The 72089-nt window shown below is 46.6% G+C and overlaps 1 protein-coding gene and 1 pseudogene across 1 annotated transcript; both read right to left on the bottom strand.

The window, feature by feature from the left end:
• The window catches only part of LOC124675604, a 4679-nt pseudogene extending 2217 nt beyond the window's left edge, over positions 1-2462 (bottom strand).
• Positions 2463-56787: 54325 nt separating this feature from the next.
• Positions 56788-61582, bottom strand: LOC124673999 (probable inactive purple acid phosphatase 2). The gene is made up of 2 exons (XM_047210043.1): positions 60847-61582; positions 56788-58382 (listed from the first exon to the last, which is right to left on the bottom strand). The coding sequence occupies exons 1-2, from the start codon at positions 61546-61548 to the stop codon at positions 57120-57122; spliced, it is 1965 nt and encodes a 654-aa protein (XP_047065999.1). The 5' UTR covers positions 61549-61582; the 3' UTR covers positions 56788-57119.
• Between the last annotated feature and the right edge of the window lie 10507 nt (positions 61583-72089).

Below are 72089 nucleotides of genomic sequence, written 5' to 3'. Positions count from 1 at the left end.
ATAGCTCCTCAATTGTTGTCCTGTAGTATTCTACGGCCTCCACTTTTTTCCCCCAAAGACCCCACAGTCCTGTCTATAACAGACGTAGTTTAGTCATACCACAAGGCAAATTAGAGCATACACAAAAGTAACTTATGATGAAGCTACAAGTGCATGCTTTGAAAAGTAGGAAGCTTACCTTTATAGTTGGATTCTTCTCAGGATTTTTAGCGTGCTGATTTTCATAGTAGACCAGCCAGTTTTGCAAGCCTGCCTTCTTCTCAACTAAACTGGCAAGGGTGTTTGCATTGTATACAACCTAATGATATATATATGCTAACCCAGTTACTACAAAAGTGAAACAAATTAATTCCTCTCACTAACAGAGGAAAGAAAGAAAAGATACTTCTGGGACTACAGGTGCTTGAATTGGGAGGCAAGCAAATGATTTCACTAGTTGAAGGATACATATTCGGTTCGAGAGTAAAACCTGATGGCTGAGATAATGATCACGATGATTCACAGCAAAGAAATGCTGAACATGCTCACTAACTGTTTCGTCTGAGTCCTCTGGTATATTTCTCACAAGTACCTAAATAAGGCAGAAAAAGTTATGACCAAGAACTTGAGAAATTTTGCACTCTAAATTATAATGTGCTAGAGTAAATTACGAAGCAACACGTAAGATGAAAAATTCACATTCATGTCTACTGAGTTTTGTAACACCTAAACAAAACTGGCACCAAAAAGATATCTTACCGTGAATTGATCAGGCCGCCGTTTCTGATTGGCAAGAAAGCGCAGTCTCATAGTTGTTATAACCTTATACTCATGGTACAAGACGTAAAACGTCCAAAAGGTAAATACATAAGCCATCAAAATGTGTGCCCAAAACCTACCAAAACATTCAACAGTTCAGAGAAAATATGAGCCAAAGTGAAGTCACATGAGAAGATTAGAAGGATAGAATTTGTAGCTATATAGTCAGGAAATGCATGGGCAACAATAATTTTTGGAGTTCAGGATATCATAGAGAAGTTGTGCGCGTTTTGCTCAAATACATGTTGTCTGCATATGGTTTTCCAGAAAACATTTCCAGTTCAGTGTATCTCTAAAGCACAAACTTACTCCAAGTATCCAGCCACTCAATAGTGTAGCCTTTAGCAGTCCGAGCTTGGTACTTTAGTTGGTTAAAAATTAATTTTCAAGGATCTTTTGGTAAAAAAAACTAACCTCTGGAATAACATTAGCACAAGGAAAAATATTTTTTCGTAATCCTCTGAATTTTTATGAATGTGTAAGTTAGAACATGAGTCATTTTTAAATGGTTATGTTTGGATAAATTTCTAACATAAGTTAGGACAGTTTCAATTGGTCATCGTTTCTGTTAAGTTAGTATGACTTAACCGTATAAATTCTTTGAGCTAAATCTGTTTGAAGTGTATGAGGACAGAACCAAGTCTTTCTTTATTCTTAGAAAGTAAAAAATAGCATGTAAGGGCACATTGGTATAGAACTTGGAACATATCTGCAAAACTCAAACATCCGACTACCAGCTTATCAAAATATAGTCAAACAAGGGAAAGACTTAAAATATCTAATAAATGTACTTAGGAACTTCAAATATTCTAATTAGAATATATGCAACTATATGAGGTGTAGGAACCTTGGAATGCTTGGCGACATGTAACTCATAACTTTTTTTTTTTTTTTGAAACGGTAACTCATAACTATTCAAAGAAACAAATTATGATTCATACTGGTTGCACGTGCCAAATAGTAAAGCACATGAATGGAGTAAACACGCTATACCTTTTTGAACCTGTTCCAATATTCGATATCGAAAGCTTGTCAATTTGATCGTAACTTAGGTTCTTTTCATCTTCTAAAGTTCCACTAGTCCAATTGACTGGAACTAGGACCGAGAATGCCAGCACAGCTATTGGCACAAATAATTTTAAACTGCGAAGCAAGAGAACAATGCACCATTAGTCAACATAAAATGTCTCGGTTACAAACAATATAGGAATGCATATGTCCATCTGAGGACATCACAAAATGGTGATGCAACTAGAAGTCAACTTCACCATTTTGGAACTTGGAAGACATGAAAGTGTATGCAATTATTGCAGCGAAGCGAGAATTGAGAAACATTGATATCATGCTCACCCTAGAAGATAGATGCGAACATATACTGCTGAGTCTAGTCCTGCATGCTCGATTAACTCAGGTTCTGGCATTTTTAGCGCCGCAGGCATCCAATTAAGAAACCGCATATATGTTGACACATCGGCATTCACAAACTTTGATAAGGCAGCTCCTATATGTCTTGGGCTGCTTCTTGTCCCTTTGAGGTACCATTTTGGAAAGTAAACCCGATCGTTAATAGGTTGTATCCTCAGAACCGCAAACGCAAGAAGGAAACCCAATGCAGATAATATGTTTATCCCAGCAGCAACACCAATGTCGTTGAGGGAAGCCATATCTCTAGAGAGTCTCACTCCAGAATATGCATCACAGGGAAGTGGCTAACTGCAGGACTAAATATCTGCATAGAAAAGAAAAAAAATGATAAAAAATAAAATTAAATTAAAACAATGCAGTGGTCAGAAATGGAAGTGGGCAATGATCATTAGCATTAGCAACTCAGCTGTCCCAGTAGAGCATGAGATGGCCTACTTCAATGCATATCGAAATTCCATAGCACAGATAGCTGTACAATACAAAATGAGAACCTATCTATTGCGATTTCTAATCAATGCAGCACTAATGTTTCTCGAGCTTGCTAATTGATAGTTCAATGATGTATGACCTTACAAGAAAATTAACCTTCAGATTTACCCATACACAGAATTGAGCAGACAGTGTCAAAGCAAGCAGCCGACCCAATTGTCTGTAACAGCTAGGAACCGAACAAACAATGCTCAAGAAAGTGTCTGCATTCTCTCTCAACCCTCCAGTTAGCGGATAAATTCAGGATTCAGATGTGAGCCCGTGATCTTGATCGATCTAGGCTCCCGGGAGTTCCATTTCGCTGCTGAAATGGATTCGCTACAGGCAAGAAACATCAGTGGTTAATGAACGTACCGCGCCGTTATTGCCGACGTCGTCGCCACTCGACCATGTCGTGGCCGAGCGCCGCCGCCGGAACGAAGGAGCAGCAGAGATGGGGGCGGCGCCGGGTGTCCGCGCGCGTTGAGAGGAGCTGGAGCAGCAGGAGGGCACGTTTTAGGAGGTGAAAGAACGAGAGAGATTGCAACGCCGGCCGTTGCCGCTTTTCTTGCTAGGGGATGGTTTGGATATTGATTCTTCAACCGGCCTGGAAGATCAGAACGAAGACGACTAGTACGACGGCGACGTGCCGGCACGACGACGCGGTCGCCTCGTCTCGGCTGGCGCCTCCACTTGTTTCGGCTCCGCGGAAACAACGACGTGATCGAGGAGGGACGGCGCTTCTCAAGTCTCAACTTTTTTTATTTGAGACGGCTTTTATCCAGGGGAGATGCCTGCATCAGGGGCTCTTCACTTCACGCATGAGCTCCACTCTAAGAAGCAAGAGGGCTTTTACTTCTTAAACTCGACTTCGAGAAAGCCTTCGATAGAGTCAATTGGGACTTTCTCCAAGAGATTCTGCTCGGAAAGGGTTTTTCGGGTATGATGGTGCATAGACTTATGCAGTTGGTCAAGGGAGGCCAAACCGCGATTAATATCAACGACGAGATTGGTCCGTTCTTCCGAAACGCCAGGGGAGTGCGTCAGGGGGGACCCCCTCTCCCCCATCCTCTTCGACTTCCTGGTGGACGGCTTTGCCGCTATGCTCTCTAGGGCATCCGCGGCGGGGCACATCCAAGGAGTCGTCGACCACCTCATTCCAGGGGGAGTGACCCATCTGCAATACGCGGATGACGCTTTGGTGTTAATCAAACCCTCGCCGCTGGGTATCGCCAACCTCAAGACACTTCTTCTCTGCTTCGAGAACATGTCGGGTCTAAAGATTAACTTCGAAAAAAGTGAGGTACTGGTGACTGGGGTCACCGAAGAGGCGCAGCTCGAGGTTGCCCAACTTCTCAACTGCAAGCTTGGCAGTTTTCCCATGCACTACTTAGAGCATCTCCAACAGAAGCTGTAAATATCGGCGCGCTATACGTCCCTTCCGACGCGCTGTAAACGTTTGCCGCGTGTTTTGACGAACTTTCCCCCGCCGGACGCGCCAAAATACAGCGCCTGCGCGGGCGGTGAAATTGGGCCTCCTGCGGACGCGCTAAAATACAGCGCGCGCCGTCACGCGAACGGCTAGTTTTTTTGTATATCATTCGAAACGGATCAAACAATTCAAACAAAATTACGGAAATTTAACCGAAATTACGAAATATATTAAAAGTTCGACAAATACCGACATTTTATTTAAACTAAACTAAACTAGACTACTCTGAATCCTCCCGGTCGAAGTCCGACGATCCGCTAGTCGGAGTCGTGTCGGAGACGGGAGTGCTCGTCCACTCCCGGGAGGAGGAGGAGCTCGGCAGGTTCCTCGACGGTCCGGCGCCTCTCTTCTTCTCCTCCGCCCTCTTCGCCCTGCGCGCCGCCTTCGCCGCCCGCTCCGCCTTCCTCGCCGCCGACTCAGCGCGGCGCCGGTCGCGGTCGGCCTTCTTCTTCGCCGCAGCCTTCGCCTTGGCATCCTTCTTCCGCGCGTAAAACGCCTCCGTGGCGGCGACGTCCTCCGGGAACGCGCGCGCCCACTCGAGGCGCAGGCGCTCGTCCTGCTCCGCCACGCGCAGGCGCTGCTCGAGGTCGCGGGCGCGGCGCCGCTGCTCGGTCGTGATGAGCGGCGATGGCGGCGCGAGCATCTCCGCCTGCTCGCGCGTCCAAACGTCGTCGAAGTTCATCTGCCGGCGGGGGCGGCCGAGGCGCCACGCGACGGCGTCGTAGGCTCGCGCCGCCTCGTGCGCGGTGTCGAAGGTGCCGAGCCGGATCCGCTCCTCGCCGGAGCGAATCTCGGCGTCGAAGCGGCCGCTCGGCCGCGCGCGGACGCCGCGGTAGCCTGAGGCGGAGCGACGGCGCGGAGGCATGTCGCCGGAGGCGGAGGCGGACAGGCGGCGGAGGTAGAGCGGTGGCGCGTGGCGCGGAGCGCGAGCGGTGGGGGAGAGGCGGAGGGACACGCGGAAGTTTCGGAGGTGGGAGAGGTAGTTGGCGCGTTCGCGCGTGTCGTCTATATAGCGCGCGCGGCAGCGCACGCGGCAAATTTCCCGCGTGGGATGGCGCAAAAGCGCGGGCGCGGCAAAAATTTTACCGCGCGCGCTCTTTTCCCGCGTCTGCTGGAGCTTCGCGCGAGCTCTCGCGCGCGCCAAACTGGCAGGTATTTTGCCGCGCGCGCCTTTTACAGCCTCTGTTGGAGATGCTCTTAGGTTTGCCAGTGAGCAACCATCCGCTTAGGGTTGCGGACTGGGGCTTCCTCCCAGATAAAGTGGGACACAGGGTGGACCCCTGGCAAGGTCTCTACCTTGCCTCTGCAGGAAGATTGGAGTTGACCAACTCTTGCCTGTAGAGCCTTCCGCTGTTTGCCATGAGCATCTACTTGCTCCACGACAGTACTCAGAAGGCGATGGACAAACACCGCGCACGCTTCTTCTGGGAAGGTGTCGGAAACCGTCGAAAGTACCATAGGGTGGATTGGGCTACGATTTGTAAACCCAAGGCGTTCGGTGGTCTGGGGATCCTGAACACCAAACTAATGAACATTTCCTTAATGCTCAAATGGATTTGGAAACTCTACCAGGATGCGGAGGGTCTATGGGCGGACCTCATCCGCGCCAAATACTTGGGGGGGGGGGACCTCTTCTCGCGGGAGATCCCGACCAATGGTTCCCAGTTCTGGAACTCCATCCAGAAGATCAAATTGTACTTCAAGCTCGAGGCTAAACACAAGGTCCGCAACAGGAAGCGCACCTACTTCTGGCTTGACTGGTGGACTGGCCCGGGCCCTCTACATACCCGCTTCCCGCGCTTGTTTAGCTGTTGTATGTCTCCCTTCGCCACCGTCCAGGACACAAGGGTCTTAGAGGGAGTGCCCGGGGAATGGCGAACTGGGTTTCACCGGCAACTTGGGATGTCTGAAAGAGTGGAATGGGATGACCTGTACAGGGAGGTGCATGCCCTTCTCCCCTCTACTCAGGAGGACGTGGTCTCATGGTCCTTGGAGCCGTCAGGATGCTTCACGACCAAATCGGCCTACCTCCATCTGTCGCGAGGGGCGACCATTACATGCTTTAAGGAAGTCTGGCGCACCCGCGTCCCGCCTAGGATCAAAGTTTTCTATGGCAGTTGATTCGCAGCAGACTTCCTTCCTCGGTTCAGGTGGCTAAGAGGCATGGGCCATCCGATGGGCTTTGCTTGCTCTGCCATGAACCAGAGGATTGTAACCACATATTCTTTCTAGGCCCCATGGCTAGATTTATGTGGGCCGGAGTCAGGGAGCTACTCCATTGTGACTGGAACCCTGCAGGGGCAGGTGAGTTCATCGCGTTGGCCAACGGTCTCTCGGGCCCCTTGCGTAGGCTAGTTTGGTTCACCTTTGCCGCCCAATGCTGGTCCCTCTGGAACATTAGAAACAAACTAACTATCGAAGGAAAACTGATTGGCAACCCCGTTGATGCTTTCTATCATATGCTTCTTCACATGCAGCACTGGAGGGTTCTGGTCAGACCGACGGATCGGGCACTGGTGGACACGGCGGTGGGCGACGTCAGGAGGTTGTACGCGCGGACTAGAGGCGACCGGACTTCATGATGATCTTCTTCAGCACCTTCTCAGTGTGTGTGTACCGTAGCTCCCCGTCCATGATGTATTGATCCAGGGGGATCATCTATTTCCTAGAACCATGCTAGAAGTATGTTGGATGTGTGTTGTATGACTACTATTCGTGGTTGCCGTGTTGGCTTTATATATAAAGCTGGGCTTAGGCCTTCTCTTCAAAAAAGAGTTTTCTCAAGTCTCAACTGCCTGCTAGCGTTTTTATTTCCTGTGTCTATCTAATTCTCGAGAATTAGCATTGACATTTGTTGGATAATTGTTGGTGTATTTATTGGGATGTCTTCTTGTTCTCTATTATGGCTAATCTGGCCCAACCCAGTCCTGACCTATATAGGGTGTTTCTATCTCGGTAACCCTAACAAGAGAGAGTTCCTCCCTGTAGCCACCATCCTTCCCTACCTCAGGTTGGGCCATCACCTCTGTCCACATGGTATCAGAGCAAGGGGCAGTGAGGGAAACGACGGAAAGGACTGCTGATCTGGAAGTCTAGTCTGTTGCGGCAACTAGGAGGAAGAGGAAGGGAGCGAGCTGCTGTGGTGGCTGGGAGGAACAGTAAGGGAGCAGGCTGCTGCGGCGGCAAGGAGGGGAAGGCAGTGACAAGTAAGGAGACAAAGAGAGCATCCTGCGGGTAAGTGTTTCTGAGAGGTTAGTTTGGTGCCAAGCATGGGGTGCAACGGGGATTTGGCCAAGGCTCTGGAGAAGATAGCAGAACTTATCACTACCAAAGAAGATGGAGGAGGATCTGCTCGAGGGGAGCAGTCCTTCCCCATACCGACATTGGTCAGAAACTTGAGCTGCCGACGAATGAAATCAAGTTGGAAGGGGTTGCCAACTATCTCCGGTGGTCAAGGAGAGCGTTGTTGATTTTGAACTCGAAAGGGATGGATGAACGTGTGAGTGGTGAAGCTGCAGAACCAGCAGACAAGACCAATCCTGAATGGAAGAAGTGGAATGCCATAAATTCTCTGATTGTGGCATGGTTGCTTAACTCTTTGGTTCCTAACATTGCTGCTTCTGTAGAGGCACTCACAAAAGCTTCAGAGGTATGGGACACCCTATCAAATATCTATTCTGGAAAGGGGAACATTATGTTGATTGCTAAGATTGAGGATAAAGTGCATGACTTGCAACAAGGAAACAAAAATGTGATGGCATATGTGGTTGAGTTGCAACATCTTTGGGGAGATTTAGATAATGTTGATCCTCTGGAACTTGCCCATGGGGAATGTGTGAGTGCTGCTGCAAGCTAGATTGAACTTCGACGAGTCATGAAGTTCTTGAAAGGTCTTAATCAAGATTTTGAGGGGAGAAGTGCTGCTTTACTACATCAAACTGAAAGATCAGAGATGGTAAACTTAGAGGGGGGTGAATAGGTTTCTACAAATTTTAATTCTTTCTTTGCAATATTAGGCTTTGTGGAATATAACGGTGAGCCTAATGCAAACTAGGTGAGGCAACCTATATGTTGATACAAGTAACTCAAGCACGAAGGCTCTCACAGGCAGTTATATCACAAGTAAGGAGTTCGGTTAGAGATAACCGATAGCGCGCGGAGACGAGGGTTTGTTCTCGTGTTCCCTTCTTTTGCAAGAAGGTACGTCACGTTTGGAGGGGTGGAGGTCCCACGAAGGATTCCCCAACGCCACGAATGCTCACCCTATTCTCCGGAGCCTATCCCACGAAGGAATAGCTCACTCACTTGTGGTAGACTTTGAGGTAGCCTCCAAACCTTCACAATCTTGTCAGGAGCGAATCCACAGCCCGGATGCTTCCAGACCACTCTTGCCCACCTAGGGTTTGCAAGAAACCCTATGTTTTAGCGAGATAAATATTTAAATCTATCTGCATTGGCATTTTGAGGTGCGGGCGTGCCAGTATACATTTGTATACAAATAAAATGGTTGCAAACACAAAGGAATGGGAAACTTGTATTTTATCGATTCTCGACAATTTAAAGATTCCCATCTCATATGTATTTTCTATATTTGCGCCTGAATACATCTAACAAAGACGGATTGCGAAGTTCCCGATTCCTGGAGTCTCGAAAGTCTTTCCAGTTAATTACATCCATGGACCGGCTTAGGTCCACGAAATACCTCCGATTAAACTGCCGTTAGCATGGTCATCATTATTAACCCTCATGTTGTTGGCTCATTGAACTTAACAAATCTGATAATACCCAGCGAAATGAATTGCAAAAGTGAAGCACGCATGACACACATATTTAACGTGGAAAACCCAAATTGGGTAAAAAACCACGGTGGCACGGAGGCCAAATCCACTATGAGAATATTTGTGTACATCCAATGTTAAAATGAGCTTATATCCGCTGGCACCTGCTTGCTTGCCCTTGTCTATGGTCATAATCTTTCATTGTCATGTTTCATCTACATAGATCCTCATACAGCCCCAAAATATGTATTCGGTGTCGTTGGTCAAATCAAATCCCACCTCATGCCAGGACATGTGAATAAATTCCATCGGCCAAGGAAAAGATGACTAAAATTTAGCCTGCTGTGACTTACTGAACATCTTTACTGAATCACGTCTTGATAGGTAGGCGTAATATTCCATGACCGCGACAATGAACACCCATCTCATATCTTGTATGGCTCGAAGCCTCGTGTGCCATCAAGGGCGACACGGAAAACCGGTCGGGACGATGAAAACCCGTCACATATCATGTATGGCACAAGGATTCCATCAATGATAAAATCACCTGTCACATAACCTCCTCGTCTCAAAGCCGTGGTCGGGGGTAAAATCATATCGAACCTGCTTGGCTCAAAGCCGAGACCGTCCATGATCAAGATGGTGATCGCCATCACTTATCCTGCTGGCTCGAGCCATTACCAGGGATAGGGATCATCCGGCCAATAACCTGCTGACTCGAAGCCATGATCGGGGATGGGGATCTCCCACCAAATAACATGCTGGCTCGAAGCCATGATCTGGTATAGGGATCACTAGCTAAATAACCTGCTGGCTTGAAGCCATGATCTGAGTCATCACCGCATGGCTCAAAGCCGTGAATCACATCATCATGATCACCTTCACGTAAGACCTGTACCTGTACGCCATGAATTCTTTTGATCTAGAGAAAGAAGTGGATGAGATGTGCTGCCGGATGGGAAGAAAACCCTTGTCATCCTCTTCGTTGAACCTGTTCGGCTGAACTTCTCGATGAAAGAGGATTAACCAGTGAGCAGGCATCCGCTTGTGCGCCGGTGGCCGGCGTTAGCGTACAACGATGGTAATCATCTATGGGTATTGCGCGGTGGCGGCGTGGGTGCTTTGCGATGGAGAGGGGGGCGCGTGGTTGTAGTGGCATCTCTAGCTCATCGCCCCCCATCCGAATTCCTTTTCTCAGCTTGGCCCCCCTTTTCATGTGAGCTGTAGGTTCTGGTTTTGAGGAGGCAGCGCCGCTGCTGGCCAACAGCCTTTCACGCAATCACCGGTCAAAGCCGTTGCAGCCGGATGCGTACTTATCCAGCTAACTAACTAAATATTTGGATTAAAGCGGGCACTGAAAAAGGTTACGCTTGGATGCGCTCACTAGTCGGCAATCATGCGCATGTATTGGTGAATGGCTCAAACTATAGATCGATCAAGTCATGCATGTAGTAGTCGTGCATGTATTAAGCCATGCAAAATGCAGATATCACCTGCGTGTGTCTTTAGTGCCTACCAGGCTATACTAACACCTGAATCACTGTATCTTTGTCTCTCTCATGTACATACTTGTGTCATTCACTGATTCACTTTCTTTTACTTGATGCGAAAACCTTGCTGATATTTTGCACACCCTTAGAATTGTGATTTGAAGTTATTTAAACTATAAACCATGACAAAATATCATCAAACAAATGCCCCTCGCTAAGTACTGTGCGAATGGATAGCAATTCGAACTGTGCTTAGCGAAACTGAGCTCACAAAACTGGTAACCCTCCATCGTAGATTGATAATAGACAGCAATATCCATGTTGCATCTGTTGTACTCTTTAGTCTTCATACCATATACTTCTTTATGGACTGGAACTAGTATTACTTTTATACTTGCTCAAAGGTATTATATATATACCAGCCCATTCTGTGGGAAAATGAAATCCCGCTCAAGGCACTTGTATCGTCAGCTGATCATGTATTGTCTCATGTATATCTGAACCTGTAAAATCAAAGTGGTACATCGCCACAGTACTAAGTCCATGCTATAAAGCTGCTAGAATATTTTCATTTTCAAACATGTATGTTTGACAAAACCACGATGAAGATCCATGCCATGAAATTTTTATTTCTTAACCTGGTAATTCATCTCAACCTGAACTTTTACGGTGTCACAACGAAAGCAATGTTGTGTATATCCATGAGAGAGACTCAATCTCATGGTGACCATAATGGTGTCCATTAATAAGATGATAAGCGACATATAAACATGTCATTATTTTTTGTTTTGGCAAAGCCACAACGAATAAACCATGTCGTGTATACGCCATACTAGAAATTCAATCTCATTTGAAACCTGTATTTTGGAAATGCCACAACGAAAATCCATGTCGTGTAGCAATCCCGTTGCGACCATAATGGTACCAGCCAATAGGACAAATCTCATATGTAAACCTGTAGAGCCATGACGAAAATCCATGTCGTGGCATGATTTATATAGAAAAATCCCGTTGCAACCAGGATGGTGCTAGCCAATAGGATGATATATCTCATATGTAAACCTGTAGAGCCATGATGAAAATCCCTGTCATGTATAGTCAATCCCATTGCGAACATAATAGCGCCAACCAATAGGATGACAAATCTCATATGTAAACTTGCATAGCCATGACGAAAATCCATGTCATGGTCTGATTTATATAGAAAAATCCCATTGCGACCAGGATGGTGCCAGCCAATAGGATGGTAGGGTTTGATGGCTATAGTAGTATACAAATTTAGGGTATGGCGAAATATCATGCCACTATCCAAGAATATCTTGCGACCGTTTTTTAGTGACGGTGTCATCTAGATTTCTCATACTACATATGTACCATTCCCGTATTATTGAGGTGTGCGAAAGATCATGCATCACCTCAAAATAGTTTATCAGCTCTACTGTGATCGCTTTGCTGCTACGATGCCAACCAATGGAGTTGAAAGGTTTCACAGTTCCACATGAACCGCGTTGGCATGCTTCACTGTTCCTTAAAATATCATATCATGGTGAAATATCATACCATTGCATTGTGCGGCGAAATATCATACCACTGGATTGTGTGGTGAAATATCATACCACTGTATTGTGCGGCGAAATATCATGCCACTATCCAAGAATATCTTGCGACCGTTTTTTAGTGACGGTGTCATCTAGATTTCGCATACTACATATGTACCATTCCCGTATTATTGAGGTGTGCGAAAGATCATGCATCACCTCAAAGTAGTTTATCAGCTCTCTCGTGATCGCTTTGCTGCTACGATGCCAACCAATGGAGTTGAAAGGTTTCACAGTTCCACATGAACCGCGTTGGCATGCTTCACTGTTCCTTAAAATATCATATCATGGTGAAATATCATACCATTGCATTGTGCGGCGAAATATCATACCACTGGATTGTGTGGTGAAATATCATACCACTGTATTGTGCGGCGAAATATCATGCCACTATCCAAGAATATCTTGCGACCGTTTTTTAGTGACGGTGTCATCTAGATTTCTCATACTACATATGTACCATTCCCGTATTATTGAGGTGTGCGAAAGATCATGCATCACCTCAAAGTAGTTTATCAGCTCTACTCGTGATCGCTTTGCTGCTACGATGCCAACCAATGGAGTTGAAAGGTTTCACGGTTCCACATGAACCGCGTTGGCATGCTTCACTGTTCCTTAAAATATCATATCATGGTGAAATATCATACCATTGCATTGTGCGGCGAAATATCATACCACTGGATTGTGTGGTGAAATATCATACCACTGTATTGTGCGGCGAAATATCATGCCAGTGCATTGTGGTGAAATATCATACCATTGTTCTGAAATATCCTGCGACTGTCTTTTAGTGATAGTGCCAACCAGATTCTCGCACTATATATGTGACATTCTCTTACTAAGGAGGTGTGCGGAAGATCATGCCTCACCTCAAAGTAATTTTATCGACTCTTAGTGCAATCGCCTTTCTGCTGCGATGACAACAATTAATGGAGTTGAAAGGTTCCACAGTTCCACATGAACCGCCCAGGCCTGCTTCAATGCTCGTTCATGGAGTGGCAAATCAAACACATGGATGCCAATTCCGATTTGTATTTAGTATTTGGTGGAGACATAGAGATATTGTACCTATATTGTCGGTTGATGCTGAATATCCAATATTCTGACATACATAAACCCATTCTTGAATGTATGCTCAGCATGCTAACCTTTATCTGTGTTATTGTGGGGGAACTCGACACATCTAATATTGGGCTTCCATGTTGCCCCTTGCACCTCAACTGATCCCCACTGTTCGAGGACTTGCTCCCTCTTTGGAGAAGAAATATTAACTCAACTTGAATGTGTCATTTCAACTAGATACCACATTGGAAGCTATTTTGCCCCTTCTGCGAGGTGTGTATTGACTCAAATTCTTGAGATATACATGTCAGAAAGTATGAGCTCAACTCGAGACATGGTTCCACCTTTAGGGCCCCTAAAATCACACATTTGATGCAGTACAGAAAGAGCTCGCTTCATATATTTTTTTGCACCCTCAACAATGCTCGAAAATACAAAGGAGGGTACTGCAGACCACTTTTTTTTTTTTACATACGCGGCTCAGTCTCAGCTCTGGAACTGCTCGCAATAGCATAGGATATTCTGACTTCCATCAGTGCTTAAGTCTACTATAAGGACCCCTGTTGCCTTTTAGCAATTGAATAACTTCTACATGTTTAGAGCGAGCTCTAAATTTGACAGACTCCTCATCAGTGCACAACTCCACAAAAGAATAAGGGTGTCCAGCCTACTCGATCGATCATGTCGCTAAATGTGCAAACAACATAGTGACATTGCTTCTGCCCATGTAAGCCTCTTATAAGTTTTGCCTTGTAGGCATTAACCACACGGAATATTATTTCAATGTTGAGGGTGACCTGACGTATTACATACCTACATGCTTTAGGATCAACATGGCCTCTAAAGTGGCCGGGATTCCTTTTTTTTTAAGTGAGGACGTCTTGGTTACAACTTGGCTACAAGTCGATTATTCTTCTCATGTTTCAAATGTGTTCAAGTATTGAAGACCATCTTCAAATGAATTTTGTGGTTCTGAAAACATTATGGCTGCAATGTTCCAGGCAGGAACATCATGATCCTGTTTCATTGTTACAGGCTGGTGCCCCTGCGTTTCTTTCAAATTTTCAAAAAAGCACAGATACCTGAACAAAAAAAAAAGGCCTTCCTTGACAAGGCATCACACGTTCGGTGGATTAATGTTGTTAGACATTGCCCAATTAACTTGGTGCCTATTATTATCCTCCCAATGATAGTACCTCTTACACATGTTTCGCCTGATGGAGGGAACATAGTAGCTGCTCTCTTGCTCTGAATGTGGCTTGTGCCTGAGCAAGATAGGATGAACCTGGAGGATAAGGCTCACTCATATATATTGCTCTGATTTTTTTTTTTACTGCAGTCCTTGCCATTCACTGGTATATTATTGGAATCATAACCTTGCTGCATTAATCTGCTCAGGGTGCAAAAGAGAATGCATCTTCTTATTGGGAGCTTGTCCAGTACAATTGCCAAAAATATTAGAGCCTCCAAGACTTCTTTACTCATGAAACCATGACGAAATTATTTTCTCTGACCTATGGAATTAGCAATAATATATTTGTACATCACCATTATGCATTTTATCACGGACAAACAGAGCCATCAAAATGAGCCTGGATCTAACTATCTTGCAACTTATAGCACCAGCATGCAGTAATTTGAAAACATGAGTTTCTCCATGACATCGGACTTGGTGTTCACATGGCATTATTTGGACGCACATTCTGACCGCAAAAAGTCTAATAAATATATGGAAGGATCTTCTCCACAACTCCTTCATCTTCCATAAGTAAAGAGGAATTTATGCAATTCAAGCACACATGCTGAGTGCGACTTTGAGAGAGAATACCAAGCCATGTAGGTTGAACCATTTGGGCCTAAACTTTTGTAGATGCTTCCTGAATGAATCTTCTATTGCTCATAATTTTTTAGCTTCCATATCCGTACGTATCAGCATGTGTAGTCCTGCCTCTGCTATTGTTTGACTAATTTTTGAGAGACTTTACACATGACAAACAGACGAAGATTTACAGCACCTAGAGTAATATGTCTTCTTCATCTGTGAACTAACTATCTCAGGTCAAAACTGTTGTGATTCGCCCGTAATAAATTCTGAACTGGTATGCACCTATACCACTTGTGTGATAATCCCTTTGATCAATTACCTGAATATGTGAATTTTGGTTCGCGGACCAACGAATATTCCTGAACCAACATATTGATATCAGAATAAACCGACCTAAGTCTCTGTGACAACCTGTCCAATACCTTCACCTTTTCGCCAGGCAAAAATAAGAAACCTGTAGCACTGATTCGTGTGTACGTGGAGAAAACCTGAACCCTGGTTGTGTAATGCCTGGTTCTTTATAGGATTGCGGATAAACAACTCCTCATGTTTTCATTCCTCACGCCCTGCCCCTGCATGGTCATGGTTCACCAAGAGGCACCAATTTTAAGCTGTGTTTTGGAGTAAGATCCGATAAGAGCACACCAGCATAGCCATTGGATTTCGAATAGTTCCTGTGGTTGCCATGTTTAGGCAAACTGTGATATCATGGATAAACTTCAGAATCGGAGTTTTTTTTTTTTACAAGTTGCTCACCGAACCAGCCGCTCAGTTCAGAATTGGAGTATGACCAATGGCAAATGTACCTGAAGGTTACCCTGTGATAAAATAGTGGCTGCCCCATGTAAACTTTGAGTTGCTTGTGAGACGAGTCATGTAGTGGCTGCCAGTTAACCGACTTATTTAGCTGATACCTGAATACAAAAGTTCTAAATAATCCAAGCTTTGTGATGTTCATGCTAGCTCTCGGCAGGACTACTTACATCATCATTGGTATCTGTGCACTTGTGTAGTGCAACGAGTGACCCCTTATGTTGATCTGTGGCACAACATGGCCAACCAAAATCAATGCTTCTTTCTCTACTCCTCTTTATCTTGCGTTGCTATATCAGTCGAGCTCATCTGCCCTGATGCAGGTAAATACATATCTCGCCGGATCCTGACATAACATGCTAAAATGGTCATTGTGACTTTAAACTTCCTTTAAATATCTCCAGAGTGCCAGTTTCATGTCACAGATGCTCCCATGTCTCTTGTCTCTGTTTCCAAGGCATAGGACTTGAACCTCATCACCAATGCAAGATGTGACCGGAGAATAGATGATCAGCTAACGATGACCACAAAAGGGAAGTGAAGATGGGAGGAGACTCAGGTCCCACCGGGCGTGCCATTTGTTTTAGCGAGATAAATATTTAAATCTATCTGCATTGGCATTTTGAGGTGCGGGCGTGCCAGTATACATTTGTATACAAATAAAATGGTTGCAAACACAAAGGAATGGGAAACTTGTATTTTATCGATTCTCGACAATTTAAAGATTCCCATCTCATATGTATTTTCTATATTTGCGCCTGAATACATCTAACAAAGACGGATTGCGAAGTTCCTGATTCCTGGAGTCTCGAAAGTCTTTCCAGTTAATTACATCCATGGACCGGCTTAGGTCCACGAAATACCTCCGATTAAACTGCCGTTAGCATGGTCATCATTATTAACCCTCATGTTGTTGGCTCATTGAACTTAACAAATCTGATAATACCCAGCGAAATGAATTGCAAAAGTGAAGCACGCATGACACACATATTTCACGTGGAAAACCCAAATTGGGTAAAAAACCACGGTGGCACGGAGGCCAAATCCACTATGAGAATATTTGTGTACATCCAATGTTAAAATGAGCTTATATCCGCTGGCACCTGCTTGCTTGCCCTTGTCTATGGTCATAATCTTTCATTGTCATGTTTCATCTACATAGATCCTCATACAGCCCCAAAATATGTATTCGGTGTCGTTGGTCAAATCAAATCCCACCTCATGCCAGGACATGTGAATAAATTCCATCGGCCAAGGAAAAGATGACTAAAATTTAGCCTGTATGAATAACCTGTGACTTACTGAACATCTTTACTGAATCACGTCTTGATAGGTAGGCGTAATATTCCATGACCGCGACAATGAACACCCATCTCATATCTTGTATGGCTCGAAGCCTCGTGTGCCATCAAGGGCGACACGGAAAACCGATCGGGACGATGAAAACCCGTCACATATCATGTATGGCACAAGGATTCCATCAATGATAAAATCACCTGTCACATAACCTCCTCGTCTCAAAGCCGTGGTCGGGGGTAAAATCATATCGAACCTGCTTGGCTCAAAGCCGAGACCGTCCATGATCAAGATGGTGATCGCCATCACTTATCCTGCTGGCTCGAGCCATTACCAGGGATAGGGATCATCCGGCCAATAACCTGCTGACTCGAAGCCATGATCGGGGATGGGGATCTCCCACCAAATAACATGCTGGCTCGAAGCCATGATCTGGTATAGGGATCACTAGCTAAATAACCTGCTGGCTTGAAGCCATGATCTGAGTCATCACCGCATGGCTCAAAGCCGTGAATCACATCATCATGATCACCTTCACGTAAGACCTGTACCTGTACGCCATGAATTCTTTTGATCTAGAGAAAGAAGTGGATGAGATGTGCTGCCGGATGGGAAGAAAACCCTTGTCATCCTCTTCGTTGAACCTGTTCGGCTGAACTTCTCGATGAAAGAGGATTAACCAGTGAGCAGGCATCCGCTTGTGCGCCGGTGGCCGGCGTTAGCGTACAACGATGGTAATCATCTATGGGTATTGCGCGGTGGCGGCGTGGGTGCTTTGCGATGGAGAGGGGGGCGCGTGGTTGTAGTGGCATCTCTAGCTCATCGCCCCCATCCGAATTCCTTTTCTCAGCTTGGCCCCCCTTTTCATGTGAGCTGTAGGTTCTGGTTTTGAGGAGGCAGCGCCGCTGCTGGCCAACAGCCTTTCACGCAATCACCGGTCAAAGCCGTTGCAGCCGGATGCGTACTTATCCAGCTAACTAACTAAATATTTGGATTAAAGCGGGCACTGAAAAAGGTTACGCTTGGATGCGCTCACTAGTCGGCAATCATGCGCATGTATTGGTGAATGGCTCAAACTATAGATCGATCAAGTCATGCATGTAGTAGTCGTGCATGTATTAAGCCATGCAAAATGCAGATATCACCTGCGTGTGTCTTTAGTGCCTACCAGGCTATACTAACACCTGAATCACTGTATCTTTGTCTCTCTCATGTACATACTTGTGTCATTCACTGATTCACTTTCTTTTACTTGATGCGAAAACCTTGCTGATATTTTGCACACCCTTAGAATTGTGATTTGAAGTTATTTAAACTATAAACCATGACAAAATATCATCAAACAAATGCCCCTCGCTAAGTACTGTGCGAATGGATAGCAATTCGAACTGTGCTTAGCGAAACTGAACTCACAAAACTGGTAACCCTCCATCGTAGATTGATAATAGACAGCAATATCCATGTTGCATCTGTTGTACTCTTTAGTCTTCATACCATATACTTCTTTATGGACTGGAACTAGTATTACTTTTATACTTGCTCAAAGGTATTATATATATACCAGCCCATTCTGTGGGAAAATGAAATCCCGCTCAAGGCACTTGTATCGTCAGCTGATCATGTATTGTCTCATGTATAAATCAAAGTGGTACATCGCCACAGTACTAAGTCCATGCTATAAAGCTGCTAGAATATTTTCATTTTCAAACATGTATGTTTGACAAAACCACGATGAAGATCCATGCCATGAAATTTTTATTTCTTAACCTGGTAATTCATCTCAACCTGAACTTTTACGGTGTCACAACGAAAGCAATGTTGTGTATATCCATGAGAGAGACTCAATCTCATGGTGACCATAATGGTGTCCATTAATAAGATGATAAGCGACATATAAACATGTCATTATTTTTTGTTTTGGCAAAGCCACAACGAATAAACCATGTCGTGTATACGCCATACTAGAAATTCAATCTCATTTGAAACCTGTATTTTGGAAATGCCACAACGAAAATCCATGTCGTGTAGCAATCCCGTTGCGACCATAATGGTACCAGCCAATAGGACAAATAGATTGAACTTCGACGAGTCATGAAGTTCTTGAAAGGTCTTAATCAAGATTTTGAGGGGAGAAGTGCTGCTTTACTACATCAAACTGAAAGATCAGAGATGGTAAACTTAGAGGGGGGTGAATAGGTTTCTACAAATTTTAATTCTTTCTTTGCAATATTAGGCTTTGTGGAATATAACGGTGAGCCTAATGCAAACTAGGTGAGGCAACCTATATGTTGATACAAGTAACTCAAGCACGAAGGCTCTCACAGGCAGTTATATCACAAGTAAGGAGTTCGGTTAGAGATAACCGATAGCGCGCGGAGACGAGGGTTTGTTCTCGTGTTCCCTTCTTTTGCAAGAAGGTACGTCACGTTTGGAGGGGTGGAGGTCCCACGAAGGATTCCCCAACGCCACGAATGCTCACCCTATTCTCCGGAGCCTATCCCACGAAGGAATAGCTCACTCACTTGTGGTAGACTTTGAGGTAGCCTCCAAACCTTCACAATCTTGTCAGGAGCGAATCCACAGCCCGGATGCTTCCAGACCACTCTTGCCCACCTAGGGTTTGCAAGAAACCCTATGTTTTAGCGAGATAAATATTTAAATCTATCTGCATTGGCATTTTGAGGTGCGGGCGTGCCGAGTATACATTTGTATACAAATAAAATGGTTGCAAACACAAAGGAATGGGAAACTTGTATTTTATCGATTCTCGACAATTTAAAGATTCCCATCTCATATGTATTTTCTATATTTGCGCCTGAATACATCTAACAAAGACGGATTGCGAAGTTCCTGATTCCTGGAGTCTCGAAAGTCTTTCCGAGTTAATTACATCCATGGACCGGCTTAGGTCCACGAAATACCTCCGATTAAACTGCCGTTAGCATGGTCATCATTATTAACCCTCATGTTGTTGGCTCATTGAACTTAACAAATCTGATAATACCCAGCGAAATGAATTGCAAAAGTGAAGCACGCATGACACACATATTTAACGTGGAAAACCCAAATTGGGTAAAAAACCACGGTGGCACGGAGGCCAAATCCACTATGAGAATATTTGTGTACATCCAATGTTAAAATGAGCTTATATCCGCTGGCACCTGCTTGCTTGCCCTTGTCTATGGTCATAATCTTTCATTGTCATGTTTCATCTACATAGATCCTCATACAGCCCCAAAATATGTATTCGGTGTCGTTGGTCAAATCAAATCCCACCTCATGCCAGGACATGTGAATAAATTCCATCGGCCAAGGAAAAGATGACTAAAATTTAGCCTGCTGTGACTTACTGAACATCTTTACTGAATCACGTCTTGATAGGTAGGCGTAATATTCCATGACCGCGACAATGAACACCCATCTCATATCTTGTATGGCTCGAAGCCTCGTGTGCCATCAAGGGCGACACGGAAAACCGATCGGGACGATGAAAACCCGTCACATATCATGTATGGCACAAGGATTCCATCAATGATAAAATCACCTGTCACATAACCTCCTCGTCTCAAAGCCGTGGTCGGGGGTAAAATCATATCGAACCTGCTTGGCTCAAAGCCGAGACCGTCCATGATCAAGATGGTGATCGCCATCACTTATCCTGCTGGCTCGAGCCATTACCAGCAGTGGCGGACCTACAAAAAAAATCTTGGGCGGGCCAAGCTAAAGAAGAACACAAAGAATTCTAATTTAAGCCATATACATTTGTAGGCAACCATGCATTAGTCAATATACTGCATACATTTGATCCATCAGATCATACATATATGAGAAATACCCCAAAACAAAATAAAGTAGACCAAATTACCAAGGTTCAGTTTGGATGTTCTAATTCAAGTAAAGGTAATGGATGATCAGCTAGTACAGGTCTTTCTCAACTTCATTTGCCTCATCTATTTTTCTTTTGAAAACTAGGTCAATTCTTCTCTGATTGACCTTTCTCATGGTACCTAAACTGCATTTCTAAACAAACAAAGAACTTGATTATTCAGGGTACCAAATTGTTAGCAGTGTACTTTTACTGTGAAGAGAATTGGGGAAAACTGAATTACCGTCAGTTTTACAGTTGCCTTGCCTGGGAGCAATTGGAGCAGCTAGTGGCTCCTGGTTGGTGCCTGAACCGGATGACCGGATCGCTGTACTCACCAGGCCGCCGCCCGCCGGCAGCATGGCCGTTGCCGGCCTGCGTCTGCTGCCTAGGGCTTGGTCGTGTGGCCGCGCGGGGCTTGTGGTATCTGCTCCTGCTGGATGGTGGTCACCAGATCGAGTCGCTCCGGCATTCCAACGGCTACCTCCGCGCTCAGTCACCGGCGGCAGGTCGGCAGCGGTCCTAAACTACGGTCATAAACTACGGTCATGGACAGCAATACGGCGAGCAACTGAACAAGCAGGAAACAACGAAGAGGGAGTAGGCGACGAATGGGCTAGGTTAATGGGCTTTACACATGGAGGCATAGGCATAATTTTTCTTCCCACTTTTGGGCTGGGCGGGCCATGGCCCAGGTTTGCCCTCACATAGGTCCGCCAGTGATTACCAGGGATAGGGATCATCCGGCCAATAACCTGCTGACTCGAAGCCATGATCGGGGATGGGGATCTCCCACCAAATAACATGCTGGCTCGAAGCCATGATCTGGTATAGGGATCACTAGCTAAATAACCTGCTGGCTTGAAGCCATGATCTGAGTCATCACCGCATGGCTCAAAGCCGTGAATCACATCATCATGATCACCTTCACGTAAGACCTGTACCTGTACGCCATGAATTCTTTTGATCTAGAGAAAGAAGTGGATGAGATGTGCTGCCGGATGGGAAGAAAACCCTTGTCATCCTCTTCGTTGAACCTGTTCGGCTGAACTTCTCGATGAAAGAGGATTAACCAGTGAGCAGGCATCCGCTTGTGCGCCGGTGGCCGGCGTTAGCGTACAACGATGGTAATCATCTATGGGTATTGCGCGGTGGCGGCGTGGGTGCTTTGCGATGGAGAGGGGGCGCGTGGTTGTAGTGGCATCTCTAGCTCATCGCCCCCCATCCGAATTCCTTTTCTCAGCTTGGCCCCCCTTTTCATGTGAGCTGTAGGTTCTGGTTTTGAGGAGGCAGCGCCGCTGCTGGCCAACAGCCTTTCACGCAATCACCGGTCAAAGCCGTTGCAGCCGGATGCGTACTTATCCAGCTAACTAACTAAATATTTGGATTAAAGCGGGCACTGAAAAAGGTTACGCTTGGATGCGCTCACTAGTCGGCAATCATGCGCATGTATTGGTGAATGGCTCAAACTATAGATCGATCAAGTCATGCATGTAGTAGTCGTGCATGTATTAAGCCATGCAAAATGCAGATATCACCTGCGTGTGTCTTTAGTGCCTACCAGGCTATACTAACACCTGAATCACTGTATCTTTGTCTCTCTCATGTACATACTTGTGTCATTCACTGATTCACTTTCTTTTACTTGATGCGAAAACCTTGCTGATATTTTGCACACCCTTAGAATTGTGATTTGAAGTTATTTAAACTATAAACCATGACAAAATATCATCAAACACCCTAGAGAGCAAGTATCTTGATGAATACAAGGGGGAACAAGATTTTGCTTGGTGGAAGTATAGATCAAGACCTCCTCTAGCTTTTCCCTGGAGGGATTTGAGTTTGGGAGGAGGAGGAGCGAGATCTGAAGGATTTGGAGCTCAACAATGGAGTATGAGAGAGAGAGAAATGTCATGAGCTTTTTCACTGGTTTCCTTACCCCTTCAAGCTGGAAGAAGGGGCTTATATAGGCGTCCCGGAAAAGTAGCCGTTTCTAGCCGTTTTTCACTTCAGACCCGAGCCACCAGGTAGCTGACCCGCTAGTACCGGGCCACGTACCGGACTGCCCAGTGGCAGCATCCGGTGGACCGGGCTGGCTGCCGGGTTCCCTTCGCTTCGACTTCTTTTGTCAGTCTGGTAGCAGCACCCGGTGTACCGGGCTGGCTGCCGGAATCTCCTAGCTTTAGCTTCTCCTGTTAGTCCGGTAGCAACACCCGGTGTACTGGGCTGGCTACCGATTTTTCCGGTAGCCGCAGCCGGTGTACCGGGCTGGCTACCGACTTTTCCTGGAGCTTCTTTTTGTCTTCATCTTTTCGGCACTTCTTCCTCTCAGCATTTTTGGTGTGTAGATTATGTGTATATGTGGCTTTGGCAAGCACTTCTTTAGAGACAAACGGTCAACACACCATCATTAGTTGAGAACAACAATTGGGGGGTCTCTCTTCACCTCGCATCCTTGTGTCCGACTACAAGACCTTTCTTGCCACCTTGCATTACCATATGTGGACTAAACCTGTGTATATACTTAAAGATAATATTAGTCCACACACTAGCATCAGTGTCATTGTTAACCAAAATAATGGTTAAGGGTAAAATACCCTTACAATCTCCCCCTTTTTGGTTAACGATGACAAACCGAGCTAGAGTCATACATAAGATATTATGATGAAAATTAAACAAGAGTTTCCATGTAAGATATTAGGCAAGCTCCCCCATAATGTATGCACTTGGAGAATTTGCATTTGAATACAAGGTGCAACAATTATAGCATATGAGAAGCTCCCCCAATATCTTATGAAACAAGCATGGTATGAACAATATAAAGCTAGGATATCTATGACATAGAGATATAGCATAGCGTAGATAGCATAGATAGATATCCAAGATACATAGCATAATACATACTTGTCCATCACACAAATTTAAAGCATGTATTGTTCCAAACGAAAGTAGCAAATAGTAGCACAAGCCAACAAGAATCAAATGAAATAGCCAAGGTTTGTGCATACGAAGAACCCCGGAAAACCCCGGCAAAGAACCCGTAAAACTACTAAGACTCTACTCCTTTCTTTTCTCCCCCTTTGGCATCGGAACACCAAAAAGGAAGACGGAGTGAGATGGATACTAGTGCATCCCAAATGAAGAGCATCTGTGACTAGGACTCCTCGGACGTGTCCTCCTCTTCTTCTTCAATGTCATCTCCACTATACCCGGCAAACATGGCATCATCAAGAGGAGGCATACGGTAGTTGAAGTGAGCAATAGGGGCCATCTCAGGTGGATCCTCTGGCAACTCAAGTCCACGAGCACGAAAGTCCTCTCTAATGAGTTCACGGTTGCTTTGAGCCAACCGAAGAGCCTTGGAGTTCACATCATAGGAGTGCTTGCACATCTGAAAGAGAGACTTGAAGAACTTGGCAGCCCCCTTCTTGGGCTGCACAGAGCTGGAGCTAGAGGCCATCGAGGGGTCAGGACGGCGCCTGTTGGCAGGCCCCGAGGAACCTGCAGCAGGGCGCATATATGGAGGCTCAGGTGTGTCATGGCGAAGTGGCAAGTCAAGAAGTGTATGCCGCTCACGACGCTCGACCAATGCAGAGGCAGGAGCGGCCTTATAAAGCAAACACATGACATAGGGAGCATAATTGGGTAACATCCTTTTCTCCACTGCCCTCTTCAGCTCATTGTAAATGTAATCAGGCACATCAATCTTCTGTTGATTGTTTGGATGAGTGTAGAACATGAGATTCTTGGCATACCGACGGCAAGCCTGAAAGTCACCCGCCTTGCTCACAATAGTGCACCGGTAAATCTTGGCCATGGTGATGTAGAAGTAGTACATGGCAGTGATCTGAGGAATAGCAGGAACTGGAGCTGTCGATGGGTAGCAGAAGGCAAGAGAGGCATCAAACATAGACCCTTCACTATGAATGTGAAAGCCGCCACGCAGATTTCCAGTGTATCCAAGGGCAGTTTGAAACTGGTCATAGGAGATACTGCACTGAGTTGTGCCTGCCATAAAAGTAATGTGCCTCTGAGGTGTGGGATGGAAGAAGGTTGTGCAGAAAAACTGGCTGACAAGAGCTGGTATGTAGTCTTGCTCCAGGGTGACAAGCGTCCACAGATTCATCTTTTTCAAAGCCATGTCAACATACTTGAAGTCATCATGCTTATACATATTATGAAATTCAACATTGAGACGTCTGGGCTTCACAGCTGGTTCTGGCACAGCAGGCTCATAAAACTGCTCCCACATGGAAAATTGGGCTTTTGTCCAAAAGCGCATATCTTCGGTGAATGGTTGTTCCTCATTCTCATATGGGTTGTCCTGCCGCAGGTTGGTCCAAATTGTCAGCTCACATGTCTTCAGATCAGTAATGGGAATATAGTTTGGATCATTATGCTCAACTTCGTGAGCAAAATCTGCATATGCACCCTCCTCGGAACCATGTCTAGAGGATAAGACCTTCTTTCTCTTGGACTTCCTCTTGATACGGCCAGTACCACGGCTGCCACCTATCTCAGTCATGGGACCTTTGCCCCTATTAGTTTCTGGAGGAACAACGTCCGAGTCACTTCCCCCATCACATGTGAATAAGAGAGCATAGAGGAACAACAAGGATAAGTGTACATGCCCGAAAAACGGAGGCTAAGAGTAAGAAAATTTTGCAAAACTGAAGTTTTGGAGGCAACAAGAATGACTCGGTAGAGGGCTCGGTAGACCGGACCAGATACCGGGTTACCCGGTAGCAGCATCCGGTAGTACCGAGCCAGGTGCCGGGTAACTCGGTAGGTAGTCCGGTCCACCGGGTCTCCTACCGGAAATTTCGAGGAAAAAAAATCCCCAATTTGTTTCTCCCTTATTTGCTCCAAAAATTTCTCAAGAACTTTTGCAAAACTAACTTATGATGAAGTGAGAGTCGTGAATAAACATGGTTGACTCCCTAATGGCATAAGATCTAACCCTAAAACCTCAAGTTCATATGTTGGGTAACAAGAACAACACTTGAGGAGGGGGATGAAGACAAGATGACATTACCCGAAGACATGATCTCCTTGCCCTAACTCGGCGGAGAAGATCTTCTAATGGAGGAAGCTTTGGTGGGTGGAAATCCAAAGTCCTCCCAAATGGCTTGACCAATCTTGAATCCCTTCGGTGGAGATGCTCCAAATGATGATAGGAGCAAGTGGAGTGGATGGATCTGGAGTTCCAAGTGTTGAATCAACCACTTGGAGGTGAGGAAGGTACACACCCGGTAGTACCAGACCATCTGCCGACCAAGTCGGTGCCCAGCCCGGTGGGCCGGACTGACTACCGGAAATTCCGGTAGCAGCACCCGGTGTACCGGAACAGGTACCGAAACTACGAAAAGACCACATTTTGGTAGAATTTCAAGATGGGCATGCACATACATAGATGACGGATATAGTAGGTTTGATTAGAGGAGGTTTTAGATTCTATACACGATCATTGGTAAATAAAAAGGATCAAATAGCAACAATGAGCATGGTTTCGAATTGAGCATAAACCAAAGAGATAAGATATGTCACTTAAGATCAAAATGCCTCAAAAGATAAGTAGGCTAAAAGGCATAAGAGGCAAATAAAAGGGCGGGTAATTTCTCCCCCTTATGTGAAAGCACAAATGTCATGAGACCTCGAAGAGACATGGTTGGGTCCATATTTTGACATTGGTTCTATCAATGTTGCACACATATGTATGCATCATACCAAGACATGGTAAGATGACTATCCCCATATGTGCTGCACCTCTAAGCTAAATAGCAAGCTAAATGCAAGAATATAGTGCAAGAAGTTATTCAATCTAAGTTTTTAGGATCAAGAATACCAAGTTCTCCTCTCAAGTGCACAAACCGGGCTTCATCCAAAGGCTTAGTGAAAATATCCGCCAATTGGTACGCTATCCCCACATGAGTGAGATCAATGTCCCTATTAGCAACATGGTCACGTAGGAAGTGATGGCGAATGTCAATGTGTTTGGTGCAACAATGTTGAACCGGGTTATTGGCGATCTTTATTGCACTTTCGTTGTCACATAGAAGAGGCACCGTACCAAGGGACACACCATAGTCTTTCAAGTATTGCTTCATCCATAACAACTGAGTGCAACAAGATGCCGCGGATATGTATTCGGCTTTGGCGGTGGATAAGGCGGTGGAGTTTTGTTTCTTGGATGACCAACTCACCAATGACCGGCCAATAAATTGGCAAGCCCCGGAGGTAGACTTCCGGTCGACCTTATCACCGGCCCAATCGCAATCCGAATAACCAATGAGTTCAAAGGTTGACCCATTTGGATACCACAGCCCGAGAGTAGGAGTAAGAACAAGGTATCTTAGAATCCGTTTGACCGCCATCAAATGGCTCTCCTTAGGAGCAGATTGAAAACGAGCACACATCCCTACACTTAGCATGATATTCGGCCTAGAGGCGCAAAGGTAGAGCAAGGATCCTATCATGGAACGGTATACCTTTATATCCACATCCTTCTCACCATCACATGAGCCAAGTTTCCCCTTTACGGGCATGGGTGTCTTCATTGGGCTTGCATTGGTCATGTTGAACTTCTTGAGCATGTCCTTCACATACTTTTCTTGAGAGATGAAGGTGCCTTTTGCAAGTTGCCTCACTTGGAAGCCTACAAAGAACTTAAACTCTCCCATCATGGACATCTCAAATTTCCTAGTCATCAATAGCTCAAAAGCTTTGTTATGATTGGGGTTAGTTCCACCAAACATAATATCATCAACATATATTTGACATATAAATAAGCCACCCCCTTTAACCCACTTGGTGAAAAGGGTGGAATCGACCGTACCCATGCAAAACCCATCATGTAGTAAGAAATCCCTAAGGAACTCATACCAAGCACGTGGAGCTTGCTTGAGACCGTAGAGTGCCTTATGGAGTAAGTACACATGGTTGGGTCGGCATGGGTCTTCGAAACCCGGGGGTTGAGCCACATATGCGGTTTCTTTTAGGGGACCATTCAAAAATTCACTTTTCACATCCATTTGATATAGTTTGAAATTGTGGAAAGATGCAAATGCAAGCAAAAGACGAATAGCTTCAAGACGGGCTACCGGCGCAAAGGTATCCTCAAAATCCATACCTTCTATTTGGGCAAACCCTTGCACCACTAACCTTTCTTTATTTCTTATGACAATGCCATTCTCACCTTGCTTGTTCTTGAATACCCATTTGGTCCTAATAACATTGATGCGATGATCCTTGGGTCTGTCAACTAGAGACCATACTTCATTACGAGTGAAACACTCCAATTCTTCTTGCATGGCAATTACCCAATCCGGATCAACCAAGGCTTCATGTACCTTGAATGGCTCAAAACTAGACACAAAAGCATGGTGTTGACAATAAGTAATAAGTAATGCATGGTGTCTACGAGTTACCACTCCTTTTGAGATGCTACCAAGGACTTGATCTACTTTCATGTTACTTGCCCTGGTAGCAGCCTTGATCTTCCGAATGGTTCCTTCATGATCAATAAATTCATCTCTTGCTGATACTTGATCATGAGGGACAACTTGAGCTTGAACATGAGTTGAGGATGTTTCTTGATCATCATCATGATCTTGCTTAGTGGGTTGAGGGCTTTCTTCTTGTTCTTTGGAATGTGTCTCATCTTGAGTAGGGGATGGTTCTTGAGTTGCACTTGATGGTTCAGCTTGAGTTGAGCAAGGCTCCACTTGGGCTGAGCTTGATACTTCTATTTCATCACTTCGATCATCAGTATGAACTTCTGTGGGCCGGATGTGTCCAATGCCCATAAGCTTGATGACATTAGAAGGATCATCATCACCTGCAACACATGGAACAACTTGCTCCACTTGGGAGCCATTATCCTCCAAGAACACCACGTCACAAGATACTTCAATAGCCCCAGTGGACTATAGGCGTGGGAGTTCTCCGCATAACCAACAAATGTGCCCTCAATAGTTCTAGTTTCAAATTTACCAAGCTTCCCTTTATTGTTCTTAACAAGACATTTGCATCCAAAGACACGAATGTACATGACATTAGGCTTGTTACCCGTGAGAAGCTCGTATGGAGTTTTGTTATGTAGAGGACGAAGGAAGAGCCGGTTGGAGTAGTGAACAGCTGTAGAGATGGCTTCTCCCCAAAAATTATGGGGTGAGTTGAATTCACTCAACATAGTTCTTGCCATCTCAATAATAGTCCGGTTCTTCCTTTCAACAACACCATTTTGTTGAGGGGTGTACGGAGCTGAAAACTCATGCTTGATGCCCTCATCATCAACAAACTCTTGCATAGTGTTGTTCTTGAACTCGGTGCCATTGTCGGTCCTTATTGCCTTGATCTCAGATTCATACATACGTTGAGCCTTCTTGGCAAAGGTGATGAACTCTCTATGGGTCTCATCCTTAGACTTGAGGAGAAAGACCCAAGAGTATCTTGAGTAATCATCGACAATGACAAGTCCGTACTTGCTCCCACCAAGAGTATCATAATGTGATGGCCCAAAGAGATCCAAATGAAGGAGCTCCAAAGGCCTAGATGTGGTGAAGATGCTCTTGATAGGATGTTTCTTCTTGAGTGGCTTTCCAGCTACACATGCACTGCATACACGATCTTTCTCAAAAGAAATGCCGGTTAGTCCCACAATGTGCTCACCCTTTAGGAGTTGTTTAAGATTTCTCATGTTAACATGACCAAGGCGGCGATGCCACAACCAACCTTCGTCATGTTTGGCCACCATTAGACATGTGGAGGGAGAGGGGCTCTCTTTCTAGAGGTCAACCACGTAAAGGTGTTCTCCACATATCCAACAAGAACCAATTTGAGATTCTCACTCCTAAATACTTTTACACAATAATTAGTAAAATATAAATTATAACCTGCATCTGCTAGGTGATATATAGAAAGCAAATTATAGCGAAGGGATTCAACAAGCATGACCGTCTCAAGGCACAAGTCCTTAGAGATTGCCACCTTGCCATACCCAAGTACCTTTCCCTTTGAATTGTCACCAAAGGTGATGCTTGACTTCTTGTTTACATCTTCTATGAATTGGTCAAGCACACCTCTTCCTCCGGTCATGTGGTTGGTGCATCCACTATCAAACACCCATTTTGGACCACCATCGATTAATGGGTTCCTTTGTAATGGCAACAAGATCTTTTGGTACCCAAATTGAGTACCCTATATAAGCATAGCCATTACGAGGGCCAACATATCTAGCATAGACATCACCATAATAATCAACAAATAAATCATAGTGATTGTTAGGTCCCGTGCGGTCACCACTCGTGGCTCTGCCTTTTGAGGCTTTGCCAAAATTAGTGACGTTCTTGTTCTTCTCTTGAGCGGGTTTCTCCTTCTTGTAGGACTTGGAAGCATATCCAAGTCCAAACTTTTGATTGTTTGACCTTTGCTTACTCAAGAGGTCATCCAATCCCATCTTATTCTTGGCGGTGGTGAACTTGGCAAGTTCCTTTGTTAACCTAACATTTTCCTCAAGAATAGTTGCTTGCTCACAAGACGATTCATTAGGATGATAGTTGATACCATATTTGGTCACCAAAGATTCAAGATATGTATTGGTCTCAACATGCAAAGATAATTCCTCTTGTAAACGAACATGTTCCTCTACAAGTTTAGCATGCTCATGAGTAAATGAGGTGGAGGAACTAGCAACATTTTTAGTAATAATTGGATCATTCATTGATCCAAGAGCCTTTTTGTAGGTTTCTTGAGTAGGTCATGGTTCTCTCCAAGTTTCTTGAGCTCATCCTTAGCAAGCTTGTTAGCTCTTTCAAGATGGTCAAGGTCCCTAGTGAGAGAAGCATGAGCAACTTCAAGCTCCTTCTTTGAAGCATCGAGCTCTTGGGCCAATAATTGAGCCCTTTCAATAGTTTCAAGATCCTTAACTTTATCTAGTTCAAAGGTTTCAATTTGTTGCTTAAGGCCTTGAGATATGCACCTCTCGGTTTTCAGCTCTTGTCTTAGGAGGTTGAATCTCCGTTCTTTATCATTCAAATGATATTCTAATTCCTCAATGGACTCGTCCTTTTCTTTGAGAGAGTCCATCAAAAAATCAAACTTGACAATAGCATCACCATGAAGAGTGCATCTAAATTACTTTGTAAAGTTCCTTAAGCATAGCTAACTCTTCTTGATTTTCAGTTTCATCATCAAGAACACTAGATAAAGAAGGTGGGGATTCCATTACCTTTGTTTCTCTTGCCATTAGACAAGAGCCGACGATTGTAGAGGAGGGAGAGTCATCGGAGTCATCATCTTGAGTTGTTCTTGCCATGAAGGAAGAACCAACATCATTCTCCGTGGAGTAATCCTTGGAGTAGTCATATGTAAAGAGTGACCCGGGCTTGGAGAAAGCCAAACCAGCCACTCCGGCCTCCTTCTCCTCATCTTCCTCTTCTTCATCGGAAGTGTACTCAGCCCCAACAAATGCTCTTCCCTTGTTCTTCTTGTATCGATCATTGATTGGGTTTGGCTTCAATCTTGGCTTGACTCCTTTGACAAATTTTGGCTTGTATACCCTTTTGTCAAAAGGGCACTCATTTGCAAAGTGACCATCTTCATCACAGTTGTAGCAGGTTCTCTTCTTCTTCTTCTTCTTCTTCTTCTTCTTCTCATTGAGGAACATTGGAAACTTTGCCTTGTACTTCTTGGCAAAGAAAGCAAAGTCTGTAGCGATGTCACTGGTTGAAGTCATCTCTTCATCTTCTTCAATTTCATAGACTTCTTCTCTTTCATGGTCAGCTCTAGCCTTTAGGGCAAGGTTTTGTGAGGCTTCATCAACACGGTTCATTGCCCTGAGCGTTTCTCCTATATTGGCCATGTTCTCATTGGCTGCCACATAGGAGACTAGATCATCTGCGTTCAGATCAGCGCTCTTCGTAATGATTTGCAAGTTGAGTGCTAGGTTGGTGTCCTTTTGCTTGACTGCAATCATGGCAATGACCTTGGACTTTATGAATGCTTCATTCATCTCAAAACCATCGTTGTATTTCTCACATCCAAGGCCCTTGACCTTCACTCTCAGAGCAACGAGCCTTCCATAGGCATCGACCAAGGATTCTCTTGTCTAATCATGAACATAGTGGCCTCAGTCTTTGCTAACTCATAGAGAGCTGATTGAATCAGATCGATTCCCTCTTGGAGTACTATGATCCGATCCCAGAACTCTTTAGCGGAGTCAATGTCATTGACTTGATCAAGGAGCTTGCGGTTGATGCCACTCCTAATCTTGTCACGTGCGGAGGCATTGAGTTGACGGTTGTAGAATTCGGTGGAGGTCAACCGAATGGGATCTTGTGGCTTCCGGTATCCATCAACAATGATCTCCCACAACTCCACACTGCAGCTGCGAATATGAGACTCCATAGAAGATTTCCAAAAAGGAAAGTGAGTTCCATCAAAATGGGAAACATTCCCACTATGGTTTATATGAGGCATGGGTGAAGTGTTTTTGGGATAGTCATGATTGACTTGATGGAAACCTTCCGGAGGAACCGAAGTCCCACTAGAGGTTCCACTAGTCAGGTTCTTAAGCATGTCAGTCATTTGTGCCATTTGGCTTTGGACTTCATCCTCCTTCAACTTTTTCTCAGCATCATATGCCAAGAATCTGGATTTCATCTCCCTAACCGAAAGGTTAGAGTCTTCATCCAGACCCTCGAATAGTTTATCCATCTCACTCTTAAGGTTGTGAAGCCCTTAATAAGAGTCCAGGCTCTGATACCAATTGAAAGATCAGAGATGGTAAACCTAGAGGGGGGGTGAATAGGTTTCTACAAATTTTAATTCTTTCTTTGCAATATTAGGCTTTGCGGAATATAACGGTGAGCCTAATGCAAACTAGGTGAGGCAACCTATATGTTGATACAAGTAACTCAAGCATGAAGGCTCTCACAAGCAGTTATATCACAAGTAAGGAGTTTGGTTAGAGATAATCGATAGCACGCGGAGACGAGGGTTTGTTCCCGTGTTTCCTTCCTTTGCAAGAAGGTATGTCACGTTTGGAGGGGTGGAGGTCCCACGAAGGATTCCCCAATGACACGAAGTCTCACCCTATTCTCCGGAGCCTATCCCACGAAGGAATAGCTCACTCACTTGTGGTAGACTTTGAGGTAGCCTCCAAACCTTCACAATCTTGTCAGGAGCGAATCCACAGCCCGGATGCTTCCGGACCACTCTTTCCCACCTAGGGTTTGCAAGGAACCCTACAGAGCAAGTATCTTGATGAATACAAGGGGGAACAAGATTTTGCTTGGTGGAAGTATAGATCAAGACCTCCTCTAGCTTTTCCCCGGAGGGATTTGTGTTTGGGAGGAGGAGGAGGGAGATTGTCGGGGGGAAGACCCCGGGTAGGGCAAAAGACTAGGAGCAGCTGGCTCAAGGCCGGCTGGCCCGCGGCAAAGGCTGACTGAGGAGCAGCCGGCCACGGCTTGGGAGCCGGCTGGCTCAAAGTCTACGCTGGTCTGGCCATGTCCGTCTGCGCTGTGGCTGGGCCGGCTTCTACGTACCATATCCGGCTTGGTTTTTCTCTCCCATGACCGGCTCGAAGCTGGTGAGCCTTGTAGGAGAAGGAACTGGAAGGGCGATCCGGGTGCGAAAGTCCACGGTGATCTCATCTCCCGTAAAGTAAGGGGCACTGTGGAGCAACAGTGTCCCCCGTCGGACAGGCCATCATGGCTCACGCTGCACCGTACTGCTACAGGCTACCGGTGGCGACAGAGACACCTCTCCCACGACGATTGGCACGTCCTGTCGCCGCTGACTTCGGCAGCAGGACGGGACAAGCCTCAACGGCTGCTGACGACAGCGCCTCGGGAAGGAGCTGGAAAGCCGGAGCCGGCGGAGCCGGCCACTAGGTCATAGGGACTTCTTTGTGAACTGCCAGCGCCTATATAATCTGTGCTACCCCTCTCGTGCGGGGGACGATAGATCCTTTGGCCATTCTAGGTTTAGAGCTGCTCCAGGAGAGAGACCTTCGTCTACCTTTAGCCTCCCTGAGCAGCCGGATACAACTCAAGGAGCACCATTGTACTGTGATATTGCTTATACACTCATAGTAGGAGTAGAGGTGTTACCTCCACAGGAGGGCCTCGAACCTGGGCACGTCGCCGTGTCGCTCGTGCCCATACCCGCATCCGGATACCGCCGTAGATCATACTAGGAACCACTCTCTTTAGCCACCCTATGGCATATGCCGTCACGATACCACGACAGAGATCTGAAGGATTTGGAGCTCAACAATGGAGTATGAGAGAGAGAGAAATGTCTTGAGATTTTTCACTGGTTTCCTTACCCCTTCAAGCTGGAAGAAGGGGCTTATATAGGCGTCCCGGAAAAGTAGTCGTTTCTAGCCGTTTTTCACTTCAGACCCGAGCCACCCAGTAGCTGACCCGGTAGTACCGGGCCACGTACCGGACTGCCCGGTGGCAGCATCCGGTGGACCGGGCTGGCTGCCGGATTCCCTTCGCTTTGGCTTCTTTTGTCAGTCTGGTAGCAGCACCCTGTGTACCGGGCTGGCTACCAACATTTCCGGTAGCAGCACCCGGTGTACCAGGCTGGCTGCCAGAATCTCCTGGCTTCAGCTTCTCCTATCAGTCCGGTAGCAGCACCCGGTGTACCGGGCTGGCTATCGACTTTTCCGGAAGCAGCACCCGGTGTACCGGGGTGGCTACCGACTTTTCCTGGAGCTTCTTTTTGTCTTCGTATTTTCGGCACTTCTTCCTCTCAGCATTTTTGGTGTGCAAATTATGTGTATATGTGGCTTTGGCAAGCACTTCTTTAGAGACAAACGGTCAACACACCATCATTAGTTGAGAACAACAATTGGGGGGTCTCTCTTCACCTCGCATCCTTGTGTCCGACTACAAGACCTTTCTTGCCACCTTGCATTCACATATGTGGACTAAACATGTGTATATACTTAAAGATAATATTAGTTCACACACTAGCATCGGTGTCATTGTTAACCAAAATAATGGTTAAGGGTAAAATACCCCTACACAAACCACTACCCCTTCCCTCAAAGAAGCCATTGCAGCTATGTCCAGAGGGGAAGCGTGTCTGAATATGACAAAGGGCAACGATTTTGTCCCACATCCGACCTTCTACACAACCAAGAGACAATATATGAGAGACTGCTATACTTGTGGACAGAAGGGACACTTGAAGCATCAGTGTACCTCCTTTGCTACACCCGGTAGGGGGAGAGGAGGATACACACATGGCAGAGGAAGCTACAGAGGAAGAGGTGATGGTAGAGGTGGTGGACAGCCATATGGACAGCAGTATGGCAGAGGTGGTGGACAGCCATATGGATAGCAGTATGGCAGAGGTGGTGGACAACAATATGGCAGAGGTGGTTGACAGCCATATGGACATCAGTATGATAGGGGTGGTGGACAGCAGCACACTACATCACCCAAGGCACATATGGCAGCAGCTTCAGAGCCAACTATCATTACCTCTCAGGGACAATCAAAAAGGAAGAATGACAAAATGAAGCAACCTTTGGGAACTTTGCAAACTATGCCTACAAAGATGAAGGTAATATTGATAGAGTGTCTATAGCCACTCATAATGTTAATTCAGATTGAATTCCTGATTCTGGAGCATCCAAACATGTTACTGGGAATATTTGTGAGTTTGACTCTTATACTTATTATCCTCCCACACATAGAGGCACTATCCAAACAGCAGATGGCACATCACAATCTATAAAAGGGGAGGGGTCGGTGCAATGTACACCCAACATAAAATTGTCATCAGTTCTACATGTTCCTGCTTTTCCAGTAAATCTGATGTCTCTAAGTGTCTTGATTAATCAGCAGGACTACCGTATAATAGTTGATAGATATATGTGTTTAATTTAGGAAAGGGAGAGCAGCAAGAAGATTGGGACTGCAACCATGCATAGAGGTCTTTGACACATAGATTGTGACAAGATGGGGCATGATGCTAGTTCTGTGCTTGCTACGATTGTTGGAGGAAAGGAGAGTATGACACTAGTTCATCATTGTCGAATGGGCCACATGGCGTTTGATAAAATGTTTCGAGTTTTTTCTAATGTAATGGATGGAGTGGATAAAACTAAATTATGTTGTGATGCCTGCGAATATGCTAAGCATACGAGAACCTCTTATGTTAGTAGAGGGATCAGAAGTGTATCCTCATTTGTGTTATTGCACTCTGATGTATGGACGTGTCATGTTGTGTCAGTAAGTGGCATGAAGAACTTTGTGACTTTTATTGACTGCTATTCCAGAATGACTTGGATTTATCTTATGCGTCACAAAGATGAAGTGTTCACTTTTTTTTAGAGTTTTTGTGCCTATATGTGAAAAACCAATTCAATGTTCAAGTGCAAGTGATCAGAACTGATAATGGTACTGAATATATCAATAAACCTTTTGCTGCTTTCTTATCTTCACAAGGTATACTGCACCAGACTTCATGCCCAAACACTCCTCGCCAGAATGGAGTTGCTGAGCAGAAGAAGGCAAATTCTTGAAGTGGCTTGATCTCTTATGTTTACCATGAATGTTCCCAAATTCTTATGGAGTGAGGTAGTTATGACTGCTACGTAATTGATCAACAGAATGCCGTCAAAGATTCTAGGTATGTAGTCTCCTTGCCAACTCCTTCTAAATAACAATGACTTTGTTGTACCATCCAAACTCTTTGGTTGTACATGTTTTGTAAGGGGTCACAAGCCATCTGTTGGCAAGCTAGATCATCGGGCTATCAAATATATTTTTATTAGCTATTCATCCATACAAAAGGGTTACAAGTGTTGGAGTCCCACTGACAGGAGGGCATTTGTAAGCATGAATGTTATGTTTCGCGAGTCAGAACCATTTTATGGCGGAAAGAGTGATCTTAGTGGCTTGTTCCAGGGGCTTGACCATCTTGGTGATGCTCAAGATGGGGAGCAACAACAAGGTGGTGATCAAGAGCAGCAAGATGGTGACCAACAACAACATCAACAAATTCCTATTGTTGTGCAGATTCCTGTAATTCCTGGTACACCTACACCACCTAGACCCGTACCACCACAAAGATGGCTGCAGAATCCACTTGTGTACTCCAGAAGACAAGTACAAAGGGAACAAGTAGATGCACTGGAGGAGCAACAAGACCAGGGGCAGGGGGCAACCTATTGGACCTGAAAATCAAGGAAGCACAAGCGTAGATTCTGCTGAAGAGAATCAATCTCAGACTTAGTCCAATAATAGCCTAGACTTGCCAATTGCAATAAGGAAAGGGATAAGGAAAGTTGGGCCTCCAAAGAGACTTAGTTATGATGACTATGACGTAGGAAATTATATATCTTATGAGGCATTGTCACCCTCTTTTCGGGCTTTTGTTGCTTCGCTGCAAAATGTATTTGTTCCTAAGGATCGGAAGGCGGCCAGGTTCGACCCGAGATGGTGCAATGCAATGATGGAAGAATTAGAGACTTTGAAGAAAAATAAAACATGGGAGTTGACATATCTCCCTAAAGGAAAGAATGCAGTAGGCTGTAAGTGGATCTATTCTGTAAAACGAAACGCAGAAGGAAAAGTGGAGAGATATAATTGCAAGACTTGTGGCAAGAGGATATATTTAGACTTATGACATTGACTATGATGAGACGTTTGTACCAGTGGCAAAAATGAGCACTGTCAGAATATTGATCTCTTGTGCAGCAAATTTTGGATGGCCCCTTGCATCAACTTGATGTCAAAAATGCATTTCTGCATGGTGATCTTCAAGAGGAGGTGTATATGGAGATGCCACCAGGATTTGTCACACCTGAAACTAAAGGGAAGGTATGTAGACTGAAGAAATCACTATATGGGCTCAAGCAATCTACACGGGTCTGTTTGACAAGTTTAGACAAGTGGTGTGTGGCATGGGATATGATCAATGCAATGGAGACCATACCTTATTTTAGATACCTGAGCAGAAAATCACTATCCTTGTTGTATGTTGATGATATTATTATCACGGGAGATGATGATGTGGAAATCGCAAAACTGAAAGGATGCTTGAGTCAAGCCTTTGAGGTGAAAGATTTGGGAAAACTCAAATACTTCCTTGGAATAGAAGTTGCAAGATCGTCAAAAGGGATATCACTATCTCAAAGAAAGAATACATTGGATCTCTTAGATGATATGGGCATGTTGGGGTGTCGAGTGGCTTCAATACCTATTAACAAAAATAATAAAATCACAGCAGAGTTTGGAGAACCCATGGACAAGGAGAAACATCAAAGGCTTGTTGGAAGACTAATATACTTATGCCACACGAGACCAGATATATCATTTGCAGTGAGTGTAGTGAGTCGCTATATGCATGACCCGAGGGGTGGACACTTGGAAGCAGCTCAAAGAATCTTGAGATACTTGAAGGGCACTCCGGGGAAAGCATTGTGGTTTAAAAGTAATGGACACCTAAATATAGATGGATATTGTGATGCAGATTGGGCTAGCTTCTTAGATGATCGAAGATCCAGCTCAGGGTATTGTGTTTTTGTTGGAGGAAATTTGGTGTCATGAAGAAGCAAGAAACAATCTGTTGTCTCGAAATCAATAGCCGAAGCAGAGTACAGAGCTATATCATAGGGCCTGGGTGAAATGTTGTGGGTACGAAACCTTCTAAGGAAGCTGAAAATTTTAAGGCAAGGAAGCTTGAAAGTGAGGTGTGATAATATGCCTGCCATAAACATAGCAAACAACCCGGTGCAGCATGAGCAAACTAAACATGTGGATATAGACATGTTCTTTATTAAAGAATAGATTGATGCAGAGATTATCTTATTGGCGTATGTGAGATCAGGACAACAAGTGGCAGACTATTTAACAAAAGAGCTAGGATCAAAGGAGTGTAATCTTGCTTGTGCCAAGATGGGGATGATTGACATTTATCACCCATCTTAAGGGGAGTGTTGGATAACTATTGGTGTATATGTTGGGATGTTTCTTGTTCTCTATTGTGGCTCATCTAGCCTAGCCCAGTCCTAACCTATATAAGGTGCTCCTATCTCTGTAACTCTAACAAGAGAGAGTTCCTCCCTGCAGCCACCATCTTTCCCTACCTCAGGTTAGGCCCTCACCTTTGTCCACAACATCACCCACATTAAAGGCAAAAAAAATCCAGTGGTGTAGTAAGTATAGAAACTGAATAATGTTGTAACTGAAAATCCATCAGATGCCACTTTAGTGTAACTACTCCTCCATTTTTTATTACTTGGCGTTCTAGGATTTTCTAGAGTAAAACTTTCTCAACTTTAACAAGTAATATAGAATACTCCAACGATCATTCGATGGCCTGCCCGCTGGCTCCTACTAGCTTTTATATATTAATGGGGCACGGCGGACATGTGACCTTGATAGTGAGAATACTCCAAAGTCAAAAACTGCGCATGTGGATGTGTATAAAGGAAACAAACTCACCATATTTGGTGCCATAAAAAATTACCAGGCATCGAGGAATGCTGGCATTACCCTTCTAATGCTCTCTCTCTCTCTCTCTCTCTCTCTTTGACTTTTTTTCGCAGTCACAAATCAGATCCACTCAGATCCGATCGACCGAACACACGCACAGGCACGTGCGATTGAGGCATGCGAAGGGTGACTCGATCCTACTAGCAGGCGACGGCCGGAAGGCGGGCGGCAGCTGCTAGAACGAGAAGCGGCAACCGGAAGGCGGGCGGCGGTGGCCAAGACAGGCCCCGGGGACAGCTCGAGGATGACCAGGAGCAGCTCGAGAAGCTCGAGCACGGCCAAATCAAGAGGAGATGACCAACATGACCTTGGGCAACAACTGCAAGAGGCCATATTTCAGGCAAGAACTCAACCAGGGGAGGGAGAGTGGTAGCAGCGGCCGGAAGAGTCGGTTGCGGCGGCGCAGAACAACACAAAGTTGCTACGTGCGGAGAGAAGCTAACCTAAGTTCTGATACCATGTTGAGAATGAGCAACTATCATTCACAGTGGGGTAACAGGCCAATACATGTACACGTGGGACACTATGCAGAAAAACCCTTATACACTGGGAATATACAAGAAATGGGTCTATACATCTCTAACAATTTTCATAGTAAAACAGACATTATATATGGCAAACATTAGGAAAATAGTCATTCACAAAAATATTATGCTTTGGGGTAGTAACGACAACTAGCAGCGGTCGCCAAGGTTCTGGTTACCGCTCGGTGACATGGGTATGCCTAATCAGGCCCATAACATTGATAACCCTGGTGCATATTCAGGTAAAGCCCATGAAGTATTACAAGCCTGGAAGCATCTAAAGCCCAGGAACCAGACGTATCAAATAAGGAAATACCCATATGGAAAACCGACATAACCATAATTGTTGTAATCAACCTGAATTGGACTCTGAGACCTATCCTCCTATATAAAAGCTAGTAGGAGCCAGGGGCAGGCCATCGAATGATCTTGTAATCCTATCTTTGTTCACAATCAATACAATCATCATCGGACCACCTTGTTTGTCTGATAGCCGGCAAGATCACCAACGCACCTCTTTTCCCCCAAACCCTAAGTCCATATCCATGGACGTTGCCGAGGCTAACCCTTGTCGCTCAGTAACAGGTAAATGGTCATACCGAGCAAAAAAATCCTTTTAGTTTGTTCTGTAGAAGAGTTATTGGAGATTGCACAACACCAATAGGGCCGGCTGCTCATATATATAGGCGGACACATGTACAATTACAGGTACAACCCTGAGAAAACACGAGGACCTATACCTATACAATATTTTACTCAACACCCCCCCGCAGTCGAAGGGTCGGCACCGACACATAGACTGGAGCGAAACTCCGGAAAAGTCGTGGACGGCAATCCCTTCGTCATGATATCGGCAAACTGTTGAGACGTCGGTACGTGAAGAACTCGAACGCGACCGAGGGCAACTTGCTCACGAACGAAGTGGATGTCCAACTCGATGTGCTTGGTTCGCCGATGACGAACGGGGTTGGCGGAGAGGTACACGGCCGACACGTTGTCGCAGAAGACCACCGTAGCCTTGTCAACAGGACAAGAGAGCTCGGACAGAAGCTGGCGAAGCCACGTGCACTCGGCCACAGCGTTGGCCACAGCGCGGTACTCAGCCTCAGCACTAGAGCGAGACACGGTGGGCTGCCTCTTGGAGGACCAAGAGACAAGCGACGAGCCGAGGTAGACGCAGTAACCGCTGGTGGAGCGCCGCGTGTCCGGGCATCCCGCCCAGTCCGCGTCCGAGTAGGCGACGAGGTCGGTCGACGTCGAGAGCGAAGCATGCAATGACAAGTCGTAGCCAATGGTACCACATACGTAGCGTAGAATCCGCTTCACCGCGGCCCAATGAGCGTCCCGAGGAGCATGCATATGCAAGCACACCTGTTGCACAGCGTATTGGAGCTCCGGGCGCATCAACATCAAGTACTGGAGAGCACCGACGATGGAGCGGTAGAACGGCGCGTCGGACGCCAGCGACCCATCACTGGCGGAGAGCTTGGCCTTCGTGTCGACATGAGTAGGTGCAGGGTTGCAGTTAAGCATCCCTGCACGCTCGAGAAGCTCGTGGGCGTACTTCCGCTGATGAAGGAAGAACCCGTCCGCACGCCGGACAACCTCGATGCAGAGGAAGTAGTGGAGCGGGCCAAGGTCCTTCTGAAGGAGATATGCCCTAGAGGCAATAATAAAAGTGGTTATTATTTATATCTCTATGTTTATGATAAATGTTTATATGTCATGCTATAATTGTATTAACCGAAACATTAGTACATGTGTGATATGTAGACAACAAGAAGTCCCTAGTATGCCTCTTAAACTAGCTTGTTGATTAATGGATGATTAGTTTCATAATCATGAACATTGGATGTTATTAATAACAAGGTTATATCATTATATGAATGATGTAATGGACACACCCAATTAAGCGTAGCATAAGATCTCGTCATTAAGTTATTTGCTATAAGCTTTCGATACATAGTTGCCTAGTCCTTATGACCATGAGATCATGTAAATCACTTATACCGGAAAGGTACTTTGATTACACCAAACACCACTGCGTAAATGGGTGGCTATAAAGGTGGGATTAAGTATCCGGAAAGTATGAGTTGAGGCATATGGATCAACGAGTGGGATTTGTCCATCCCGATGACGGATAGATATACTCTGGGCCCTCTCGGTGGAATGTCGTCTAATGTCTTGCAAGCATATGAATGAGTTCATAAGAGACCACATACCACGGTACGAGTAAAGAGTACTTGTCGGGAGACGAGGTTGAACAAGGTATAGAGTGATACCGAAGATCAAACCTCGGACAAGTAAAATATCGCGAGACAAAGGGAATTGGTAATATATGTGAATGGTTCATTCGATCACTAAAGTCATCGTTGAATATGCGGGAGCCATTATGGATCTCCAGATCCCGCTATTGGTTATTGGTCGGAGTGAGTACTCAACCATGTCCGCATAATTCACGAACCGTAGGGTGACACACTTAAAGTTGGATGTTGAAATGGTAGTTCTTGAATATGGAATGGAGTTGGAATATTTGTTCGAAGTCCCGGATGTGATCCCGGACATCACGAGGAGTTCCGGAATGGTCCGGAGAATAAGATTCATATATAGGATGTCATTTTATGTGAATAAAATGACGCGGAAGGTTCTATGGAAGGTTCTAGAAGGTTCTAGAAAAGTCCGGAAGAAACCACCAAGGAAGGTGGAGTCCACATGGGACTCCACCTCCATGGCCGGCCAACCCTAGTGGGGGTGGAGTCCCAAGTGGACTCCCCTTAGGGGGCCGGCCACCCCCACATGGGAGGTGGAACTCCCACCTTGGTGGGAGTCCTAGCTTGGCTAGGTTTCCCCCCTCCTATGGAAGGTTTTTGGTTCGGGTCTTATTCGAAGACTTAGACACCACCTCTTGGGGTTCCACCTATATAAAGAGGGCCAAGGGGGAGGGGGCCGGCCACCTCAAACACCACCAAGGTGGCCGCACCCCTATAGTGGCCGCGCCCCCTCTCCCCAAACCCTAGCCGCCCCGCTCCTCCACTTCCCGCACGCTTAGCGAAGCTCCGCCGGACTTCTCCACCACCACCGACACCACGCCGTCGTGCTGTCGGATTCAAGAGGAGCTACTACTTCCGCTGCCCGCTGGAACGGGGAGGTGGACGTCGTCTTCATCAACAACCGAACGTGTGACCGAGTACGGAGGTGCTGCCCGTTCGTGGCACCGGAACCGATCGTGATCAAGATCTTCTACGCGCTTTTGCAAGCGGCAAGTGAACGTCTACCGCAGCAACAAGAGCCTCATCTTGTAGGCTTTGGAATCTCTTCAAGGGTGAGACTCGATACCCCCTCGTTGCTACCGTCTTCTAGATTGCATCTTGGCTTGGATTGCGTGTTCGCGGTAGGAAAATTTTTGTTTTCTATGCAACGTTATCCTACGAGTGGTATCGAGCCGTGTCTATGCATAGATGGTTGCACGAGTAGAACACAATGGTTTGTGGGCGTTGATGCTCTTGTTATCTTTAGTTGAGTACTTTGCATCTTTATGGCATAGTGGGATGAAGCGGCTCGGACTAACTTTACATGACCGCGTTCATGAGACTTGTTCCTCGTTCGACATGCAACTTGTATTGCATAAGAGGCTTTGCGGGTGTCTGTCTCTCCTACTATAGTAAAGATTCAATTTACTCTTCTATTGACAACATTAGTATCAACGTTGTGGTTCATGTTCGTAGGTAGATTAGATCTATATCGAAAACCCTAAACCACGTAAAATATGCAAACCAAATTAGAGAGCGTCTAACTTGTTTTTGCAGGGTTTGGTGATGTGATATGGCCATAATGTGATGATGAATATGTATGAGATGATCATTATTGTATTGTGGCAACCGGCAGGAGCCTTATGGTTGTCTTTAAATTTCATGTTGAGTAGTATTTCAAAGTAGTTGTAATAGTTGCTACATGGAGGACAATCATGAAGACGGCGCCATTGACCTTGGTGCTTCGCCGACGATGATGGAGATCATGCCCGAAGATGATGGAGATCATGTCCGTGCTTTGGAGATGAAGATCAAAGGCGCAAAGACAAAAGGGCCATATCATATCACATATGAACCGCATGTGATGTTAATCCTTTTATGCATCTTATTTTGCTTAGATCGCGACGGTAGCATTATAAGATGATCCCTCACTAAAATCTCAAGATAATAAAGTGTTCATCCTTAGTAGCACCGTTGCCAAGACTTGTCGTTTCGAAGCATCTCGTGATGATCGGGTGTGATAGAATCAACAAGTGCATACAACGGGTGCAAGCCGTTTTGCACATGCGGATACTAAGGTGGCCTTGACGAGCCTAGCATGTACGGACATGGTCTCGGAACACGTGATACCGAAAGGTAGAGCATGAATCATATGATTGATATGATGAACACTTTGAGTGTTCGCCATTGAAATTACACCTTGTCTCGTGATGATCGGACTATGGTGTGGTGGATTTGGTTCGTGTGATCACTAAGACAATGCGAGGGATATTGTTTTGAGTGGGAGTTCACCTAGATTTTTTAATTATATTGAATTAAAATTTGAACTCAATTTGTCATAAACTTAGTCTAAACTATTGCAAATATATGTTGTAGAGATGGCGTCCCCAATCAATTTTAACCAGCTTCCTAGAGAAAGAAAAGCTTAAGAGCAACGGTAGCAACTTCACCGACTGGTTCCGTCATGTGAGGATCTTCCTCTCGGCGGAAATCTGCAATATGTGCTTGATGCACCGCTAGGTGACCCTCCTGCGAAACCGAAACCGATGAAGTAAAAGCTGTTTACGAGACTCGGAAAACTCGGTACTCTCAAGTTCAATGTGCCATCCTCGTGCGATCCGGAATCCGATCTTCAAAAACGTTTTGAGCACCACGATCCTCATGAGTTGATGAAAGAGTTAAAGACTATTTTCGAGACTCATGCGGCCGTGGAATGCTATGAAGCATCGAAACATTTCTTCAGCTGTATGATGGAAGAAGGCAGCTCCATTAGTGAGCACATGCTCGCCATGACCGGGCATGCGAAGAAACTCAGTGACTTGGGAATAGTGATTCCTAACGGATCGGGGATTAATCGTGTCCTTCAATCACCGCCACCAAGTTACAAGAACTTTGTGATGAACTACAATATGCGAGAACATGAACAAGGAGTTACCCGAACTCTTTGGCATGCTAAAAGCTGCTGAGATTGAGATCAAGAAAGAGCACCAAGTGTTGATGGTCAACAAGACCACTAGTTTCAAGAAACAGGGGCAAGTCTAAGGGAAAATTCAAGAAGGGTGGCAAGAAAGCTGCCACGCCTCCTATGAAACCTAAGAACGGCCCTAAGCCCGATGCTGAGTGCTATTACCGCAAGGAGAAGGGACACCTGGAAGCGTAATTGCTCCAAGTATCCGGCTGATCCGAAGAGCGGCCTTGTCAAGAAGAAGAAAGAAGGTATATCTGATATACATGTTATAGATGTTTATCTCACTGGTTCTCGTTCTAGTACTCGGGTATTTGATACTCGGTTCGGTTGCTCATATTTGTAACTCGAAACAGGAACTAAAGAATAAACGAAGACTACTGAAAGATGAAGTGACAATGCGCGTTGGAAATGGATCCAAAGTCGATGTGATCGCTGTCGGCACACTTCCTCTACATCTACCTTCGGGATTAGTTTTAAGCCTAAATAATTGTTATTTTGTACCCGCGTTGAGCATGAACATTATATCTGGATCTTGTTTAATGCAAGACGGTTATTCATTCAAGTCTGAGAATAATGGTTGTTCTATTTTTATGAATAATATCTTTTATGGTCGAGCACCACAAAAGAATGGCTTATTTCGTTAGATCTCGATAGTAGTGATACGCATATACATAACATTGATGCTAAGCGAATTAAATTGAATGATAATTCTACTTATATGTGGCACTTGTCGTCTTGGTCATATTGGAGTGAAGCGCATGAAGAAACTCCATACTCGATGGATTACTTGAATCACTTGACTTTGAGTCACTTGATAGATGTGAAGCATGTCTAATGGGAAAAATGACTAAGACTCCATTTTCACGGTATGATGGAGCGAGCTACCGACTTATTGGAAATCATACATACCGATGTGTGCGGACCAATGAGTGTAGCATCGCGCGGTGGTTATCGCTATGTTCTAACCTTCACGGATGATCCGAGTAGATATGGGTATATCTATTTCATGAAACATAAATCCGAAACTTTCGAGAAGTTTAAGGAATTTCAAAGTGAAGTAGAAAATCAACGTAACAAGAAGATAAAATTTCTACGATCTGATCGTGGAGGTGAATATCTGAGTTATGAGTTTGGCATGCATTTAAAGAAATGCGGAATACTTTCACAATTGACACCGCCGGGAACACCACAACGAAACGGTGTATCCGAACGTCGTAATCGAACTCTCTTAGATATGGTTCGTTCTATGATGTCTCTTACTGATTTGCCATTATCATTTTGGAGTTATGCATTAGAGACAGCCGCATTCACTTTAAATAGAGCACCATCAAAATCCGTAGAAACGACACCGTATGAATTATGGTTTAATAAGAAACCTAAGTTGTCGTTCCTGAAAGTTTGGGGTTGCGAAGCCTATGTAAAGAAGTTACAACCGGACAAGCTAGAACCCAAAACGGAGAAATGCGTCTTCATAGGATACCCTAAGGAAACTATAGGGTATACTTTCTATCACAAATCCGAAGGCAAAATATTTGTTGCAAAGAACGGAACCTTTCTTGAGAAAGAATTTCTCACTAAAGAAGTGACTGGAAGAAAAGTAGAACTCGATGAGATTGATGAATCTATACTCGTTGATCGAGTAGCGCGATGCCGGAAGTTGTACCTGTACCGCCTACACCGGCAACGAGAGGAAGCTAATGATAATGATCATGAAACTTCGAACGAGGAAACTACGAACCTCGCGGATCGACAAGGGAACGTGCCACTCCTGATTGGTATGATCCTTGTCTAAATGTCATGATTGTGGATAACAATGATGAGGACCCTGCGACGTATGAAGAAGCGATGATGAGCCCGGATTCCAACAAATGGCAAGAAGCCATGAAATCCGAAATGGGATCCATGTATGATAACAAAGTATGGACTTTGGTAGACTTACCCGATAGCCGAAAGGCTGTCGAGAATAAATGGATCTTCAAGAGAAAAACAGATGCTGATGGTAATATTACTGTCTATAAAGCTCGACTTGTCGCAAAGGGTTTCCGACAAATTCAAGGAGTTGACTACGATGAGACTTTCTCACTCGTAGCGAAGCTAAAATCTGTGAAGATTTTGTTAGCAATAGCTGCATTTTTCGATTATGAGATTTGGCGGATGGATGTCAAAACGGCGTTCCTTAATGGAGACATTGAGGAAGAGTTGTATATGGTACAACCCAAAGGTTTTGTCGATCCTAAAAATGCTGACAAAGTATGCAAACTTCAGCGTTCAATCTATGGACCGAAGCAAGCATCAAGAAGTTGGAACCGACGCTTTGATAAGGTGATCAAAGACTTTGGGTTTATACGAGTGTCATGGAGAGGCTCTGTATTTACAAGAAAGTGAGTGGGAGCTCTGTAGCATTCCTGATATTATATGTAGATGACATATTATTAATTGGGAATGATATAGAACTATTAAGCAGTGTAAAAGGTTATTTGAATAATAGTTTTTCAATGAAAGACCTTGGTGAAGCATCGTATATATTAGGCATCAAGATTTATAGAGATAGATCAAGACGCCTAATAGGGCTATCGCGAGTACATATCCGGACAAGATTCTAAAGAAATTTAGAATGGACGAAAGTAAGAAAGGGTTCTTACCTATGTTACCGAGCAAGGTCTTGAGTAAGACTCAAGGACCGGCTACGGCAGAAGAAAGAGAAAGGATGAGTAATATCCCCTATGCCTCGGCGATAGGATCTATCATGTATGCCATGCTATGTACTAGACCGGATATAGCACATGCTCGTTAGTTTGACTAGCGAGATATCAAAGTGATCCAGGAATGGAACAACTGGACAGCGGTCAAGAATATCCTAAAGTACTTGAAAAGAACTAAGGATATGTTTCTTTGTTATGGAGGTGACCAAGAGCTCGTTGTAAATGGTTACACCGATGCAAGTTGGAACACCGATCCCGATGACTCTAAGTCACGGTCCGGGTACGTGTTTATATTGAATGGTGCTGCGATAAGCTGGGCAAGCTCGAAGCGAGTGCACGGTGGCGAAGTCTTCAACGGAATCGAGTACATAGCGGCTTCGGAGGCTTCATCGAAGCGGTATGGATGAAGAGGTTCATTGTAGAGCTCGGTGTGGTTCCTAGTGCATTGGACCCATTAATCATTTACTTGTGATAACATGGGTGCCATCGCCAATGCACAAGAGCCAAGGTCACCCAAGAGGCTGAAGCATATCAAGCTGCGTTACCACTCGATTCGCGAGTACATCGAAGATGGAAAAGTAAAGATTTGCAAAGTACACACTGATCTGAATGTAGCAGATCCGTTGACTAAAGCTCTCCCTAGGGCAAAGCATGACCAACACCAGAATGCCATGGGTGTTAGGTATATTACAATGTAATCTAGATTATTGACTCTAGTGCAAGTGGGAGACTGAAGGAGATATGCCCTAGAGGCAATAATAAAAGTGGTTATTATTTATATCTCTATGTTTATGATAAATGTTTATATGTCATGCTATAATTGTATTAACCGAAACATTAGTACATGTGTGATATGTAGACAACAAGAAGTCCCTAGTATGCCTCTTAAACTAGCTTGTTGATTAATGGATGATTAGTTTCATAATCATGAACATTGGATGTTATTAATAACAAGGTTATATCATTATATGAATGATGTAATGGACACACCCAATTAAGCGTAGCATAAGATCTCGTCATTAAGTTATTTGCTATAAGCTTTCGATACATAGTTGCCTAGTCCTTATGACCATGAGATCATGTAAATCACTTATACCGGAAAGGTACTTTGATTACACCAAACACCACTCGCGTAAATGGGTGGCTATAAAGGTGGGATTAAGTATCCGGAAAGTATGAGTTGAGGCATATGGATCAACGGTGAGATTTGTCCATCCCGATGACGGATAGATATACTCTGGGCCCTCTCGGTGGAATGTCGTCTAATGTCTTGCAAGCATATGAATGAGTTCATAAGAGACCACATACCACGGTACGAGTAAAGAGTACTTGTCGAGAGACGAGGTTGAACAAGGTATAGAGTGATACCGAAGATCAAACCTCGGACAAGTAAAATATCGCGAGACAAAGGGAATTGGTAATATATGTGAATGGTTCATTCGATCACTAAAGTCATCGTTGAATATGCGGGAGCCATTATGGATCTCCAGATCCCGCTATTGGTTATTGGTCGGAGTGAGTACTCAACCATGTCCGCATAATTCACGAACCGTAGGGTGACACACTTAAAGTTGGATGTTGAAATGGTAGTTCTTGAATATGGAATGGAGTTGGAATATTTGTTCGAAGTCCCGGATGTGATCCCGGACATCACGAGGAGTTCGGAATGGTCCGGAGAATAAGATTCATATATAGGATGTCATTTTATGTGAATAAAATGACGCGGAAGGTTCTATGGAAGGTTCTAGAAGGTTCTAGAAAAGTCCGGAAGAAACCACCAAGGAAGGTGGAGTCCACATGGGACTCCACCTCCATGGCCGGCCAACCCTAGTGGGGGTGGAGTCCCAAGTGGACTCCCCCTTAGGGGGCCGGCCACCCCCCCACATGGGAGGTGGAACTCCCACCTTGGTGGGAGTCCTAGCTTGGCTAGGTTTCCCCCCTCCTATGGAAGGTTTTTGGTTCGGGTCTTATTCGAAGACTTAGACACCACCTCTTGGGGTTCCACCTATATAAAGAGGGCCAAGGGGGAGGGGGCCGGCCACCTCAAACACCACCAAGGTGGCCGCACCCCTATAGTGGCCGGCGCCCCCCTCTCCCCAAACCCTAGCCGCCCCGCTCCTCCACTTCCCGCACGCTTAGCGAAGCTCCGCCGGACTTCTCCACCACCACCGACACCACGCCGTCGTGCTGTCGGATTCAAGAGGAGCTACTACTTCCGCTGCCCGCCGGAACGGGGAGGTGGACGTCGTCTTCATCAACAACCGAACGTGTGACCGAGTACGGAGGTGCTGCCCGTTCGTGGCACCGGAACCGATCGTGATCAAGATCTTCTACGCGCTTTTGCAAGCGGCAAGTGAACGTCTACCGCAGCAACAAGAGCCTCATCTTGTAGGCTTTGGAATCTCTTCAAGGGTGAGACTCGATACCCCCTCGTTGCTACCGTCTTCTAGATTGCATCTTGGCTTGGATTGCGTGTTCGCGGTAGGAAAATTTTTGTTTTCTATGCAACGTTATCCTACACCTTCAGCGCGAACTCAGCGCGAAGACTGTCGGTGAGCTGTCGAAGAAGCCCAGCAGTGGAGGCCGTCAGGATGATGTCGTCGACGTACAGCAGTAGGTAGGCCACGTCGTTGCCAGTCCGGTAGACAAACAGCGACGCATCCGAACGCGTGGAATGGAAGCCAAGCTGATGCAGGAAGCCGGCGATGCGCTGGGTACCTGGCGCGGGGCGCCTGCTTCAGTCCATACAAGGACCGAGAGAGCAAGCACACGTCATCGGGGCGCTCGGTGTCGACGAAGCCGATAGGCTGCTGACAGTACACCTGCTCCTGCAAATGGCCATGGAGGAAGGCGTTGGAGACGTCCATCTGGTGCACCGGCCACGCGCGAGAGGTGGCAAGGTGCAACACCGTGCGGATCGTGCCCGGTTTGACAACCGGGGCAAACGTATCCGTGAAGTCAACACCAGCGTGTTGCCGAAAGCCGCGCACGACCCAGCGCGCCTTGTAGCGCTCAAGAGTACCGTCGGAACCGAGCTTGTGCTTGAAGACCCATTTGCCGGTGATGACGTTGGCGCGAGGGGGCCGGGGAACCATCTCCCAGGTCCGGTTGCGCTGCAGCGCGTCGTACTCCTCCTGCATGGCAGCGCGCCAATGTGGGTCGCGCAAGGCGGCGCGAGCCGAGGTGGGCACCGGCGAAGGAGCGGAGGAGGATGCAGCAGCGGTCGCCGGGCCGGTCGCAGTGCCGGTTGAACCGGCCGGTTGACCGGACGGGCTGGCTGGGGGACCGGTTGGACCGGCCTGCTGACCGGACGGTCCGGTTGGGAGGCCGGCTTGAACCGGCGGCAGACCGGGCTAGGGGGCGGAGGCCCCTGGATACCACTCCAATTGGCACAAGTCAGAGGGCCGGTTTGGACCGGGCCGGCCGGTCGCCTGGCAGGTCCGACCGGGTTCTGGGCCGGGTCGGCTGCTGGAAGGTACGCCACCGTCGTGCGGCAATATGCTGTTGCCGCTGGCCCAGAAGGCAGACGCGGTGGACGGAGACGCCGTGCAGACGTACTGGTCGGCGGGGTAGCGTGTAGATGACCGTCGCACGCCCGCATGGGCGCGGGTGAGCATGGGCTCAGGGGCCGCAGCGATGGGCGACGAGGCAGCCGACGAGGAGGCGGCCGAAGGGGACGTCGCGGGCGACGGGGCGCCGGGGGCGCCGCGGGCGACGGAGACGCCGAGGGACCAGGCGGGGCCGGCGCAGAGGGAGACGCCGAGGGACCAGGCGGGGCCGACGCACAGGGGGCCGCCGCGGTCAGTCGTCGGCGCGCGGCCGCAAGAGGGCCAGCAGGCGCCGGGGGCGTCGTCGGAGGTGTCGCCAAGAGTCCTGCTGAAACGGAAAAACCAACTCATCAAAGTACACGTGCCGGGAAGTGAGGACACGATGGGAGACCGGGTCGTAACAGCGGTAGCCCTTGGTGTTGGCGGGGTAGCCGAGAAACACACAAGGGAGAGAGCGCGGCGCAAGCTTATGCGCGGCGGTTGCAGCAGTGTTAGGATAACACCGGCAGCCGAAGATGCGAAGGTCATCATAGATGGGCGGCGCACCGTAGAGGAGGTGATGCAGCGTGTAGGACCAACGCACACGACACAGGCAGATGTTGACGAGAAGAGTCGCCGTGGCGAGGGCATCCGGCCAGAATCGCGAGGGCATGGAGGCGTGGAATAGAAGGGTGCGGATGCAGTCGTTGAGGGTACGAAGCATCCGTTCGGCACGGCCGTTCTGTGAAGAAGTGTATGGACACGTGAGGCGGAAGACGGCGCCGTGGGTGGCGAGAAGTGAGCGAATGGTGATGTTGTCGAACTCCTTGCCGTTGTCGGTTTGTAAGGCGTGGATGGGGCGACCGAACTGAGTGGAGACGAAGGCGAAGAAGGCGGTGAGGGTGGCGGCAACATCTGATTTACGGCGAAGGGGAAAAGTCCATACAAAGTGCGAGTAATCATCAGAATCACAAGATAATAATTATTACCAGAATTACTCGGAACCGGCGAGGTCCAAACATCACTATGAATAAGTTGAAACGGAAAAGACGCGACTGTGGAGGAGGAACTAAATGGAAGGCGAACATGTTTGCCTAGACGACATGCTTCACAAGAGTGGGCATCCGTTTTATTACAAGTAAAGGAGAAGCCTTGCATTATTTGATGCAGAGCGGCGGAGCTAGGATGGCCAAGACGGGCGTGCCAAAGGTCGACACCGGCGGAGAAGGCGAGTGGGCGGCAGGTGGTGGTGGAGGCCGCGCCAACGGGGTAGAGATCGCCGGGGCTGTCACATCGGTGGAGGAGCATCCAGGTACGACCATCCTTGACAGAGAAACCAAAAGCGTCAAATTCCACAGTCACAGGGTTATCACGACAGAAAGACTTAACGGAAACAAGATTTTTAATCAAGTTAGGAGAAACAAGAACGTTCTGGAGAGAGAGAGGAGTGGAAGTGGAAGGAAAAGAGACAGAACCAGTGTGAGTAATGGGAAGAGCATGACCGTTGCCAACGATGATGCGAGAGGAAGTGGAAGCGGGTGTAGAAAATGAGAGGTTACCGCGGTGCGCAACCATATGCGCGGAAGCGCTAGTGTCCATGAACCAGTCGCCACCGCCACCATACGCCCCAGCGGAGGGGGCGCTCTGGAGGGCGGTCAGGAGCGCGGGATCCCACGGGGTCGCGCCCGGGGGGGCGGCGTAGGCCGGGGCGGGCTGGGGCGTCGCGTAGAACGCCTGGTGGGTGGATGGACGCGGCCCCATGATGCCCGGGTAGGGGGCGCGCGGCACGGGCATGGAGTAGGCGTGAACGACCCCGGTCCACAGATTGTGACCGGCGGTCCATGGCGGAGGGGCGGTGTGCTGAGGTGGACGAGGCGCAGGGACGTTGGCACCAGCATTGCCACCGCCGTTGCCACCACCGCCACGGCGACGACGGCCGCGGCGACCACCGCCAGAAGGAGCCGCCTGCCCGGTCCAGGTGCCGGTCTGACCGGCTTGGGCGCCGGCATGGCCGGTCCACGGCCCGGTCTGGCCGGCCTGTTGACCGGACGGGCCGGTCCAGGGGCCGGTCTGGCCGGCCTGGTGACCGGCTGCAGGGAAGCCCGACGGCGGACCTGTGGGGCGAGGCGCGGGTGCGCGAGGCGCGGGAGTCGAAGCGCACGGGAGAAGCCGGCGACGAAGGCGGTGTGAGCCGCCCGAGCCCGGAGATGCTTGAGGCGCCGCTCCTCGAGGCGTAGGTAGGCCACGGCCTGCTCGAAGGTGGGCGTGGTGAGGAGCGTGAGATTGGAGGCGGCGTTGCTGAGATCCTCGCCGAGACCCGCCGACAGGGTGGAGAGCATGATCTTGTCATCGATCGGAAACTCCAAGTCACGGAGCTCGTCGGAGAGACTCTTCAGCTTGAGGGCGTAGTCGTCGAGAGACAAGTCATTCTGGTGGGTGCCGAAGAACTCCTGCTGGAGGAAGGTGACCCGCTGGATTTTGTTGTCGGTGAAGAGGCCGATAATCTTAGCCCAGACCGTGTGGGCGGAGTCGCCGTCGCGGACGACGGTGCGAAAGATGTCGTTGGAGACGGTCTGGTAGAAGCAGCGGATGATGGTGGCGTCGATGGCGAGCCACTCGGGGTCGTGCGGCATGGCGAGGAGGTCGATCATGCCGTCGACGTGATCGAGGAGATCATACTCGCGGAAGAGCAGCCCGAAGTACGTCTTCCACGGGAAGAAGTTGGCAGCGGTGGTGGAGAGCTTCACCGGCACGCGCTCGGCGATGGGGATGTCGCGGATGACGGCGACGGAGGGGCCGGCGAAGGGGTTGGTGCTGCCGGAGCCGGAGGAGTTGAAGTCGGAGCCGGAGGAGTCGAAGCGGTCCATGGCGGAAGCGGTGGTGGTGTTAGGAGGCGAAAGCGGCTAGGGCTAGGGTTGGGGTGGGGAGAGGCGGCGGTGGGAGATGGGGGGCCGGCGGCGCCCGGGGGTGGGGAGGGGCGGCGGCGCCCAAGGGGAGAGGAGGGCGGCGGCGCCCAAGGGGAGAGGAGGGCGGCGGCTAGGGCTGGGAAGAGGTGGCCGGCGGCGCCCCTAGGGGAAGAGGGCGGCGGCTAGATCAGAACCCGAAGGGTCTCTGATACCATGTATAAGAGTTATTGGAGATTGCACAACACCAATAGGGCCGGCTGCTCATATATATATAGGCGGACACATGTACAATTACAGGTACAACCCTGAGAAAACACGGGGACCTATACCTATACAATATGTTACTCAACATGTTTTATTGAGAAACCTCGATAAATGATCATACCGAGAAATTTGAATTCAAATTTTGATTTCCAAATTTATCCAATAAGTGGTCGGGATTTTCTTGCAATCGCGGTATCCAGGAATCTGAATCCCTCATGAACCTTTTTATCGGGAACTAAAACCTTGTTACAAGACCTACGGTTTAAAGAAACATATGACCAACGAAACAAGAGACATGTGAGGGAGCCCCTCCCCGGTTTCATTACAAACATGAAACCAATAGTTCTTATTCTTACAGGAAATAAAATCAAAAACCTCACGCACTGGACAACACCTAGTGTCTTTCTGGACTAACTGAAAACATAAAAACACTGCAAGTTCAGGAAAAGGAAAGGGAACATTCCCAGGGAGCAGGTGAGAAGAACAGCGCGACAGAAGATATCTTTCTATCACCGCTGCACAATTTCGAGGGGTGCCTCGTGCCTGAGTCGACAGCTCCAGGGTGGTTCAGTGGTTTGGCAAGAGCGGGAGACCAGCACCCAGGATCAAGCGGCAAGGCTGGGCTGAGCATCTTCGAGCCCCAGATGGTGGTACTGCGTAAGTCAGTAAGTGTGAGCTCAGGTAGCCGCTGTCATCATCTGTGATTTTCAGAGCACCCAGAGGAGGCTCAGGTAGCTTGCCGTGGCCCCGGGCTGCCCGTTGCCGACCACTGCTCCTGCCCGCTCGGCCTCAACTCTGCGCCTACTGTGCTTCTGGCACTTATGGAAACACAGGAACAGCGTCGTCTTCGAAGGGCTCTCCCCCTCGCTCTCCTGGATTCGCAAGCGCTGCCGTGATGACGCTACTCTCTGGCGGGCTCGGCTCCCCCTTGACCACCGCGCCGACGTCGATCTGTGGCTCACCTACCTTCCTCCTGTACGATTGTAACTTCCTGAGGCCATCCCCCTGCGTTGGATGGGTCTCCCCTCCCCATGTAAATCTTCTGCCCAAAAACCTGGGGTCTTTCACCCCTGTCTTTGTGACAAAAAAATGAGAAATATATTCAGGTGAGAGCGTTGCTCTCCCCGGTGAACACTCAAAAAAAGAGCACCCAGGATGTCAGCAGGGGAGGAACCCAGAAGGTTTTGGTTTGGCTTCAGCCACAATCCAGAGAGAGGGGAGACGGCAGCTTGTGCCTCAGGAGACCGCAGAGTCCTCCACCCTCTCCAGTTCTGATCTTGCAACAGAATCTTCCATCTTTCATCTTTGAAGTGTGATCAGGAGCTTTCTCCAGACCTGTTCAATGTTTGTCCACAAAACACCATTAAAGACCAAGTCATTCCCGTGTTTCCACAGCGTCCACATGACAACAAAGTAGATAGTATTCAAAGCAGCATTTTTATTGTTACAAACCCAGTATCTAGCTACAGATTCGAAAGAGTCTCCAATTCTAACTGCAAAGAATTCAGAAAATGACAGACCAGGAGTTTTGAGCAACAACGCACTTAAATCGCGTGGATGGCATGGTGCTGGCGAGTCCTGTGTTGTGACGGTGATCCGTGTGTCGCTCCGGCGACGATCGGTACCCTGTGTAGATGAAGGAGCTCTTGTGTCATGATCCTGTTGAAGATGCCACCTTGGAGCTCACTAATTGCGGCTCTCCCAAGGTGATGTGGTGCAGTTGCAGTGCTTACTTTGCTCCGCATCCCAGCATTCCTCTATTGGGTTTTACATGTTTGTGCTTGCCAGAGGCAGTGCATGGGCAATTGCATTCGATTCTTGGTGGCGATGCCCCGTGTTGGGGTAGTAGTCTCGGCGGTGTGCAATGCTTGCTGGGGTGCCCGAGCTCTAGGGTGAGCTTCGGCCCGACAACTTTGTCTTTCAGCAAGTGCTCATCCTCTTCAGCTTAATCCAGACCTGTACATAGGTAGCCCAGACCAGATGGCCCGACCCACCCCGGCCAAAAAATCTCAGGCCGGTCCTGAATTTCAAGCCCAAACGTCAGGCCAGGCCAGGCTCAGGCGTACAAAATGCATGATTTAGGTATGAGTTCGGCTGGACCAGGCTCGGACCTGATTTATAAGCCCGACTGTCGGGCTTTTTTTGTTGTTGAAAGATCTCTGTCTCGCTTCAGTATCAAAGAAAAATACTATTAAGAGATGAACCAATCGACATAAAGAACAACTACAGTTACAGGAATGACAAATGAATCAGTCGTGTTACAGTATGGTACAGGTAAACTACTCTCACTAACCAACAGTACTATATAATGTGAATATCGTGCGTGACACTTATTTTAAATGACTATTGTACACTGGAGGGTGAAAGCTGGGTTGCCTAGGCCTGGCATATACACACGCAGCGGCATCAGAACTGCATAAAATGTATGCTAGGATGCACAGCAATACATAACCTAAATAAAGTTGGACAAATGACATTACGATGTTGAGCGGCGGTCCAATTCATATCAAAGAAACTGTATCTGAAAGGACAAGATCTGTGATCCTTAGGATTCATCATTCTTCACCGGAGTCCATTGTGCAGCTTCTCTCTTCTTTCTGACGAGAAATCCAAAAGCAAAACCAAGTATCAGGGCCAACATCACACTACCTCCAATTTCCAAGTATAACGGGGAAATCTTCAACTTGGTGCTGGCCGCTGAACCAAGTTTTGTTCCAACAACCGCCTTAGCGGCGCTATCTTCACCAGATGTTTGTTCAGAGAATATCTCCACCATGTCATGAACTTGACCGTCATGGTTCCCCAAGTATGTCAATGTCAGCTTTTCCCTTGTAGCTACGAGTTTTGTGTACCCAAACTCACCACCACGGTACATGGAGATCCCAGGCTGTGGATAGATAGGAACATCAGGGTGATCAGTCCTTGGTTGCCAGATGGGTTGCCAATCTTGACCGCCCATCCCGATCACAACATGAACAGGGGCACCAGGGTATACGAAGCTTGATGATGTGTTCAGACACTGCAAGTTCTTGATGGGGCAGAACCTCTCGTACCTGTGGACATGTCCCCACAGTGCAAGGGTCACATTGTATGTCACCAATAGCGGTTCAAGATGCTGGACCATCTGCTGTCTCATGGCAAAATCTCGGGTTTCGTCGCTTGTGGTATACATGGGCCGGTGGCCCTGAAACACAACAAACGGAGTTCTACTTCGATTAACCTTCTCCAGGTCAGCTTTTAGGAAATTGTGTTGATCGCTGCCCTGAACGAAATTAGTTTCAGTTGACATGTACACGAAATGAACAACTCCTGAATCGAATGAGTAATAGAGATTGCGTGTATCTGGAGCTCCATTGCCAGTAGGTAGAATAGAATTTCCGGGCATTCTGAACTTGACACTGTACGGTATTCCACATTCACCTCCACCATCCTTTCCATATGTAGACCACGATGGTTTCCAAGGTTGTGAAGGCCAATCATACTCATGATTTCCTATGCAGACATGGTATGGAGTACTGGCTGCAATAGGCTCAATCTGGCTGAAGAAATGGTCCCATACCCAAGAATAGCCTCTGGCGTAACTGATGTCCCCAACATGCGAAATAAATGCAGGTTTATCTCCAAGAGCTTCAATATCGCGAAGGATCCATTTTACAGTTGACAAGCTCTCATCTTGTGTCCGGATGTAGGTGTTATAAGGTACATAAGTGCCCATATCACCAAGGAGGAAAGCAATGGTCTCGTTGGCCTCACTGTCACGTGAAATAAAGCTGTATGTCTCACTCCATCCTCCCAAGTCACTACCAACCTACCAAAAATAGTTCAGTTAGCTAAACAGAAAATATATATGTACATAAGTGTTTGTTGCTATTGGAGAATATGAATGACAATCTGTGCCATAGTATAGCTATTCTACAGTTCAGCGAGCTTATTTTAACTGAACATAGACGTTAAGCAGAGAAATACAACCTCTTCTAACCGTTTCAGGTCTCTTGTTTAACACATCCTACAAAGACCTACAGATAATTGCAGAAAACCACCATCATTTTAACTACCCATTAAGCTACTGCAACCCTGAACCTGCGAACCACAGTTAGACCCTCGAAACTAATTCTATGTAAATACTACTTAAAAGAGACAATGTTAAAAAAGAACTGAAATAGTCTTTAACGCAAGTATAAATTCAGCCTAGAACTCACTAGCATATCACTTGAAATCATGTTAAAAAAATTATATTCAAAATCAATGTATCTGTTGACAAATTAGCATCATACGAATTCCAAAGAGCACATCTTAAATACACAGATTCAGAACATACAAATTACAGAACTGCACATTGACTTTTTGTAGCAACGTATCAAAGCTTCAGTAGAAAAAAGGAACATTCACACATATAACTCTTAGAGCATCTCCACCGGCGCCCCCCATAGCAGCCACGATAGCGATTTGGGGGCCAGGAGTGAAAATGGGCTCGCACTTGCGCGTCCGCCAATTTTCGAGCCCAATAGAATCGCCGGCAACCCCGTGCCGGCCCCTTTCGCCAAGGGCGCGAATCGGGCGCGCCGGTGCCTCGCGAGGCTGAAAATTTTGGGCGTGGGAGCCGCCTATTAGCCACACACCCCAAAAGTCGACGCCTAGTGGCGGGGCCGACGCATCAACGGCTCATTCAATTTTAACCTAACCGTCGCCTACCTCGCCTACCTCGCGACAGGAGTTATTGGGGCGCAGCGGCGGTGCAGTTTCCGCAGAGGCGCAGCGAACCGTCCCGTCGCGCGCGCCTTGCTCTTCGTGTCAGTGTTAATGAGCGCCACCGCTCCCCCGCCTCGCTCCGGCCTATAAAAAGGGCCGCCTCTCATCGTCCCTCTCACACACAAACCCTAGCGCCTCTCTCCCCAACCCTAGCCGCCACCATCTGAAGAGACGACGCCATGTCTGGTCGAAGCCGAGGTCGCGGCCGTGGTCGTGGCAGAGCTGCACGCTCGCCGTCGCCTGCGACGCCGTCGTCTTCATCGTCGGACATGGACGAGGAGGGGCCGTGTTGTTCGAGTTCGAGTTCGTCGTCGTCCTCAAGGGCGACCCACACGCCATCCAGAGGCTGTCGGGCACCTTCGCCGACTTCGTCGCCGGCGACGGGCGCCCGGGCTCGCTACATCTGCGGGAGGCTGCCCGCGGCTGCTGCCGGTGGATCGTGGACGTGATCTACGACGCGCGGCAAGATGTACCTCCACATCAGCTGGGAGAAGTTCGCGCGCTACCACCGCCTCGAAGCCGACTTCATGCTCATGTTCTCCTACTTTGGTGAGAGGGACATGATCGTCAAGGTGTTCGACGAGACCCGTTACCGCCGCCACTACCACAGCGACAGCGCCGAGGAGGACGACGATTGTGTTGTTTCTTCACAGCGAATATCGGCACGCATGTTTTTGGATGTTCATCCTCGAAAGAACCAACAGGGGCACCCTCACCAGCTGGATTTTCCAGTTTGGGTGACTGGGTGTGCCCTCGAGTGTTCTTTCTTGGCAGCGAACACACGAAACCTGCAATGACCGGCCTAGTTAGGTTTAGTTTTTTTGCAATGTTTTATATTTGTGTCAACCATGGTTCAAAGTTCAAACTATGTATTAGTTTGTGGAAAACCATGTTCCAAACTATATCTTCGTGTAAACCACGTTCCCAATTATTTATTAGTTTGTGGAATGGAATGTTTCTTCTTTTTATTCGATTTTCTATGCATTTACTTGTGATTTTAATTCAAAACATCTATCGGGGCCGCCGGTTTGGGGGTGCCGGTGTGGGAACAGCTCCACCAAATAGAGGATGCAGTGCCAGTGTCCCCCATACGGAGGTGCCGGCGCCACTGCCGACGACTATTTGGGGGGTGCCGGTGGAGATGCTCTTAAAGTTGGATACAATAAACTGGGACAGTTAATATAAAATAGAAAGCAATGCTCCGAAGTTCAGAATCTGTAAGAGCAAGAGGTGGCAGATAAGGGCCATTTTTCTCTGAAACTGGACATACTCTAGCTGCATGTTCAAGTTCAACACACATAATCTACCAAGTCAGCTGTACAAAATAATCTCCCGACATGTTCTGTATGGTGAGTCCTTCTTAAGCATGTCACCAACAAATCATAATGACATATTGAACTATCATGTGAAGCTGGAAATGCTCTAGCTCACTCCCAGATTGAAATCCTAGAGCTAAATTGCTAAAAAAAAAATGAACAAAAATAGTATAGTACTCTGGTTTGCAGGTTCAATCCACAATTTACCTTGTAAAAATACTTCCTCCCAGGCTGCAAGCCCTTCATGAGGCCGTCGAAAACGAAGCCCGGATCCCTCCAGCCCACGCTGTCGTTCGCCGGCGCATCGCACATGTGCTTCTGCTCGTACGTCCTCACCTCCGTGCCGACCTCCGTCCAGCCCTTCTCCCCCTCCTCCTTCCCCAGCCCGTACCTCACCGACCTCTTCCGGGCGTCCGCGCAGACGAACATCACCCGCATCTCGTCGACGCCATCCGCGAAGGCGAGGTGCACCTGGTCCGGCCTGGCGGCCGAGCCGTCGAACGCGACATCGCCGGACACGGCGACGCGGTGGCGGCCGTGGGGGAGCGGGTTGCCGTCGTGGTCAACGTGGTGGTAGGAGTACTCCTTGGCGGGCCAGCGGAAGAGGCGGAACTGGTAGGGCGCCCGCAGGTTGGGGAGGCGCGGGAGGGCTAGCTCGCCGCGGCCGCTGCGCCAGGAGGCGGAGCCGTTGAGGAAGAGGTAGCCGAGGAAGTCGCGGTCCCTGGAGGACGGCGGGGAGTAGATCGCCACGTGGTCCAGGCCGTCCGGGTCCGGGAGGTCGGACCACCGGATCGTGATTTCGCGGTTGGATTGGGTGAGCTTCGCCGGGGTTGCCGTTAGGGTCGTCGCCGCGGCCTCGCCGGCGGCGAGGAAGAGGAGGGTGAGGAGGAGCGGGGTTTTGAGGTGCATTTTGCCGGGGACGCGGAGCCAGCGTGGGGACGTGGAGAAAGATAGTTAAGCTGCCATTATAGACTTGCCAAACGGGAATTGAACTTGCAAAGCACAACCCGATGGAATATTCTCTCTGAAGTGATATTTCAGAGTTACAAGGACAACCCAAAACTCATGAGCGAAAACGTTCTAAGCATATCGACATGATTCTGATCCCACTGTCTTCTCCATCATCTTCTTTCCGATGACCACAATTAGCTCACCGAACCGCTAGTCACTTCCTTCCCATGAACTTTCGTCGCTAGAACTAACCCAAATCCTGCACTCCTCACTGGATGAGGAGCTTGCAAATCGATAAACATGTGTGATGAACGTTTTGGTTCACTCCAATATCCCAATCGAGCAGCACATATGATTTTGGGATTCATGTTTCTCGCCTTTTATAGACAGTAGGTCTATCTTATGTGTGCTTGATTTTCAAGATCTTATCAGAGTCATGTTGTCGCCATGAGTATCCATGCTAGTAGCATGCGCTATATTGCCACTTAGATGTTTCTACATAAGCTTCTATGCATGATCAAACTGACCGTGTTGATTAAATGTCATTCCTAATCCATCAACATTTGATTCGCTCACAATAAGGCAAGAAGAATGGGCCTAGCCCACATGTGGCGACTCGACAAACATTGTAACAATATTTAGTGAACCATAATGCCTTGTTCTGGTAGGTGTCATATTCTCTTGGATCATAACTTTTTGCCTTATCTTTTTGAATTGTTCGAACTTGAATGGATCCATACCAGTACCTAACCGACTGAAATGTATCATAATTAAGATGCCCACTCACCTTCAAAAATATATCTACAATATATATTTCTGTAACTCGTTGCATATTCTGTGTAGTTTTAGCCCCAGAGAAAGTATAGAAAGTTGCATACTCGTCGCTTTGAATTAACTAACAACTTTTCTAGCCTTCTTTCATGTAACCGGTTTTCATGTTGTTTGTTGGCATGAATATGCGCATTTAGTCCATGCCATTTTCTTGTAAATCTATATAACAAATCGCCAAAGTGTCGAAGTCCAATGATCCCATGGGGCTTGACATTGCAAGCGAGAAATGGCCATGGCGGCCATCATTCTGGAGGAAGCCAAGGAACATGGGGAGAAACCCAGGCATATCATTACCATTTTTATCTCATGTCATGTTCTTCTTTCTACTTTGAATGTCGAGTTGCTCTATGAGAGCATGCTACGTGTCAATTCTAGTGAGACAACGACACGAATATTGTCTTTATTCATCAATGAATACATGCTTATAAACACTACAAACATATGCGACCAAAGATGTGCTTATTGAGAACAAATGTGAGGAACCGCGATCCTATTGGAAAGCGAGAGTGGAAGCACACCCCAATTGCCAATTTGACAACCTCAAGTGCGCGAAGGGAGGCAATGATTGTCTCATATTAATAATATTAATTAAATCTTAACACAAAGTAAAACTTGATGCTATATTCTAAAATGTATAGGAGATTTTTATTTTATTTTCTAACTTGCCAAGTTAGTCCTAATTATTTAAAATTGCATATTCAGGTCGCAAATGTTTATTATACTTCCACCATAGATCCTATAAATCCCGAATCAACCAGTGCCTCTAACTTGCTTAATAATTGATTGGGGCTACATACGACTTGCGGTGAAGGACTTAAATTTTTTAGAACTTAAATATAAACTTTTGAAGAAACTAGAGTAACTTGTTATCTTCAAAAAAGAATGAAGACATCATATATATTTTTACTTAATGTCAATTGCAAGGGGCACAAAGTATTGCCCTAACGCAAATGATATTAGATAGGTGAAGAGACAAGGTATTCCATCAACATAAAAGCACGCCGTTTCTCTATCATGGAAGGATCTTGTTCCTTATAGCCACGATATAGCACATGCATCTACATATTCTTCTTAAATTCCACTAGTCTTTGGCTCATATCCTTTCATCTGAAATATGAGCTGTAACTAACCCAAACCTTTGCATTGGAATGTGCAAAATGAGTTTGCAACTTAATAAACAAATATAACGAGCCCTTTGTTTCACTGCAATATCACAATCGAGCATCGTCACACATGCATGATCGATGGGATTCATGCATGCGGAAAATCACACTAGGACCATCCATGGTAGAAGATAGACTGGTTCTGCAACTCAATCTAACTCTCATTTATACACGATATGTGTATCTTCTACATGCTTGATTCTACAACAGCATCTTATCAAATTCATGTTTTCGCCATGAGTACCCACACTAGTTGTATGAACTATATTGCCACGCATAATCAATCTGATTATGCTGGATCCTGATCCAACCACATTTGATTGGCACAAAAAGACAAGAATAAGTTGGACCTCTGAAGAACCGCTCTGAAAATTTTGTGACTGCAATGTCCATTAACGGAATCACTAAAAGAATTGGATCTCGGTTAACAGTTCAGCGAAAGAAATGGGACCACCAATGCATTTTACGGTTGTCTTCACAGAAGAACGCCACTCGCAATCACGTATTTTGAGTAACGGTTTGAACGCACTCAAACACATAGTAGAAAAATTGCAAGCAGTCATCTACGCGCCATCTTTGCGGCAAAGGACGTGGCAGCTCATTGTTTCTTTCACCGAGATGGAGTCGTAACACGGTAGTTGTCTCCCTTGCCATTGTGGGGTTATCGGTTGTTGGTGGCACATGAAGCAGATGTGTTGTACCTACAACTACTTCTCCAAAGAGCAGATCTGGAACATATGCGCATAAAACATCACCATCTGCCCCCATAGTTGATCCAGTAAAATCACCCACTCTTATAGTTGGTCGCTGAGCAGGCCCCTCCGATCGCAATTGCGTTACCATAAGTAAACATCAGTCTACAATGTGTTACGGAGGGGCTAGACTTCAGAGTGGAACATATATTGGGCAGTTGTACATCAATATTTTGGTTTGCTTCAATATCCCAATGTTTTCTCTTGCTTGATGGGACTTGGATTCTGAGAGTCTTGCCTATAGTTAAAACATGTGTGACTCTCTCCTATCTAGTCTATAAACTTTAGCTCTCCATCGATGTCAAAATTTTTTCACACTTCGAAATATGTTTTGTTGGTAGAGGGAGCATACGTACCCGGGAGCCGAATTGAATTTCCGATAATATATAGCATACTGTATTGCATACATGTTTCAACAGGTCATTGTTTCTGAATGCAGCTCCTCACTTGGGTCTCGTTCCTTGTGTCATTTTCACATGCCATTTACTTTTTGTCACACGTCGGTAGTGAGTAGCAACGAACCGGTTCTTCAGAATACGCATTCTCTGTCAAACGTTGTGTTCAGGGAGATCAATTCTATGGCTCGCATGTTTCTCGAATGGACAAATCTGGGACTCTAAACAACTGACCCAAATCGGACCATGTTTTTTTCCAATACATTTAAGCTTGCACCGAGCACCTCCCAAAAGAAAATGGGAAAATGATACGCGTGTACTAGTTCTCTCGCCAAATAGAGACGTGCCAATGTGTTTGCTTGCCTTTTTTTATTGGACGCGGCTAGGCAGCATCCACCCCATCCAGGTGCTCCTTTGTGGAACCTAGCACTCGTTTAAAAAAGGAAAGACCTCACGTCCAAAAATGGAAAGTTTATGACAGCTCATAGAAAATTGCCCCGTAATCACTACATGTGCCTTTAATTTCATGCGAAGAAAATTTCAAAAAGTCATAACTCTTAAACCGTAAGTTGGAATTGCATTTCGTTTTCTCCGTTGGGCCTCTCGCGACAAGATCTTCGAAACTAGATCCCATTTGTATATGTTTTGACAATTTTTTTTTTTGAAAACCAACTCAGTTGTTACGGAAAAGCAACTCAGTTGTTACAGAAAACCAACTCAGTTAGACACGGTGATACATAAGTTCACGATAATGGAGCCCAACTTCATCATATTAGTTCTAGCCAACACAGTACTAGCGGTACACAATTTACGTGTGGTGCTAGCAGACTTAAGGATGGTGCTAGCAGATTTAGGCGTGGTGTTAGTCAACTTAGTACTAGTAGTAAGCAACTTCAACACCGTGATAGTCATTCCCTTTGTAGGTAAATTACGCAAGATTCAACTTCACATATGGGGTATGAAACTTAGCACTATGAGTATACAATTTAGCAATAATGGTTATGAAACTTAACACTACGATGTATACAACTTAGAAAACAGTAAACAACTTAGGAGCAGTTGTATGCAACTCGATGAAGAAACTACGCAACCTTACAAGAGTGATGCTAGCCGACTTAGTACTACCAGTATGTGGCTTAGGCACGTTGATAGGCAAGTTCACTATATTGCTGTATTTTGCAGGCAACTTAGCTTTCTAGATACCCAACTCAACAATAACAGTCCGCAACAATACTACCAATCTAATCGTTGGCAAGTTGGTTTTCGGGGTAGCCAAATTAGTACCAACAATATACAAGTTCATATATCAAATAATGTGCAACTTAAATGCATTAGTAGACAACTTCACGACAATGGTGCGCTACTTCACAACAAATTACGGTAGCCGACTTAGTACTAAAGGTAGCAAACTTAGACGTAGGGACTTCCAAGTTCACGATGATGGTACGCAACTTCACTATAATGTTTCTAGCCAACTTAGTAGTGGTGGTACACAACCTAGATATGGTGAAACTACATTGGACACTAGATGCAACTTAATCATCGTTGGTATGCAACTGAACAAAAGTTGATATGCAACTTAGAATTAGTAGGTATGCAACTTAGCACACGTGTGAAGCAACAAATATATCACCTAAAAAATAGACTTAAAAAATGTGGGACTAACCAATTTATTATGTGCAAGATACAACTTAGCTGATATGTGGAACCATTAATACCGCCCATAAAAATAATGCGCAACGTAGAGGATGTGGTAGGCAAATCATAACAATGGTGCGCTACTTCACAATAAATCCTGGTAGCAGTACTAACAGTAGGTAACTTAGACACCGGAATATGCAATTTCACTCGAGGCTATTCAACTATGTTCTGGTTAGAGACAATGGGTGCAACTTAACCATAGTGGGTATGCAAATTAATACCAGTGGGCAGTGCGTATGCAACTTTATACTATTGCGTATACAACTTAATACTAGTGGGTATATACCTTAATACTAGTGAGTATACAAATTAATACTAATGGGTATACAACTTAGAAATAGTGAATATTCAACTTAGAACATGTGTGAAGCAACAATTTACCGTCTACGGAACATAAGTTAGCAAATGTGTGAGAGTACAATTTATTATATGCAAAATACAACTAAGCTCATATGTGGAACCAATGGTACCGCCTACAAAATACAACTTAACATATGTGTGAAGAAATAAATTGCAATCTTCGTGGAGCCACCGACATGAGGTACAACTCCACCAACACATATGTGGCCGGTATCGTGAGCCATGACACGAGGCGCAACACGAGCCACAATAAGACGAAGAAGATATCATTTTGAGAACGGCGGTGCCCAAGCCCAGGGAACCTAGTGCCGCAAGGTACAACTTAAAATGATCAGCCATGACACAAGGCACAACACGAGTTGCAGGAAGCCGAAGGGGGTGTCAAGAGCGAGGTAAAAGAGGAGCTTCGACATCGAACATCAGACGCGCGCGGTGATCGATCTTTGGCGGAATGGGGCTAAACCATGCAACATTCACCTAAGCCTTAAAAATATGAAAAAGGACAGTACATGTATTTATGCGTAAATTTGGTAAAGGTTGAGGACAAAATTGAAGAAAAAAATGAAGAGATGGTTTCACATCGAGGCTGTACATGGTTGAGCGCATCCTCTGCAGGAGCCGGAGCTTCGTCAGTTCGCAGCAGCAGCTGTGAAGCCATCCCGCGATACAGCTCGAACCACCTCGACGGCGGAACAAGGCTGAGCTAGAGGAGGAAGACTTGGTCGACGGCTCGACGCTGCTGGTGGCTGTTAGGCAAGCACGCGCAAGTCGACAAAACGCGACCTCCGCGGGCGCAATGGCCGGAGCCCTGGGGGCGGGAATGGGGTCTCGACCGGCAGCCACTAGGCCTAGACCGGCGGCATGCTGGGGATCCGGTTTGGTAGCGAGCAGGCGGCGGGAGCATCCGGGAGAACCGGACGGCGTCCGGCGGCGCGAGCTACGCGAGGCGCGCGGAAGAACTGGGCAGGCGGCGAGCGGCGCGCGGGGAAGAACCAGGCCGGCGGCGGGCGGCGCGTCGGAAGCCGATTCAGCGGCGGCGGGGGTTCGTGAGGCAGCGGAAGCCAGTAGTAGGTGGGGCGTGCGGGATGTGGCCAGGTGGGAATTTGTCGGAAACCGAACTGGCGACGCGTTTCGATCAGGCGGATCGGACGGACAAAAACCGAGTGCTCAAACTGCCAACCAGCATCCAAGCACTTTTTAGCAATTGGGTTTTTTATTATTATAGCGCAGTAACTGTATGTTGGTAATTGATCATATTTGTTTGGATTGCTTCAATATCTCAATGTTTGTTTTTTTGACTCGATGGGACATGGATTCTGAGAGTTTGTGGCTCGTATGTGATTTGTTCATCTTACTCTGCCCATAAATTAAACCAGTGTGTGTCTCTCCTCTTTAGTTGATAACCTTTTGCTTTGCATCCATGTCATGTAGTATACAGGCACCATCTGGTCTCCTCATTAGGTTCTCGTCCGTTGCATTTCTTCCCAGGCCATTTACTTGTGGCCACGTTGGTTGCGAGTAGCAAGGAACCCATTATTCAGCATACACAGTCTGTTAGGCATTTTCTTCAGGGAGATCAATTCCATGGATCACCTGTTTCTCCAACTCTAGCACCAGACCCAAACTAGGCACACAACTTGATGCTTTTCCGGTACAGTTATACTAATTGAGAGCACCCTTCCCAAAACAAAATTGGAAATGGTACGCTTGTACAAGCTCTTTCTCAGAGCATCTCCAGTCGTTGGGCTCCCCAGGCCGAAATCCGGCGCTAAATAGCGTCGGATTGATGTCATTTTTGGCCTGAGGAGACCCATTTTTCCAGCCGCGAGTCCAGGATGGATGAAAGTAGTTTGACGTAATACGGCGAATTCAGACAAAATTGGGCGAAGTTCATTCAAACATAAGCGAAATTTAATGATATTTAACATATAGAGAGTTCGTACATAAATAGGCCGAATTCGTACATATATTTGAATTTGGCTATGGGATAACTTAAACTTAAACTAAAATCGGCCTTCTACATGCCGAAATGGCGGTAGAAGGTCATGTAGTCCACGCCGTCGTCGTCATCGTCGCTCGAGCCGGCGTCGTCCTAGGGCGGCGCCGCCTCGTACCAGCGGCTCGAACCCTGGCCAGTGTCGCCGGCGAGTGGCGGCGACAGCCGGTAGATGTCGTCATCGCTGCTCTCCTCGAGCTTGATCACCTCCCTGGTCGCGGCGTTCCTTCCCGCGGCTGGTGCGGCGGCGCGGGCGGTGAGTTGCTGCGCGGCGGCCAGGTCCATCAGCCGCCGCTGCTGCTCCGCCTCCTGGCGCTCCCAGTCCCGCCTGGACCACTCCAGTGCGGCGTCGATGGGGAGGCTTTTGTCGGTGGGCACCAGGTCCTTCAGTGACCTGGCGATAGCCTCCGCCACCGCGGCGTCCTCTGCGCGCTTCGCCTCCTCCTCGGCGAGCTGGTTGGCGGCGGCCGCGGCTGCCTCCTTCTTCGACGCGGTAGTTCGGCGATAAATAGAGGTAGCAGCGCGTGATACCGAGGCGACGACATTAACTCGTCGCGTGGAAGCTACGCGTCCGGCGAATACTGACCGGCGGCAGGCTTTTACAGCGCGCGAAAGACGATGCGATGAGAACGACGATCGGTGTCTCTCCCCGACAAGTTGGGGCCACCAAACGCGCGGGAAGTTTCCTCAGCGTTTTCCGCGCTTTCGTTTCGTCCGGAGTCCCCGAGCGCTCCCCGGGGGGCTGGGATGGCCTGAACTTTCCGACGGATGAAATGCCTCTTCCGAACGAAAACGAGGAACCGGGGAGCGACTGGGCCGTTTTCGTCCATCCGAATGACGAAACGCGGTCCTGAAGGCCTCGTCGGGGAGACGGCTGGGATGCTCAGCGAGTATGGTATGGTGACAGGTTTCATTACGGCGCAGGAACTGCATTTTGGTAATTAATCCTGTAAATTCTTCAGTAAACCTTCATATATGCTGAAATATTTTTTTAACAGTTAGCCTGCCTGCAGCTACAAAACGCATGGACCGCCCTTCAGCGTTCACAGTTTCGACAGGTTGCCGCAGCTGCTTCAGAATACACTCTCTTTTTTTTTGATAAATGATTCTTCATTATTAAAAATATTCAAGCATTACACCTAGCCTCTGCATAACTAAGATGCACAGAGCTATTCAAGTATTAAGTCTGAAGAAAAATATAAAAGATCGATCAAAAGAGTCAAACTAGACTATGCTAAGTTGGCTTCAATCCGCTTAATATGCAGCCATCCATGTCGGGAAATAAACTCCTTGGACGTGTTCTTCAACCGTGTAAACACCTCCATAAAGAGGTCTCGATCCTCCAAGCGCTAAAGTGACGACCATGAACGGAGCAAAGCCGTACATCGGCAAATGACCTGCATAAGAGAAGAATTCTTATCATTAAAAATCTTGTCATTTGTACATAGCCACAGCGTCCATACGACTGCAATCGTGCCCACTCTGATAAACGTTTTATACTATCTACCACATTTAGCCAATTACCAAATATATTTGCAACGCTACGAGGCGGGTATAAGGTATAACACATCTGAATGATTGATCACATAAATCTAGTAAACCTACAGTAAAAAAAAGATGTTTTAGTGTCTCTTCTTGATGACAGAAAACACTCTCTCTGTCAAGCGTTGTCTGTGGAGAGATCAATCTTATGGCTAGCATTTTTCTCAAAGTTGGGACTCAATCAACAGGCCCCAAATTGGACCGGACTTTTCCAATACGGTTATGCTTGCATCGAGCACCCTCCCAAAAAGGAAAAAAAAAATCCACCCCAGGATGTCTGCTGTACCTGCTAGCTCCTTTTTTTTCTTTTCTTTTTGAACTATGCTAGCCTTATTTTCAGTCTACAAATTGAGTTCCAACTGATATATTAATTTGCCAACACTAGTGATAGTACGTATGTTTCCGCTTGCTTTACATAGAAGCTGTCTGGATCTGTTCTAGCTCCTGCATCTTTATGTTCTGATAACATGTTCTATATTTGGCATGCATCTTGGTACATATTACTGTCTAATTTTGAGATGATCATTGTTTATAACTGCTGTTGTCTAATAGTGAGTATTATTATTTTACATGGGAAGTAATCTCACTAACTATATGTAAGAGGTGAGCTGAATCAAATTTTCCACATCATTTTTCCAACTAAAAAACATTCTTTTACATCTTTTGCTCCAACCAAACACTAGAACAGAATCCCCATTCTTCCGGAATGGAACCATTACATTACATCCCATGTTCCAAAAAAGAAAGACTCCCTAAAATCGCTCACTCCTGTAATTGGACGTTCAGCATCGTTTTGATCATAGTGGCATTACCAGGAATAAATATCAGTCCGCAATGCTTTACCAAGGATGTGGACTGCAAGCGGGAAAAGTATTCAACGATTGTACATCGATACTAATATTAGTTTGGTTTTCTTCAATATCCCAACGTTTTTTCTAACTCGATGAGACTTGGATTCTGAATCTGTGGCTCTTATGTGTACTGTTCACCACAATACTCTACTCTGCCAAGAAATTCGACCACCGTTTCCCTCTCTTCTTCTAGTTGATAAGCTTTACCGCTTCATCCATGTCTACTTGGTGTGTTCAGGGATATCAACCTCTTCCTTTAATTCGAACCATATATTAAGGAGAAGAGAAATCCCAAAAAAAGGGCTAGAAGTACAACAAAGAAACCACGGGATAAAAACTGCACGAACAACCACTAGACCACAGTCTGCATCCTACTTACAGTCCACTTGGAACAGAGAGAAGAGAAACGACACCACTTTCTGAACTTCAGTTAGCAGGAGAGGAACACATTTTAAAAAAATTCAAAACATGCAGAAGAACTGCATGTATTCTATTAAGGAGAAGAGAAAGCCCCCCAAAAAGGCCAGAAGTACAACAATGAAACCACAAGATAAAAACTGCACGAGACCACAGGGAGGGTTGTCGCTCCACGGCTTCCTCCTGGCCCTGCGCTTCTCGCCAGGCCAGCGGCTTCTCGGGATCTGTCGAGGTTTTCTGGGGCAATCTTTGAGCTGGGATGGACTGGGGCAGTATGGACAGGCCATTGTGTGATCTTGAGTTGTGGCTCTCTTGATCGGTGCAGTTGGTGTCGGCGATAAGCTCGACGTAGGTGCTTTTGGGTTTAGGTCACCTCGTCTCCTTGGGTCAGCAACACGTGAGAAGGTGTTGTCGGTGGTGTCTAGTTATGTTTCCTCTCTACGAAATCATGGTGATGGCCGGTTACTGGTACGGGACGAGACTTGGGCTAC

Source organism: Lolium rigidum, chromosome 7 (genome assembly GCF_022539505.1).
Source record: "Lolium rigidum isolate FL_2022 chromosome 7, APGP_CSIRO_Lrig_0.1, whole genome shotgun sequence".
NCBI lineage: Eukaryota > Viridiplantae > Streptophyta > Magnoliopsida > Poales > Poaceae > Lolium > Lolium rigidum.
The sequence above is the reverse complement of the archived record's forward strand: the minus strand, read 5'-3'. Positions and strand labels throughout refer to the sequence as shown.

Coding starts and splice junctions, on each gene's coding strand:
- LOC124673999 (XM_047210043.1), bottom strand. CDS start 61,548: ATGCACCTCAAAACCCCGCTCCTCCTCACCCTCCTCTTCCTCGCCGCC. Junction 58,383..60,846: donor GGAGGAAGTATTTTTACAAG/GTAAATTGTGGA, acceptor TATTTTTGGTAG/GTTGGTAGTGACTTGGGAGG.